The sequence below is a fragment of the Pristiophorus japonicus genome, chromosome 15 (genome assembly GCF_044704955.1).
Source record: "Pristiophorus japonicus isolate sPriJap1 chromosome 15, sPriJap1.hap1, whole genome shotgun sequence".
Lineage (NCBI taxonomy): Eukaryota > Metazoa > Chordata > Chondrichthyes > Pristiophoridae > Pristiophorus > Pristiophorus japonicus.
Window position 1 is genome coordinate 102,255,932 of NC_091991.1, and position 72,089 is coordinate 102,328,020.

Sequence of the window (72,089 nt, forward strand, 5' to 3'; positions counted from 1 at the left end):
TCGCGAGTGAGAATATCTCTGTCCGGGAGTGAGGAGATCTCTATCCGGGAATGATTGTGGATATCTCTATCTGGGAGTAAGGAGATTTCTATCCTGGAGTGCAGAGATCCTTATCCGGGAGTGAGGAGATCTCTATCCGGGAGTGTGGATATCTCTACTCGGGAGTTATTGTGGAGATCTCTATCTGTGAATGAGAAGATTTCTATCCAGGAGTGGGGAAATCTCTATCCGGGAGTGGGAACATCTCTATCCTGGAGTGCAGAGATCTATACCTGGAAGTGAGGAGATCTCTAACCGGAATTGCGAAGATCTCTATCTGGGATTACGGAAATCTATATCTGGGAATGAGGGGATCTCAATCCGGGAGTGGGGATATCTCCATCCGGGGGTGGGGAGATCTCTATCTGGAAATGATTGAGAAGATCTCTATCTGGGAGTGGGGAGATCTCTATCCGGGAGTCAGGATATCTCTATCCGGGAGTGAGGAGAACTCTATCCAGGAGTGAGGAGATCTCTATCCAGGAGTGGGGAAATCTCCATCCAGGAGTGAGTGCGGAGATCTCTTTCTGGGAGTGAGGAGATCTCTATCCGGGAGTGTGGATATCTCTATCCGGGAGTGGCGAAATCTCCATCCAGGAGTGAGTACGAAGATCTCTTTCTGGGAGTGAGGAGATCTCTATCCGGGAGTGAGGAGATCTCTATCCGGCAGTGAGTGCGGAGTTCTCTATCCGGGAGTGAGGAGAGCTCTATCCGGGAGTGTGGAGAGCTCTATCCAGGAGTGGCCAGATTTCTATCCGGGAGTGAGGAGATTTCTATCCGGCATTACGGAGGTCTCTGTCTGGGAGTGAGGAGATCTCTATTCGTGAGTGATTGTGGAGATTTCTATCCGGGAGTGAGAACATCTCTCTCCGGGAGCGAGGAGATCACTGTCTGGGAGCGGGGAGATCTCTATGCGGATGTGATTGCGGAGATCTCTATTCGGGAGTGAGAAGATCTCTATACTGGAGTGAGGAGATCTCTATCCTGGATTGTGGAGATCTCTATCCGGGAGTGAGAAGATTTATATCCGAGAGTGAGGAGATCTCTATCTGGGAGTGGGGAGATCTCTATCTGGGAGTGGGGAGATCTCTACTCGGGAGTGATTGTGGAGATCTCTATCTGTGAGTGAGAAGATTTCTATCCAGGAGTGGGGAAATCTCTATCCGGGAGTGAGAACATCTCTATCCTGGAGTGCAGAGATCTATACCTGGGAGTGAGGAGATCTCTATCCGGAATTGCGAAGATCTCTATCCTGGAGATCTCTATCTGGGATTACGGAAATCTATATCTGGGAATGAGGGGATCTCAATCCGGGAGTGGGGATATCTCCATCCGGGGATGGGGAGATCTCTATCTGGAAGTGATTGAGGAGATCTCTATCCGGGAGTTAGGAGATCTCTATCCGTGTGTGGGGATATATCTATCCGGGAGTGAGGAGATCTATATCCTGGAGTGAGGAGATCTCTATCCGGGAGTGAGGAGAGCTCTATCCGGGAGTGAGGAGATCTCTATCCGGGAGTGAGGAGATCTCTATCCGGGATTATGGAGATCTCTATCTGGGAGTGAAGAGATTTCTATCCGGGAGTGAGGAGATCCCGATCCGGGAGTGAGGACATCTCTATCCTGGAGTGAGGACATCTCTATCCTGGAGTGAGGACATCTCTATCCGGGAGTGGGGAGATCTCTATCCAGGAGTGAGAAGATCTCTGTTCAGGAATGAGGATACCTCTATACGGGAGTGAGAAGATCTCTATCCTGGATTGCGGAGATCTATACCTGGAAGTGAGGAGATCTCTATCCGGAATTGCGAAGATCTCTATCCAGGAGATCTCTATCTGGGATTACGGAAATCTATATCTGGGAGTGAGGGGATCTATATCCGGGAATGAGGAGATCTCAATCCTGGAGTGGGGATATCTCCATCCGGGGGTGGGGAGATCTCTAGCTGGAAGTGATTGAGGAGATCTCTATCCAGGAGTGGGGATATCTCTATCCGGGAGTGAGGAGATCTCTATCCGGGAGTGAGGAGATCTCTATCCGGGTGTGGGGATATCTCTATCCGGGAGTGAGGAGATCTCTATCGGGGAGTGAGGAGATCTCTTTTCAGGATTACGGAGATCCCGATCTGGGAGTAAGGACATCTCTCTCTGGGAGTGGGGAGATCTCAATCCAGGAGTGAGAAGATCTCTGTCCAGGAATGAGGATATCTCTATACGGGAGTGAGAAGATCTCTATCCTGGATTGCGGAGATCTCTATTCGCGAGTGAGAAGATCTCTGTCCGGGAGTGGGGAAATCTCTATTCGGGAGTGATTGTGGAGATCTCTATCCGTGAGTGAGAAGATTTCTATCCGGGAGTGGGGAAATCTCTATCCGGGAGTGAGAAGATCTATTCTGCAGCGCAGAGAACTATACATGTGAATGAGGAGATCTCTATCCGGAATTGCGAAGATCTCTATCCGGGAGATCTCTATCTGGGATTACGGAAATCCATATCTGGGAGTGAGGGGATCTATATCCGGGAATGAGGAGATCTCAATCCGGGAGTGGGGAGATCTCCATCCGGGGGTGGGGAGATCTCTATCTGGAAGTGATTGAGGAGATCTCTAGCCGGGAGTTAGGAAATCTCTATCCGTGTGTGGGGATATATCTATCCGGGAGTGAGGAGATCTCTATTCGGGATTACGGAGATCCCGATCCGGGAGTGAGGACATCTCTCTCTGGGAGTGGGGAGATCTCAATCCAGGAGTGAGAAGATCTCAATCCAGGAATGAGGATATCTCTATACGGGAGTGAGAAGATCTCTATACGGGATTGCGGAGATCTCTATTCACGAGTGAGAAGATCTCTGTCCTGGTGTGAGGAGATCTCTATCCGGGAATTATTGTGGATATCTCTATCTGGGAGTAAGGAGATTTCTATCCTGGAGTGCAGAGATCTCTATCCAGGAGTGTGGCGATCTCTATCCTGGATTGCGGAGATTTCCTACTGCAAGTGAGAAGATCTCTATCCGGGAGTGGGGAAATCTCCATCCGGGAGTGAGTGCAGAGATCTCTATCTGGGAGTGAGGAGACCGCTATCCGGGAGTGTGGATATCTCTATCCGGGAGTGAGGAGACCTCTATCTGGGAGTGAGGAGATCTCTATCCAGGAGTGAGGAGATCTCTATCCGGGTGTGGGGATATCTCTATCCGGGAGTGAGGAGATCTCTATCCGGGAGTGAGGAGATCTCTATTCGGGATAACGGAGATCCCGATCCGGGAGTGAGGATATCTCTATCTGGGAGTGAGGAGATCTCTAGCCAGGAGTGAGAAGATCTCTAGCCAGGAGTGAGGATATCTCTATATGGGAGTGAGAAGATCTCTATCCTGGATTGCGGAGATCTCTATTCGCGAGTGAGAAGATCTCTGTCCGGGAGTGAGGAGATCTCTATCTGGGAATTATTGTGGATATCTCTATCTGGGAGTAAGGAGATTTCTATCCCGGAGTGCAGAGATCTCTATCCGGGAGTGATGAGATCTCTATCCTGGCTTGCGGAGATTTCCATCTGCAAGTGAAAAGATCTCTATCCGGGAGTGGGGAAATCTCCATCCGGGAGTGAGTGCATAGATCTCTATCTGGGAGTGAGGAGATCTCTATCCGGGAGTGTGGATATCTCTATCCGGGAGTGAGGAGATCTCTAACCGGGAGTGAGGAGATCTCTAACCGGGAGTGAGGAGATCTCTATCCGGGAGTGAGGAGATTGCTATCCGGGATTATGGAGGTCTCTGTCTGGGAGTGAGGAGATCTCTATCCGGGAGTGATGTGATCCCGAACCGGAATGGTGGGGATCTCTATCCAGGAGTGTGTGCGGAAATCCCGATCCAGGAGTGTGGAGCTCTCTATATGCGAGTGAGGAGATTACTATCCCGGATTGTGGAGATCTATATCCGCAAGTGGGCAGATCTCTATCCTGGAGTGAGGAGATCTCTCTCTGAGAGTGAGGATATATCTCTCCAGGAAGTGAGGAGATCTCTCTCCGGAAGTGAGGAGATCTCTCTCCGGGAGTGAGGAGATCACTATCTGGGAGCGGGGAGATGTCTATTCGGGGGTGATTGCGGAGATATCTATTCGGGAGTGAGAAGATCTCTATACTGGAGTGAGGAGATCTCTATCCTGGATTGTGGTGATCTCTATCCGGGAGTGAGAAGATTTATATCCGAGAGTGAGGAGATCTCTATCTGGGAGTGCGGAGATCTCTATCTGTGAGTGAGAAGATCTCTATCCGGGAGTGGGGAAATCTCCATCCGGGAGTGAGTGCGGAGATCTCTATCTGGGAGTGAGGAGACCTCTATCCAGGAGTGTGGATATCTCTATCCGGGAGTGAGGAGATCTCTATCCGGGAGTGAGGAGATCTCTATCCGGGAGTGAGGAGATCTCTATCCGGGAGTGAGGAGATCTCTATCCGGGAGTGAGGAGATCTCTATCCGGGAGTGGCCAGATTTCTATCCGGGAGTGAGGAGATTTCTATCCGGGATTTCGGAGATCTCTATCCGGGAGTGAGGAGATCTCTATCCGGGAGTGAGGAGATCTCTATCCGGGAGTGAGGAGATCTCTATCCGGGAGTGGCCAGATTTCTATCCGGGAGTGAGGAGATTTCTATCCGGGATTTCGGAGGTCTCTTTCTGGGAGTGAGGAGACCTCTATATGGGAGTGAAGAGATCCCGATCCGGAAGGGCGGAGATCTCTATCCAGGAGTGAGTGCGGAAATCCCGATCCAGGAGTGTGGAGCTCTCTATCCGCGAGTGAGGAGATCACTATCCTGAATTGCGGAGATCTATATCCGCGTGTGGGCAGATCTCTATCCTGGATTGAGGAGATCTCGCTGCGGGAGTGAGGAGATCTCTCTCCGGGAGTGAGGAGATCACTATCTGGGAGCGGGGATATCTCTATTCCGGAGTGATTGCGGAGAACTCTATCCGGGAGTGAGAAGATCTCGATACTGGAGTGAGGAGATCTCTATCTGGGAGTGGGGAGATCTCAATTCGGGAGTGATTGTGGAGATCTCTATCTGTGAGTGAGAAGATCTCTATCCGGGAGTGGGGAAATCTCTATCTGGGAGTGAGAAGATCTCTATCCTGGAGTGCAGAGATCTATACCTGGGAGTGAGGAGATCTCTATCCGGAATTGCGGAGATCTCTATCCGGGAGATCTCTATCTGGGATTACGGAAATCTATATCTGGGAGTGAGGGGATCTGTATCCGGGAATGAGGAGATCTCAATCCGTGAGTGGGGATATCTCCATCCGGGGATGGGGAGATCTCTATCTGGAAGTGATTGAGGAGATCTCTATCCGGGAGTTAGGAGATCTCTATCCGTGTGTGGGGATATATCTATCCGGGAGTGAGGAGATCTATATCCTGGAGTGAGGAGATCTCTATCTGGGAGTGAAGAGATTTCTATCCGGGAGTGAGGAGATCCCGATCCTGGAGTGAGGACATCTCTATCCTGGAGTGAGGACATCTCTATCCGGGAGTGGGGAGATCTCTATCCAGGAGTGAGAAGATCTCTGTTCAGGAATGAGGATACCTCTATACGGGAGTGAGAAGATCTCTATCCTGGATTGCGGAGATCTATACCTGGAAGTGAGGAGATCTCTATCCGGAATTGCGAAGATCTCTATCCAGGAGATCTCTATCTGGGATTACGGAAATCTATATCTGGGAGTGAGGGGATCTATATCCGGGAATGAGGAGATCTCAATCCTGGAGTGGGGATATCTCCATCCGGGGGTGGGGAGATCTCTAGCTGGAAGTGATTGAGGAGATCTCTATCCAGGAGTGGGGATATCTCTATCCGGGAGTGAGGAGATCTCTATCCGGGAGTGAGGAGATCTCTATCCGGGTGTGGGGATATCTCTATCCTGGAGTGAGGAGATCTCTATCGGGGAGTGAGGGGATCTCTTTTCAGGATTACGGAGATCCCGATCTGGGAGTAAGGACATCTCTCTCTGGGAGTGGGGAGATCTCAATCCAGGAGTGAGAAGATCTCTGTCCAGGAATGAGGATATCTCTATACGGGAGTGAGAAGATCTCTATCCTGGATTGCGGAGATCTCTATTCGCGAGTGAGAAGATCTCTGTCCGGGAGTGGGGAAATCTCTATTCGGGAGTGATTGTGGAGATCTCTATCCGTGAGTGAGAAGATTTCTATCCGGGAGTGGGGAAATCTCTATCCGGGAGTGAGAAGATCTATTCTGCAGCGCAGAGAACTATACATGTGAATGAGGAGATCTCTATCTGGAATTGCGAAGATCTCTATCCGGGAGATCTCTATCTGGGATTACGGAAATCCATATCTGGGAGTGAGGGGATCTATATCCGGGAATGAGGAGATCTCAATCCGGGAGTGGGGAGATCTCCATCCGGGGGTGGGGAGATCTCTATCTGGAAGTGATTGAGGAGATCTCTAGCCGGGAGTTAGGAGATCTCTATCCGTGTGTGGGGATATATCTATCCGGGAGTGAGGAGATCTCTATTCGGGATTACGGAGATCCCGATCCGGGAGTGAGGACATCTCTCTCTGGGAGTGGGGAGATCTCAATCCAGGAGTGAGAAGATCTCAATCCAGGAATGAGGATATCTCTATACGGGAGTGAGAAGATCTCTATACGGGATTGCGGAGATCTCTATTCACGAGTGAGAAGATCTCTGTCCTGGTGTGAGGAGATCTCTATCCGGGAATTATTGTGGATATCTCTATCTGGGAGTAAGGAGATTTATATCCTGGAGTGCAGAGATCTCTATCCAGGAGTGTGGCGATCTCTATCCTGGATTGCGGAGATTTCCTACTGCAAGTGAGAAGATCTCTATCCGGGAGTGGGGAAATCTCCATCCGGGAGTGAGTGCAGAGATCTCTATCTGGGAGTGAGGAGACCGCTATCCGGGAGTGTGGATATCTCTATCCGGGAGTGAGGAGACCTCTATCCGGGAGTGAGGAGACCTCTATCCAGGAGTGAGGAGATCTCTATCCGGGTGTGGGGATATCTCTATCCGGGAGTGAGGAGATCTCTATCCGGGAGTGAGGAGATCTCTATCCGGGAGTGAGGAGATCTCTATTCGGGATAACGGAGATCCCGATCCGGGAGTGAGGATATCTCTATCTGGGAGTGAGGAGATCTCTAGCCAGGAGTGAGAAGATCTCTAGCCAGGAGTGAGGATATCTCTATATGGGAGTGAGAAGATCTCTATCCTGGATTGCGGAGATCTCTATTCGCGAGTGAGAAGATCTCTGTCCGGGAGTGAGGAGATCTCTATCTGGGAATTATTGTGGATATCTCTATCTGGGAGTAAGGAGATTTCTATCCCGGAGTGCAGAGATCTCTATCCGGGAGTGATGAGATCTCTATCCTGGCTTGCGGAGATTTCCATCTGCAAGTGAAAAGATCTCTATCCGGGAGTGGGGAAATCTCCATCCGGGAGTGAGTGCATAGATCTCTATCTGGGAGTGAGGAGATCTCTATCCGGGAGTGTGGATATCTCTATCCGGGAGTGAGGAGATCTCTAACCGGGAGTGAGGAGATCTCTAACCGGGAGTGAGGAGATCTCTATCCGGGAGTGAGGAGATTGCTATCCGGGATTATGGAGGTCTCTGTCTGGGAGTGAGGAGATCTCTATCCGGGAGTGATGTGATCCCGAACCGGAATGGTGGGGATCTCTATCCAGGAGTGTGTGCGGAAATCCCGATCCAGGAGTGTGGAGCTCTCTATATGCGAGTGAGGAGATTACTATCCCGGATTGTGGAGATCTATATCCGCAAGTGGGCAGATCTCTATCCTGGAGTGAGGAGATCTCTCTCTGAGAGTGAGGATATATCTCTCCAGGAAGTGAGGAGATCTCTCTCCGGAAGTGAGGAGATCTCTCTCCGGGAGTGAGGAGATCACTATCTGGGAGCGGGGAGATGTCTATTCGGGGGTGATTGCGGAGATATCTATTCGGGAGTGAGAAGATCTCTATACTGGAGTGAGGAGATCTCTATCCTGGATTGTGGAGATCTCTATCCGGGAGTGAGAAGATTTATATCCGAGAGTGAGGAGATCTCTATCTGGGAGTGCGGAGATCTCTATCTGTGAGTGAGAAGATCTCTATCCGGGAGTGGGGAAATCTCCATCCGGGAGTGAGTGCGGAGATCTCTATCTGGGAGTGAGGAGACCTCTATCCAGGAGTGTGGATATCTCTATCCGGGAGTGAGGAGATCTCTATCCGGGAGTGAGGAGATCTCTATCCGGGAGTGAGGAGATCTCTATCCGGGAGTGAGGAGATCTCTATCCGGGAGTGAGGAGATCTCTATCCGGGAGTGAGGAGATTTCTATCCGGGAGTGAGGAGATTTCTATCCGGGATTTCGGAGATCTCTATCCGGGAGTGAGGAGATCTCTATCCGGGAGTGAGGAGATCTCTATCCGGGAGTGAGGAGATCTCTATCCGGGAGTGGCCAGATTTCTATCCCGGAGTGAGGAGATTTCTATCCGGGATTTCGGAGGTCTCTTTCTGGGAGTGAGGAGACCTCTATATGGGAGTGAAGAGATCCCGATCCGGAAGGGCGGAGATCTCTATCCAGGAGTGAGTGCGGAAATCCCGATCCAGGAGTGTGGAGCTCTCTATCCGCGAGTGAGGAGATCACTATCCTGGATTGCGGAGATCTATATCCGCGTGTGGGCAGATCTCTATCCTGGATTGAGGAGATCTCGCTGCGGGAGTGAGGAGATCTCTCTCCGGGAGTGAGGAGATCACTATCTGGGAGCGGGGATATCTCTATTCCGGAGTGATTGCGGAGAACTCTATCCGGGAGTGAGAAGATCTCGATACTGGAGTGAGGAGATCTCTATCTGGGAGTGGGGAGATCTCAATTCGGGAGTGATTGTGGAGATCTCTATCTGTGAGTGAGAAGATCTCTATCCGGGAGTGGGGAAATCTCTATCTGGGAGTGAGAAGATCTCTATCCTGGAGTGCAGAGATCTATACCTGGGAGTGAGGAGATCTCTATCCGGAATTGCGGAGATCTCTATCCGGGAGATCTCTATCTGGGATTACGGAAATCTATATCTGGGAGTGAGGGGATCTGTATCCGGGAATGAGGAGATCTCAATCCGTGAGTGGGGATATCTCCATTCGGAGTTGGGGAGATCTCTATCTGGAAGTGATTGAGGAGATATCTACCTGGGAGCGGGGAGATCTCGATCCGGGAGTGAGGAGATCTCTATCCGGGAGTGAGGAGATCTCCATCCGCAAGTGAGAAGATCTCAATCCGGGAGTGGGGAAATCTCCATCCAGGAGTGAGTGCGAAGATCTCTTTCTGGGAGTGAGGAGATCTCTATCCGGGAGTGAGTGCGGAGATCGCTATCCGAGAGTGAGGAGATTTCTTTCAGGGAGTGAGGAGGTCTATTTCTGGGAGTGAGCAGATCTCTATTCGGGAGTGATTGTGGAGATTCCTATCCGGGAGTGAGGAGATCTCTATCTGGGAGTGGGGAGACCTCTATCTGTGAGTGGGGAGATCTCAATTCGGGAGTGATTGTGGAGATCTCTATCTGTGAGTGAGAAGATCTCTATCTGGGAGTGGGGAAATTTCGATCTGGGAGTGAGAAGATCTCTATCCTGGAGTGCAGAGATCTATACCTGGGAGTGAGGAGATCTCTATCCGGAATTGCGGAGATCTCTATCCGGGAGATCTCTATCTGGGATTACGGAAATCTATATCTGGGAGTGAGGGGATCTGTATCCGGGAATGAGGAGATCTCAATCCGTGAGTGGGGATATCTCCATTCGGAGTTGGGGAGATCTCTATCTGGAAGTGATTGAGGAGATATCTACCTGGGAGCGGGGAGATCTCTATCCGGGAGTGAGGAGATCTCTATCCGGGAGTGAGGAGATCTCTATCCGGGAGTGGGGAAATCTCTATCCGGGAGTGGGGAAATCTCCATCCAGGAGTGAGTGCGAAGATCTCTTTCTGGGAGTGAGGAGATCTCTATCTGGGGGTGAGGAGATCACTATCCAGGAGTGAGGAGACCTCTATCCGGGAGTGAGTGCGGAGATCGCTATCCGAGAGTGAGGAGATTTCTTTCAGGGAGTGAGGAGGTCTATTTCTGGGAGTGAGCAGATCTCTATTCGGGAGTGATTGTGGAGATTCCTATCCGGGAGTGAGAAGATCTCTATCCTGGATTGCAGAGATCTATACCTGTGAATGCGGAGATCTCTATCCGGAATTACGAAGATCTCTATCTGGGAGATCTCTATCTGGGAATACGGAAATCTATATCTGGGAGTGAGGGGATCTATATCCGGGAATGAGGAAATCTCAATCCGGGAGTGGGGAGATCTCCATCCGGGGGTGGGAAGATCTCCATCCGGGGGTGGGAAGATCTCTATCTGGGAATGGGGATATCTCTATCTGGGAGTGAGGAGATCTCTATCCGGGAGTGGGGATATATCTATCCGGGAGTGGGGATATATCTATCCGGGAGTGAGGAGATCTCTATGCGGGATTACGGAGATCCCAATCCGGGAGTGAGGACATCTCTATCCGCGAGTGGGGAGATCTCTATCCAGGAGTGAGAAGATCTCTGTTCAGGAATGAGGATATCTCGATACGGGAGTGAGAAGATCTCTATCCTGGATTGCGGAGATCTCTATTCGCGAGTGAGAAGATCTCTGTCCGCGAGTGAGGAGATCTCTATCCGGGAATTATTGTGGATATCTCTATCTGGGAGTAAGGAGATTTCTATCCTGGAGTGCAGAGATCTCTATCCGGGAGTGACGAGATCTCTATCCTGGATTGCGGAGATTTCCATCTGCAAGTGAGAAGATCTCTATCCGGGAGTGGGGAAATCTCCATCCGGGAGTGAGTGCAGAGATCTCTATCTGGGAGTGAGGAGATCTCTATCCGGGAGTGTGGATATCTCTATCCGGGAGTGAGGAGATCTCTATCCGGGAGTGAGGAGATCTCTATCCGGGAGTGGCCAGATTTCTATCCGGGAGTGAGGACATTGCTATTCGGGATTATGGAGGTCTCTGTCTGGGAGTGAGGAGATCGCTATCCGGGAGTGATGAGATCCCGAACCGGGAGGGTGGGGATCTCTATCCAGGAGTGTGTGCGGAAATCCCGATCCAGGAGTGTGGAGCTCTCTATCCGGGAGTGAGGAGATTACTATCCTGGATTGCGGAGATCTATATCCGCAAGTGAGCAGATCTCTATCCTGGAGTGAGGAGATCTCTCGCTGGGAGTGAGGAGATATCTCTCCGGGAGTGAGGAGATCTCTCTCCGGAAGTGAGAAAATCTCTCTCTGGGAGTGAGAAGATCACTATCTGGGAGCGGGGAGATCTCTATTCGGGGGTGATTGCGGAGATATCTATTCGGGAGTGAGAAGATCTCTATACTGGAGTGAGGAGATCTCTATCCTGGATTGTGGAGATCTCTATCCGGGAGTGAGAAGATTTATATCCGAGAGTGAGGAGATCTCTATCTGGGAGTGGGGAGATCTCTATCTGTGAGTGAGAAGATCTCTATCCTGGAGTGCAGAGATCTATACTTGGGAGTGAAGAGATCTCTATCCGGAATTGGGAAGATTTCAATCCGGGAGATCTCTGTCTGGGATTACGGAAATCTATATCTGGGAGTGAGGGGATCTCTATCCGGGAATGATGAGATCTCAATCCGGGAGTGGGGATATCTCCATTCGGGGTTGGGGAGATCTCTATCTGGAAGTGATTGAGGAGATATCTATCTGGGAGCGGGGAGATCTCTATCCGGGAGTGAGGAGATCTCTATCCGGGAGTGAGGAGATCTCTATCCGGGAGTGGGGATATCTCTATCCGGGAGTGGGGATATCTCTATCCGGGAGTGGGGAGATCTCTATGCGGGATTACGGAGATCCCGATCCGGGAGTGAGGACATCTCTATCCGGGAGTGGGGAGATCTCTATCCAGGAGTGAGAAGATCTCTGTCCAGGAATGAGGATATCTCTATACGGGAGTGAGAAGATCTCTATCCGGGATTGCGGAGATCTCTATTCGCGAGCGAGAAGATCTCTGTCTGGGTGTGAGGAGATCTCTATCCGGGAATTATTGTGGATATCTCTATCTGGGAGTAAGGAGATTTCTATCCTGGAGTGCAGAGATCTCTATCCGGGAGTGTGGCGATCTCTATCCTGGATTGCGGAGATTTCCTTCTGCAAGTGAGAAGATCTCTATCCGGGAGTGGGGAAATCTCCATCCGGGAGTGAGTGCAGAGATCTCTATCTGGGAGTGAGGAGACCTCTATCCGGGAGTGTGGATATCTCTATCCGGGAGTGAGGAGATCTCTATCCGGGAGTGAGGAGATCTCTATCCGGGAGTGAGGATATCTCTATCCGGGAGTGAGGAGATCTCTATTCGCGAGCGAGAAGATCTCTGTCTGGGTGTGAGGAGATCTCTATCCGGGAATTATTGTGGATATCTCTATCTGGGAGTAAGGAGATTTCTATCCTGGAGTGCAGAGATCTCTATCCGGGAGTGAGGAGATCTCTATCCGGGAGTGAGGAGATCTCTATCCGGGATTGCGGAGATCTCTATTCGAGAGCGAGAAGATCTCTGTCTGGGTGTGAGGAGATCTCTATCCGGGAATTATTGTGGATATCTCTATCTGGGAGTAAGGAGATTTCTATCCTGGAGTGCAGAGATCTCTATCCGGGAGTGTGGCGATCTCTATCCTGGATTGCGGAGATTTCCTTCTGCAAGTGAGAAGATCTCTATCCGGGAGTGGGGAAATCTCCATCCGGGAGTGAGTGCAGAGATCTCTATCTGGGAGTGAGGAGACCTCTATCCGGGAGTGTGGATATCTCTATCCGGGAGTGAGGAGATCTCTATCCGGGAGTGAGGAGATCTCTATCCGGGAGTGAGGAGATCTCTATCCGGGAGTGAGACGATCTCTATGCGGGATTGCGGAGATCTCTATCTGGGAGTGAGGAGATCTCTATCCGGGAGTGAGGTGATCCCGATCTGGGAGTGAGGACATCTCTATCCGGGAGTGGGGAGATCTCTATCCGTGAGTGGGGAGATCTCTATCCGGGAGTGAGAAGATCTCTGTCCAGGAATGAGGATATCTCTATACGGGAGTGAGAAGATCTCTATTCTGGATTGCAGAGATCTCTATTTGCGAGTGAGAAGATCTCGGTACAGGAGTGAGGAGATCTCTATCCGGGAATGATTGTGGATATTTCTATCTGGGAGTAAGGAGATTTCTATCCTGGAGTGCAGAGATCTCTAGCCGGGATTGAGGAGATCTATATCCTGTATTGCAGAGATCTCCATCCGCAAGTGAAAAGATCTATATCCAGGAGTGGGGAAATCTCCATCCGGGAGTGAGTGTGGAGATCTCTATCTGGGAGTGAGAAGATTTCTATCCAGGAGTGAGGAGATCTCTATCTGGGAGTGGGGAGATCTATATCTGGGAGTGGGGAGATCTGTATTCGGGAGTGATTGTGGAGATCTCTATCCGGGAGTGAGATCTTTATCCGGGAGTGAGGAGATCTCTATCCTGGAGTGAGGAGATCTCTATCCTGGAGTGGGGCTAATCTCTATCCTGGAGTGGGGATAATCTCTATCCGTGAATGACGAGAGCTCTATCCGGGAGTGGGGATATCTGTATCTGGGAGTGAGGAGATCTCTATCCGGGAGTGAGGAGATCTTTATGCAGGATTATGGAGATCTCTATCTGGGAGTGAAGAGATCTCTGTCCAGAAGTGAGGAGTTCCCGATCCGGGAGTGAGGACATCTCTATCCGGAGTGAGGAGATCTCTATCCAGGAGTGAGAAGATCTCTATCCTGGATTGCGAAGATCTCTATTCGCGAGTGAGAAGATCTCTGTCTGGAAGTGAGGAGATCTCTATACGCGAATTATTGTGGATATCTCTATCTGGGAGCAAGGAGATTTCTATCCTGGAGTGCAGAGATCCCTATCTGGGAGTGAGGAGATCTCTATCCTGGAGTGAGTGCAGAGATCGCTATCCGGGAGTGACGAGATCTCTATCCGGGAGTGAGGAGAGCTCTATCCGGGAGTGAGGAGAGCTCTATCCGGGAGTGAGGAGATTTCTATCCGGGAGTGAGGAGTTCTCTGTCTGGGAGTGAGGAGATCTCTATTCGGGAGTGATTGTGGAGATTTCTATCCGGGAGTGAGAAGATCTCTATCCTGGAGTGCAGAGATCTATACCTGGAAGTGGCGAGATCTCTATTCGTGAGTGATTGTGGAGATCTCTATCCGTGAGTGAGAAGGTCTCTATCTGGGAGTGTGGAAATCTCTATCCGGGAGTGAGAAGATCTCTATCCTGGAGTGCAGAGATCTATACCTGTGAATGAGGAGATCTCTATCCAGAATTGCGAAGATCTCTATCCGGGAGATCTCTATCTGGGATTACGGAAATCTATATCTGGGAGTGAGGGGATCTATATCCGGGAATGAGGAGATCTCAATCCGGGAGTGGGGAGATCTCCATCCGGGGGTGGGAAGATCTCTATCTGGAAGTGATTGAGGAGATCTCTATCCAGGAGTGGGGAGATCTCTATCCAGGAATGGGGATATCTCTATCCGGGAGTGAGGAGATCTCTATCCAGGAGTGGGGATATCTCTATCCGGGAGTGAGGAGATCTCTATCCGGGAGTGAGGAGATCTCTATCCGGGATTACGGAGATCCCGATCTGGGAGTGAGGACATCTCTATCCGGGAGTGGGGAGATCTCTAGCCAGGAGTGAGAAGATCTTAGTTCAGGAATGAGGATATCTCCATACGGGAGTGAGAATATCTCTATCCTGGATTGCGGAGATCTTTATTCGCGAGTGAGAAGATCTCTGTCCGGGAGTGAGGAGATCTCTATCTGGGAATTATTGTGGATATCTCTATCTGGGAGTAAGGAGATTTCTATCCTGGAGTGCAGAGATCTCTATCCAGGAGTGAGGAGATCTCTATCCGGGAGTGAGGATATTTCCATCTGCAAGTGAGAAGATCTCTATCCAGGAGTGGGGAAATCTCCATCCGGGAGTGAGTGCAGAGATCTCTATCTGGGAGTGAGGAGACCTCTATCCGGGAGTGTGGATATCTCTATCCGGGAGTGAGGAGATCTCTATCCGGGAGTGAGGAGATCTCTATCCGGGAGTGAGGAGACCTCTATATGGGAGTGATGAGATTCCGATCCGGGAGGGCGGAGATCTCTATCGAGGAATGAGTGCGGAAATCCCGATCCAGGAGTGTGGAACTCTCTATCCGCGAGTGAGGAGATCACTATAATGGATTGCAGAGATCTATATCCTCGAGTGGGCAGATCTCTATCCTGGAGTGAGGAGGTCTCTGTCTGGGAGTGAGGAGATCTCTATCCGGGAGTGATGAGATTCCGATCCGGGAGGGCGGAGATCTCTATCCAGGAATGAGTGCGGAAATCCCGATCCAGGAGTGTGGAGCTCTCTATCCGCGAGTGAGTAGATCACTATCCTGGATTGCGGAGATCTATATCCGCGAGTGGGCAGATCTCTATCCTGGAGTGAGGAGATCACTATCTGGGAGCGGGGAGATCTCTATTCGAGAGTGATTGCGGAGAACTCTATCCGGGAGTGAGAAGATCTCTATACTGGAGTGAGGAGATCTCTATACTGGATTGTGGAGATCTCTATCCGGGTGTGAGAAGATTTATATCGAAGAGTGAGGAGATCTCTATCTGGGAGTGGGGAGATCTCTATCTGTGAGTGGGGAGATCTCAATTCGGGAGTGAGAAGATCTCTATCCGGGAGTGAGAAGATCTCTATCCGGGAGTGAGAAGATCTCTATCCGGGAGTGAGAAGATCTCTATCCGGGAGTGAGAAGATCTCTATCCGGGAGTGCAGGGATCTATACCTGGGAGTGAGGAGATCTCTATCCGGGAGTGAGGATATCTCTATCCGGGAGTGAGGAGATCTCTATCCGTGAATGACGAGAGCTCTATCAGGGAGTGGGGATATCTCTATCCGGGAGTGAGGAGATCTCTATCCAGGAGTGAGGAGATCTCTATGTGGGATTATGGAGATCTCTATCTGGAAGTGAAGAGATCTCTATCCGGGAGTGAGGCGATCCAGATCCGGGAGTGAGGACATCACTATCCGGGAGTGGGGAGATCTCTATCCAGGAGTGAAAAGATCTCTGTCCAGGAATGAGGATATCTCTATACGGGAGTGAGAAGATCTCTATCCTGGAATGCGGAGATCTCTATTCTTGAGTGAGAAGATCTCTGTCTGGAAGTGAGGAGATCTCTATCCGGGAATGATTGTGGATATCTCTATCCGGGAGTGAGGAGATCTCTATCCGGGAGTGAGGAGATCTCTATCCGGGAGTGAGGAGATCTCTATCCGGGAGTGAGGAGAGATCTATCCAGGAGTGGCCAGATTTCTATCCGGGAGTGAGGAGATTTCTATCCGGGAGTGAGGAGGTCTCTGTCTGGGAGTGAGGAGATCTCTATTCGGGAGTGATTGTGGAGATTTCTATCTGGGAGTGAAAAGATCTCTACCCTGGAGTGCAGAGATCTATATCTGGGAGTGGGGAGATCTCTATTCGGGAGTGATTGTTGAGATCTCTATCCGTGATTGAGAAGATCTCTAGCTGGGAGTGGGGAAATCTCTATCCGGGAGTGAGAAGATCTCTATCCTGGAGTGCAAAGATCTGTACCTGTGAATGAGGAGATATCTATCCGGAATTGCGAAGATCTCTATCCGGGAGATCTCTATCTGGGATTACGGAAATCTATATCTGGGAGTGAGGGGATCTGTATCCGGGAATGGGGAGATCTCAATCTGTGAGTTGGCAGATCTCTATCCTGGAGTGAGGAGATCTCTATCCTGGATTGTGGAGATCTCTATCCTGGAGTGAGAAGATCTATATCCGGGAGTGAGAAGATCTCTATCTGGGAGTGGGGTGATCTCTATTCGGGAGTGATTGTGGAGATCTCTATCCGGGAGTGAGAAGATCTCTATCCGGGAGTGGGGAAATCTCTATCCGGGAGTGAGAAGATCTCTATCCTGGAGTGCAGAGATCTATACCTGGGAGTGAGGAGATCTCTATCCGGAATTGGGAAGATTTCAATCCGAGAGATCTCTATCTGGGATTACGGAAATCTATATCTGGGAGTGAGGGGATCTATATCCGGGAATGAGGAGATCTCAATCCGGGAGTGGGGAGATCTCCATCCGGGGGTGGGGAGATCTCTATCTGGAAGTGATTGAGGAGATCTCTATCCAGGAGTGGGGAGATCTCTATCCGGGAGTTGGGGATATCTCTATCCGGGAGTGGGGATATCTCTATCCGGGAGTGGGGATATCTCTATCCGGGAGTGATTGTTGAGATCTATATCCGTGAGTGAGAAGATCTCTATCTGGGAGTGGGGAAATCTCTATCCGGGAGTGAGAAGATCTCTATCCGGGAGTGAGAAGATCTATACCTGTGAATGAGGAGATCTCTATCCGGAATTGCGAAGATCTCTATCCTGGAGATCTCTATCTGGGATTACGGAAATCTATATCTGGGAGTGAGGGGATCTATATCCGGGAATGAGGAGATCTCAATCCGGGTGTGGGGAGATCGCAATCCGGGGGTGGGAAGATCTCTATCTGGAAGTGATTGAGGAGATCTCTATCCAGGAGTGGGGAGATCTCTATCTGGGAATGGGGATATGTGATGACCCTGGGCCCAGGAGACGATGTGGTGACTCTTGGGCCCAGGAGACCAGGTGAGTATCGTGGGCTGGCAGGAGACCATGTGATGACCCTGGGCCCAGGAGACCATTTGATGACCCTGGGCCCGCAGGAGACCATGTGATGACAATGGGCCGGCAGGAGACCATGTGATGACAATGGGCCCTCAGACCATGTGATAACCCTGGGGCCAGGAGACCATGTGATGACCCTGGGCTCAGGAAACCATGTCATGATGCTCGTCCCAAGAGACCATGCGATGAACCCGTGACTGCAGGAGACCATATGATCACCCTGGGATCAGGAGTCCATGTGATGATCCTGGGCGCGGGAGATGATGTGATCACCCTGGGCCGAGGGGACCATGTGATGATCCTCATCCCAGGAGACCATGCGATGACAGTGGGACGGCAGGAGAACATGTGATGACCCTGGGCCCTGGAGACCATGTGATGACACTGGACCAGGAGACCATGTAATGACCCTGGGCCGGCAGGAGACCATGTGATAATCCTGGGACCAGAAGACAATGTGATGACCCTGGGCTGGCAGGAGACCATGTGATGACCGCGGGCCAGCAGCAGAGCATGTGACGACCATGATGACCCTGGGCCCAGGAGACCATGTGATGACTCTGGGCGCAGGAGAGCTTATGATGAACCCGGGCCGACAGGAGACCATGTGATGACCCTGGGCACAGGGGAGCAAGCGATGACCCTGGGCCCAGGAGACCATGATGACCCTGGGCCGCCAGGAGACCATGTGATGTCTCCAGGCCCAGGAGACCATTTTAATGACCCTAGGCCGAGGAGACCATGTGATGGACCCTGGGCCGGCAGGAGACCATGTGGTGACCATGATGACCCTGAGCCCAGGAGCATACGTGATGACCCTAGGCCCAGGGGACCATGTGATGACGCTGGGCCAACGAGACCATGTGATGACCCCAGGCATGCAGGAGACCATGTGATTACCCTGGGCCGGCAGGAGACCATGTGATAACCCTAGGCGCAGAAGACCATGTGATTACCCTGGGCTGGCAGGAAACCATGTGATAATCCAGGGGCCTGGCGACCATGTTATGACCACAGGCCTGCAGGAGATCATGTGAAGATCCTGTGCCCAAGAGACCATGTGGTGATACTGGGCCAGGAGACCAGGTGATTACCCTGGGCCGGCAGGAGACCATGTGATGATCCTGGTCCCAGAAGACCATGTGATTACCCTGGGCTGGCAGGAAACCATGTGATAATTCAGGGGCCTGGCGACCATGTTATGACCACAGGCCTGCAGGAGATCATGTGAAGATCCTGTGCCCAAGAGACCATGTGGTGATACTGGGCCAGGAGACCAGGTGATTACCCTGGGCCGGCAGGAGACCATGTGATGATCCTGGTCCCAGAAGACCATGTGATTACCCTGGGCCGGCAGGAGACCATGTGGTGATACTGGGCCAGGAGACCAGGTGATTACCCTGGGCTGGCAGGAGACCATGTGATGATCCGGGCCGGCAACAGAGCATGTGACGACCACGATGACCCTGGGCCCTGGAGACCATGTGATGACCCTGAGCCACGGGCACAATGCGCAGGAGCGAGTGCGCAGGCTGGAGGTAGGCATGCGCAGTGTGACTTCTCAGAGCTGGGCTGGGGGTGTGAGAGGTGAAGCTGGACTCGCCATTTCGAGCCAAAACGGAAGCATCGGGCCGCAGGGGAGTAACGCACTTGGCAGGTAGGCTTCATAAACACCTGGTGTAGGTCGCACACCTGGACTCAGAAACTACAGGTCCCGAATTTGCTGCTCCGGGGCTTATTCGCGGTTCCGGGCCCAGGCTGACGGTCGCCATCTTTGTAAAGGACAGCTGCAGGTTTGTGCGATTCATCGAGACACAGCGCATGCGTCATGAGCGAGGTGTGGGCGGGGCTTCAGGGTCCCAGTGACTGAACCCAGACAGAGTCAGTCCTTCAGGGGAGGGGAACCAGTGAGTGTAGAACTGAACCCAGCCAGAGTCAGTCCTTCAGGGGAGGGGAACCAGTGAGTGTAGAACTGAACCCAGCCAGAGTCAGTCCTTCAGGGGAGGGGAACCAGTGAGTGTAGAACTGAACCCAGCCAGAGTCAGTCCTTCAGGGGAGGGGAACCAGTGAGTGTAGAACTGAACCCAGCCAGAGTCAGTCCTTCAGGGGAGGGGAACCAGTGAGTGTAGAACTGAACCCAGCCAGAGTCAGAGCTTCAGGGGAGGGGAACCAGTGAGTGTAGAACTGAACCCAGCCAGAGTCAGTCCTTCAGGGGAGGGGAACCAGTGAGTGTAGAACTGAACCCAGCCAGAGTCAGACCTTCAGGGGAGGGGAACCAGTGAGTGTAGAACTGAACCCAGCCAGAGTCAGAGCTTCAGGGGAGGGGAACCAGTGAGTGTAGAACTGAACCCAGCCAGAGTCAGTCCTTCAGGGGAGGGGAACCAGTGAGTGTAGAACTGAACCCAGCCAGAGTCAGAGCTTCAGGGGAGGGGAACCAGTGAGTGTAGAACTGAACCCAGCCAGAGTCAGTCCTTCAGGGGAGGGGAACCAGTGAGTGTAGAACTGAACCCAGCCAGAGTCAGACCTTCAGGGGAGGGGAACCAGTGAGTGTAGAACTGAACCCAGCCAGAGTCAGAGCTTCAGGGGAGGGGAACCAGTGAGTGTAGAACTGAACCCAGCCAGAGTCAGTCCTTCAGGGGAGGGGAACCAGTGAGTGTAGAACTGAACCCAGCCAGAGTCAGAGCTTCAGGGGAGGGGAACCAGTGAGTGTAGAACTGAACCCAGCCAGAGTCAGTACCTTCAGGGGAGGGGAACCAGTGAGTGTAGAACTGAACCCAGCCAGAGTCAGAGCTTCAGGGGAGGGGAACCAGTGAGTGTAGAACTGAACCCAGTCAAAGTCAGTCCTTCAGGGGAGGGGAACCAGTGAGTGTAGAACTGAACCCAGACAGAGTCAGTCCTTCAGGGGAGGGGAACCAGTGAGTGTAGAACTGAACCCAGCCAGAGTCAGTCCTTCAGGGGAGGGGAACCAGTGAGTGTAGAACTGAACCCAGTCAAAGTCAGTCCTTCAGGGGAGGGGAACCAGTGAGTGTAGAACTGAACCCAGACAGAGTCAGTCCTTCAGGGGAGGGGAACCAGTGAGTGTAGAACTGAACCCAGCCAGAGTCAGTCCTTCAGGGGAGGGGAACCACTGAGTGTAGAACTGAACCCAGCCAGAGTCAGACCTTCAGGGGAGGGGAACCAGTGAGTGTAGAACTGAACCCAGCCAGAGTCAGACCTTCAGGGGAGGGGAACCAGTGAGTGTAGAACTGAACCCAGACAGAGTCAGACCTTCAGGGGAGGGGAACCAGTGAGTGTAGAACTGAACCCAGCCAGAGTCAGTCCTTCAGGGGAGGGGAACCAGTGAGTGTAGAACTGAACCCAGCCAGAGTCAGTCCTTCAGGGGAGGGGGACCAGTGAGTGTAGAACTGAACCCAGCCAGAGTCAGCACCTTCAGGGGAGGGGAACCAGTGAGTGTAGAACTGAACCCAGCCAGAGTCAGCACCTTCAGGGGAGGGGAACCAGTGAGTGTAGAACTGAACCCAGCCAGAGTCAGACCTTCAGGGGAGGGGAACCAGTGAGTGTAGAACTGAACCCAGCCAGAGTCAGACCTTCAGGGGAGGGGAACCAGTGAGTGTAGAACTGAACCCAGCCAGAGTCAGACCTTCAGGGGAGGGGAACCAGTGAGTGTAGAACTGAACCCAGACAAAGTCAGCACCTTCAGGGGAGGGGAACCAGTGAGTGTAGAACTGAACCCAGACAAAGTCAGCACCTTCAGGGGAGGGGAACCAGTGAGTGCAGAACTGAACCCAGACAAAGTCAGTACCTTCAGGGGAGGGGAACCAGTGGGTATAGAACTGAACCCAGACAAAGTCAGACCTTCAGGGGAGGGCAACCAGTGAGTGTCGAACTGAAACCAGCCAGAGTCAGTCCTTCAGGGGAGGGGAACCAGTGAGTGCAGAACTGAACCCAGCCAGAGTCAGTACCTTCAGGGGAGGGGAGCCAGTGAGTGTAGAACTGAACCCAGCCAGAGTCAGACCTTCAGGGGAGGGGAGCCAGTGAGTGTAGAACTGAACCCAGCCAGAGTCAGACCTTCAGGGGAGGGGAACCAGTGAGTGTAGAACTGAACCCAGACAGAGTCAGACCTTCAGGGGAGGGGAACCAGTGAGTGTAGAACTGAACCCAGACAGAGTCAGACCTTCAGGGGAGGGGGACCAGTGAGTGTAGAACTGAACCCAGCCAGAGTCAGCACTTCAGGGGAGGGGAACCAGTGAGTGTAGAACTGAACCCAGACAAAGTCAGCACCTTCAGGGGAGGGGAACCAGTGAGTGTAGAACTGAACCCAGACAAAGTCAGCACCTTCAGGGGAGGGGAACCAGTGAGTGTAGAACTGAACCCAGACAAAGTCAGACCTTCAGGGGAGGGGAACCAGTGAGTGTAGAACTGAACCCAGCCAGAGTCAGAGCTTCAGGGGAGGGGAACCAGTGAGTGTAGAACTGAACCCAGACAGAGTCAGACCTTCAGGGGAGGGGAACCAGTGAGTGCAGAACTGAACCCAGACAGAGTCAGTCCTTCAGGGGAGGGGAACCAGTGAGTGTAGAACTGAACCCAGACAGAGTCAGTCCTTCAGGGGAGGAGAACCACTGAGTGCAGAACTGAACCCAGCCAGAGTCAGACCTTCAGGGGAGGGGAGCCAGTGAGTGTAGAACTGAACCCAGCCAGAGTCAGACCTTCAGGGGAGGGGAGCCAGTGAGTGTAGAACTGAACCCAAACAGAGTCAGACCTTCAGGGGAGGGGAACCAGTGAGTGTAGAACTGAACCCAGACAGAGTCAGTCCTTCAGGGGAGGGGGACCAGTGAGTGTAGAACTGAACCCAGCCAGAGTCAGCACCTTCAGGGGAGGGGAACCAGTGAGTGTAGAACTGAACCCAGACAGAGTCAGACCTTCAGGGGAGGGGGACCAGTGAGTGTAGAACTGAACCCAGCCAGAGTCAGCACTTTCAGGGGAGGGGAACCAGTGAGTGTAGAACTGAACCCAGACAAAGTCAGCACCTTCAGGGGAGGGGAACCAGTGAGTGTAGAACTGAACCCAGACAAAGTCAGCACCTTCAGGGGAGGGGAACCAGTGAGTGTAGAACTGAACCCAGACAAAGTCAGACCTTCAGGGGAGGGGAACCAGTGAGTGTAGAACTGAACCCAGCCAGAGTCAGTACCTTCAGGGGAGGGGAGCCAGTGAGTGTAGAACTGAACCCAGCCAGAGTCAGACCTTCAGGGGAGGGGAGCCAGTGAGTGTAGAACTGAACCCAGCCAGAGTCAGACCTTCAGGGGAGGGGAGCCAGTGAGTGCAGAACTGAACCCAGCCAGAGTCAGCACCTTCAGGGGAGAGGAACCAGTGAGTGTAGAACTGAACCCAGACAGAGTCAGAGCTCTGGGGGAGGGGAACCAGTGAGTGTCGAACTGAACCCAGCCAGAGTCAGACCTTCAGGGGGTGAAGAGGGAGGGGAACCAATGAGTGTAGAACTCAACATCCAAGGGTATTGAATATTCAGGATGGATAGAATAAAAAGAAAAGGAGCTGGGATAGCATTGCTGGTTAAAGAGGAGATTAATGCAATAGTTAGGAAGGACAATAGCTTGGATGATGTGGAAACCAAATTGGTAGAGCTGTAGAACACCAAAGGGCAAAAAACGTTAGTGCCAGTTGTGTACAGACCTCCAAACAGTAGTAGTGATGGGGAGGGCATCAAACAGGAAATTAGAGGTGCATGCATTAAGGGTGCAGCAGTTATCATGGATGACTTTAATATGCATAGAGATTGGGCTAACCAAACTGGAAGCAATATGGTGGAGGAGGATTTCCTGGAGTGTATAAGGGATGGTTTTCCAGACCAATATGTCGCAGAACCAACTAGCGGGGAGGCTATCTTAGACTGGGTGTTGTGTAATGAGAGAAGATTAATTAACAATCTCGTTGTGCGAGGCACCTTGGGGAAGAGTGACCATAATATGGTGGAATTCTACATTAGGATGGAGAATGAAACAGTTAATTCAGAGACCATGGTCCAGAACTTAAAGAAGGGTAACTTTGAAGGTATGAGGCGTGAATTGGCTAGGATAGATTGGCGAATGATACTGAAGGGGTTTACTGTGGATGGGCAATGGCAGACATTTAGAGACCGCATGGACGAACTACAACAATTGTACATCCCTGTCTGGCATAAAAATAAAAAAGGGAAGGTGGCTCAACCGTGGCTAACAAGGGAAATCAGGGATAGTATTAAAGCCAAGGAAGTGGCATACAAATTGGCCAGAAATAGCAGTGAACCCGGCGACTGAGAAATTTAGAACTCAGCAGAGGAGGACAAGGGGTTTGATTAGGGCAGGGAAAATAGAGTACGAGAGGAAGCTTGCAGGGAACATTAAGATGGAGAGCAAAAGCTTCTAGATATGTAAAGAGAAAAAGGTTAGTAAAGACAAAACGTAGGTCCCCTGCAGTGAGAATCAGGGGAAGTCATAACGGGGAACAAAGAAATGGCAGACCAATTGAACAAGTACTTTGGTTCGGTATTCACTAAGGAGGACACAAACAACCTTCCGGATATAAAAGGGGTCAAAGGGTCTAGTAAGAAGGAGGAACTGAGGGAAATCCTTATTAGTCGGGAAATTGTGTTGGGGAAATTGATGGGATTGAAGGCCGATAAATCCCCAGGGCCTATAGACTGCATCCCACAGTACTTAAGGAGGTGGCCTTGGAAATAATGGATGCATTGACAGTCATTTTCCAACATTCCATAGACTCTGGATCAGTTCCTATGGAGTGGAGGGTAGCCAATGTAACCCCACTTTTTTAAAAAAAAAAGGAGGGAGAGAGAAAACGGAATTATAGACCGGTCAGCCTGACATCAGCAGTGGGTAAAATGATGGCATCAATTATTAAGGATGTCATAGCAGCGCATTTGGAAAGAGGTGACATGATAGGTCCAAGTCAGCATGGATTTGTGAAAGGGAAATCATGCTTAACAAATCTTCTGGAAATTTTTGCGGATGTTTCCAGTAGAGTGGAAAAGGGAGAAACAGTTGATGTGGTGTATTTGGACTTTCAGAAGGCTTTCGACAAGGTCCCACACAAGAGATTAATGTGCAAAGTTAAAGCACATGGGATTGGGGGTAGTGTGCTGACGTGGATTGAGAACTGGTTGTTTGACAGGAAGCAAAGAGTAGGATTAAATGGGTACTTTTCAGAATGGCAGGCAGTGACTAGTGGAGTACCGCAAGTTCTGTGCTGGGGCCCCAGCTGGTTACATTGTACATTAATGATTTAGACGAGGGGATTAAATTTAGTATCTCCAAATTTGTGGATGACACTAAGTTGAGTGGCAGTGTGAGTTGCGAGGAGGATGCTATGAGGCTGCAGAGTGACTTGGATAGGTTAGGTGAGTGGGCAAATGCATGGCAGATGAAGTATAATGTGGATAAATGTGAAGTTATCCACTTTGGTGGTAAAAGCAGAGAGACAGACTATTATCTGAATGGAATGGTGACAGATTAGGAAAAGGGGAGGTGCAACGAGACCAGGGTGTCATGGTACATCAGTCATTGAAGGTTGGCATGCAGGTACAGCAGGCGGTTAAGAAAGCAAATGGCATGTTGGCCTTCATAGCGAGAGGATTTGAGTACAGGGGCAGGGAGGTGTTACTACAGTTGTACAGGCCCTTGGCAAGGCCACACCTGGACTATTGTTTACAGTTTTGGTCTCCTAACTTGAGGAAGGACATTCTTGCTATTGAGAGAGTGCAGCGAAGGTTCACCAGACCGATTCCCGGGATGGCGGGACTGACATATCAAGAAAGACTGGATCAACTGGGCTTGTATTCACTGGTGTTCAGAAGAATGAGAGGGGATCTCATAGAAACATTTAAAATTCTGACGGGTTTAGACAGGTTAGATGCAGGAAGAATATTCCCAATGTTGGGGAAGTCCAGAACCAGGGGTTCTAAGGTTAAGAGGTGAGCCATTTAGGACCGAGATGAGGAAAAACTTCTTCACCCAGAGAGTGGTGCATCTGTGGAATTCTCTACCACAAGAAGTTGTTGAGGCCAATTCACTAAACATATTCAAAAAGGAGTTAAATGTAGTTCTTACTACTAAGGGGAGAAAGCAGGAATGGGGTACTGAAGTTGCATGTTCAGTCATGAACTCATTGAATGGCAGTGCAGGCTCGAAGGGCCAAATGGCCCACTCCTGTACCTATTTGCTATGTTTCTATGTTTCTATGAACCCAGCCGGAGTTGGTGGTGATAATTTGAGAGCGGAGGACAAGCTGCCTTCAGACGGCGATGTGTTTGCATTTCAGGACAGGGATGGGGAAGAGTGTTTAGGGTGGGGATTTACTGTTTTGGAGGAACAAGGGAGGAAAGAATGTTCCATAGAATCTCGAATTGGTGGTTCTGCTTTTATGTCCTGTACTTGCAGTAACGATTTTTGTAAACTCCTTTTCCAGGGTATTCGAGGGGCAGGATTTGCAGAGGGGGAACTGAAACTAGACATCACGTCAAGATCTGACAGAATCACTTAATTCCTCATGACCTGAATATCATCGGCCCTTGAATGTGGACGGAGAAATGTTCGTCTGTTCTGTCTGTGGGAACATATTTCAAACATCAGTGTGACTGGAAAAGCACTGAGACACACGTACCCGAGTGAGAGTGTTCCAGTGCACTGACTGTGGAAAGAGGTTTAATCAGTTACACAGCCTGAAAAAACATCGCAGCATTGACAGCAGGGAGAAACCGTACGCGTGTTCTGTGTGTGAACCAGGCTTCAACTGATTGTCCAACCTGGAGGGACACAAGGATACCCGCACTACGGAGAAACCATGGGAATGTGGGGACTGTGGGAGGGGATTCAATTACCCGTCTGAGCTGGAAGTTCATCGGCGCAGTCATACCGGGGAGAGGCCGTTCACCTGCTCCGTGTGTGGGAAGGGATTCGCTGGGTCATCCCACCTGCTGATACACCAGCGAGTTCACACCGGGGAGAGGCCGTTCACCTGCTCTGAGTGTGGGAAGGGATTCACTCGGTCATCCACTCTGCTGATACACCAGCGAGTTCACACTGGGGAGAGGCCATTCACCTGCTCTGACTGTGGGAAGGGATTCACTGTGTCATCCCATCTGCTGAGACACCAGCGAGTTCACACTGGGGAGAGGCCATTCATCTGCTCTGAGTGTGGGAAGAGATTAACTACCTCATCCGACCTGCTGATACACCAGCGAGTTCACACTGGGGAGAGGCCGTTCACTTGCACTGTGTGTGGGAAGGGATTCACTCAGTCATCCAGCCTGCTGATACACCAGCGACTTCACACTGCGGAGAGGCCATTCACCTGCTCTGTATGTGGGAAGGGCTTCACTCTGCCATCCAGCCTGCTGACACACCAGCGAGTTCACACCGGGGAGAGGCCGTTCACCTGCTCCGAGTGTGGGAAGGGATTCGCTATCTCATCCAACCTGCTGAAACACCAGCGAGTTCACACCGGGCAGAGGCCGTTCACCTGCTCAGAGTGTGGGAAGGGATTCACTCGGTCATCCCACCTGCTGAAACACCAACGAGATCACAAGTGAATGCAGGGTTTGGATTCTGCTGTTAGCCCAGACTGAATCGTGCCCATTCTGACAAGTTGGTGTTTATTTCTGCTGATATTGATTCCCCCTATAACTGGGCTGGAGTAAAATATTCGGGATATTTGACCAATTAATCAACGGGAAAAGAGTCATAAAAAAATAATACTGATTGTGTTTGCACCCTTCACACTTTTTGAAAAAAAAACGTAAGAAATAGGAGCAGGGTTAGGCCATTGGCCACTCGCGCCTGCTCTGCCATTTAATAAGATCATGGCTGATCTGATCATGGACTCCGATCCACTTCCCTGCCCACTCCTCATAACCCTTCACTCCCTTATTCCAAAACTGGTTATCTCCACCTTAAATATATTCAATGACCCAGCCTCCAAAGATTCCAATGATTCACGTCCCTCAGAGAAGAAATTTCTTCTCATCTCAGTTTTAATTCGGCGAGCCCTTATTCTTAAACTATGTCCCCTAGTTCTAGATTTCCCCACAACGGGAAACATCCTCTCTGCTTCCACTTTGTCGAGCCCCCTCAGTATCATATGTTTCAATAAGATCACCTCTCATTCTTCTAAACTTCATTGAGTATAGGGCCAACCTGCTCAACATTTCTTCATAAGTCAACCCCTTCACCTCAGCAATCAAATTAGTGAACTGTCTCTGAACTGTCTCCAATGCAAGTATATACCTTCTTAAATACGGAAACCAAAACTGTACTTAGAAACATAGAAAATAGGTGCAGGAGTAGGCCATTCGGCTCCTCGAGCCTGCACCGCCATTCAATAAGATCATGGTTGATGATTCCTTCAGTACCCTTTTTCTCCATACCCCTTGATCCCTTTAGCCGTAAGGGCCATATTCTAACTCCCTCTTAAATATATCCAGTGAACCGGCATCAACAACTCTCTGCAGCAGGGAATACCACAGGTTAACAACTCTCAGAGAAGAAGTTTCTCCGCATCTCAGTCCTAAATGGCCTACCCCTTATCCTAAGACTATGTCCTCTGGTTCTGGACTTCTCCAACATTGGAAACATTCTTCCCGCATCTAACCCATCCAGTCCCTTCAGAATCTTATACGTTTCTATGAGATCCCCTCTCATCCTTCTAAACTCCAGTGAATAAAGGCCCAGTTGATCCAGTCTTTCCTCATGACAATCCAGCCATCCCGGGATTCAGTCTGGTGAACCTTCGCTGCACTCCCTCAATAGCAAGAACATCCTTCCTCAGATTAGGAGACCAAAACTGAACACAATATTCCAGGTGAGGTTTCACCAAGGCCCCGTACAACTGAAGTAAGACCTCCCTGCTCCTATACTCAAATCCTCTCGCTATGAAGGCCAACATGCCATTTGCCGCCTTCACCGCCTGCTGTACCTGTATGCCAACTTTCAATGACTGATGAAACATTACACCCAAGTCTCGTTGCACCTCCCCTTTTACTAATCTGCCGCCATTCAGATATTCTGCTTTCGTGTTTTTGCCCCCAAAGTGGATAACCTCACATTTATCCACATTATACTGCATCTGCCATGTATTTGCCCACTCACCTAACCAAGTCACCCTGCAGCCTCTTAGCATCCTCCTCACAGCTCACACTGCCACCCAGTTTAGTGCCATCCGCAAACTTGGACATATTACACTGTTCCTTCATCTAAATTGTTAATGTATACTGTAAAGAGCTGGGGTCCCAGCACTGAGCCCTGCAGCACTCCACTAGTCACTGCCTGCCATTCTGAAAAGGACCCGTTTATCCCGACTCTGCTTCCTGTCTGCCAACCAGTTCTCTATTCATATCAGTACATTACCCCCAGTACCATGCGCTTTGATTTTGCACACCAATCTCTTGTGTGTGACCTTGTCAAAGGCCTTCTGAAAGTCCAAATACAGCATATACACTGGTTCTCCCTTGTCTACTCTGCTAGTTACATCCTCAAAAAATTCCAGAAGATTCGTCAAGCATGATTTCACTTTCATAAAGTACGCAGTCCTCTAGGTGTGGTCTCACCAATAGCCTCTACAGTTGTAGCAGGACTTCTCTGCTTTTATACTCCATCCCCCTTGCAATAATAGCCAACATTCCATTTGCCTTCCTGATTACTTGCTGTACCTGCATACTAACTTTTTGTGTTTCATGCACAAGTACCCCTAGGTCCCTCTGTACTGCAGCATTTTGTAATATATCTCCATTTAAATTATAATTTGCATTTTTTTCTCTTGCCAAAGTGGATAACCTCACACTTTCCCACATTAAACACGATCTGCAAAATTTTTGCCCACTCTCTTAGCTGTCAATATCCCTCTACAGATTTGTTGTTGTCCTCCTCATAATTTGCTTTCCCACCCATCCTTGTATCGTCAGCAAATTTGGCTACATTACAATTGGTCCCTTCATTCAAGTCATTAATATAGATTGTAAATAGTTGGGGTCCCAGCAACAATCCCTGTAATACCCTCTAAGGGATGAATTGTCAGAGCTGCAAATAGGTGGTCAGATTTTATGCATAATGCATTAAACTGTATCCTTAATCTTAGTAACACTTAAACAGCCGAAGTCAGCAGTTTTTGATTAGAAGTCTCTGAGGAAGAGATAAGGAAGCCAGTATTTTGGTACAGTTACTCCAGACGATGTGTAGTCTGGGGGTAGAGGGCAAATAATGGAACAACACAATGATGAGAGGTGGACATTTGTATATACCACTCAGAGCTAGTCTGATAAGAGTCGACAAATCAACCTATCGATGATTTTGTAGGAGCATAGCTCCTCTCCAAAACCTGTATAAATTTTACTTGAAAACTCTTGTATTTTGGAGGTTTAGACTGAACCTTCCCATGCATTGCTCATAATAAAGCCGGTAAACATGAGGTTTAATTTGTTTACTTCTGTGGTCGTTATACAGTGGGAGCTGGGCGAGGTGTCGATCAACTATATCAGTTAATCCACCCCGAGGGAGAGAAGCCTACTTTTTACCCCTACATTTGGCATCACGAACAGGATGCAGACCCTCTGACCTGGATGATGTGACAGCTGAATGGCAGTGAGTATGATTTTGTACCACCTGCAGCTGTAGCATTGATGGGGAAGGAGTTAATCTGTATAAAGAATTAGAAGGGGTAATCTCTAGACCAAGTTATAGTGAACCACGGAAGGGCGAAAATCAAGGTTGGGGATCGGTGTATTGCCTGAACAAGAAGGAATACAACCTAAAGGTGGGTGGGACCCCAGGATGTTTAGGAAAACTGGCCAGTGGGATAAAATGAAGACCAAGGGGGTGTCTCTGAGATATGGACCAAAAGGGTCCCAGGTATAAGTGCTAACAGGGAAAAGACAAAAAAAAAAAGCATTGAATTCACAAAGGACAGATTGTTTTTATCAAAAGATAAAGATGCAACCTTGATGCTGCAGCTGCTAAAAAGGAAACAAATTGAACGTCTAATTGGAAAAAGAAGTGTTTGTGATGGAAAAAGATGTAACGTACTAAATACTAGTTGATATTGGCTGTGAAAAAGATAATTGGTTTGATTAGGGGTAATTAAGCAATGAAAACCAAATTTTCATAAATGGCCACAGTGAAATCTCGGCTTTGTTTCAAAACGTGAAAATAATTAAAACTTACGAGTTAAACCCGGCACAGAAGCTGTAGCTTTGTGCCGAGAAGGAGAAACAAAGATGTTTAACTGTGGACTGGAGGAAGGTCATCAAAATATTAAGTTCAGATTCAAAAGGGGGAAAAGATCCAAGCTATGTGAACTCAACACAAAGAAAAAACTGGGAATTAGAAAATTCTTAAAAAAGATGAATCAGAACGGAAATTGAGATTTTGTGCCGAGAGAAATAAAACACACATTTTCTCTGAACGGGACCTTAACAAAACGAAATGCTGGAATGTATATAGCTTGTGTGAAAATTGGATTTCAGTCACAACATAGCTATTAAAAATGTGTAGTCTCATTTTAAATCAATTAAAAAATCTTTGGCAAGTATTTGATTTGGAAGTTTAGAAAAATTGGAGTTTAATCTAAAATGCTGTCTTTCCCGATGAGAAGGTTTTATTCAGAGGTAATTATGACGGCTTTACTAATGTTTTCTGCTGTTTTAACGGATTCCTAATTTCTAAGCAAGTTTTGAAGGCATAAAGACTTGGGGAAAAAAAATTTCGGATGATTACGCGAAGTCACGAAATGACATCAGGCCTTCTTACAAACCTGAAAAGGAGTTAACCCTTTCCATTGACAGCTGTGTTATACTGGCTGGACATTATTAATTTGGGTTTCTTAATAAAAGAAATTAAAAAGCAAGGATCGCAGCAGAAGACACACCTCACAGACAGAGGGAATGGTGCGATAGTCAGAATAAAAATAAAACAAAGAAAGCCTATGTAATAATACTCGCCTGCTACAGAGGACAGTTAGATACTCAAACAAAACAAATTCAGGAGTTAGAAGCTAAGGTAAATAAGCTGGAAGAGATAAAGACGGGACCTAATGGATAGTGCAGTGCGCAGCTATAGCACCGTCACCTATGGCACCAGATCCGATGCACCCCACAGTGGGTTGGGTTTGTGGACTACACTTGCCCAACAGCAAGCCAGACTGGGATAACGAGTGTGGAGCAGTGTGGCCCCTGGCACATGATAATGGCTATCTATCAGCAGCGCCGATATGCACTACCACCATTCCCACCAACGGACATAGAGCAGCCCACATTACCATACAGGAGGTACCCCTCAGCCCGCAGGAGAGACAAATTCTATTGAATGAGTTACCAACCCCTAAAGCAAATAGTAGGAATACAGAATTCTGGCAAAAGGTAGAAGAACTGCTAGACACCCATAACCTAACCTTAGCAGACATTCACAATCTGGTAAAAGACAAAACGGGGCCGATAAATTGGCACAAAGCGACACCAGAGGTACACAATGGGGAATGGCAGAATAAGAAAGAGCGGATCTAGCAAAAGTGAAAAGATTGGAATTCCTCAAATACGGGCTGGAAGGATGCTGGGGACCAATTAGAACCAATTGGAGTAGAATACTGAATGTGACTCAAAAGACATGTGAAACGGTAAGGGAGTACGGGGAACGAGAGTGCATTGGATACAAAAACCACACTGGGGCTGATGACCCCAACAGAAATGATGCAGCATTCTTGACAATGTTTAAAGACAGACTAGGAGAAGTGCATCAAAAGACAATGAAACGTTAGAGTGGGCAGAACACATAGAGTAGTTAAAGTCAGAACAATGGGAGAAGATAGCTAAAATAACAGCAGTTACGTTAGCAGCAGAGGCGAAAGGGGAGGAGACACACCCACGCGCAGCTCCTCTGATATGTTTTAGCTGCAATAAGGGAGGAAGCGCAGAAGGCGAGGCCCCCAACAGACAAAGAAAGGAGAACCCTTTGCAGTATGTGAATGAAATCATTATTGCCTCCAGTACAGAACATCAACACGTACTAGCTTTAACTATCATGCTAGGAGCTCTACAGAGTGCAGGATTAAAAATAAATCCTAGGAAGGTGCAGGTGGAAAGGAGCAAAGTAACATATCTAGGATACCTAATAACACAAGGGAAGTGACAGATGCCTGAGGACGGAAAGGAAGCAATTCAATCAGTGCCCAGGCCAGGAGCCATGAAAGCGATCAGCAGGTACTAGGGCTATTCAACGACTGCAGAAATGCTGAGATCAGGAAATTGTGGTTGTAAGGTTAAAACAAGCTCTCAAGAGCTCCAGCCCTGGGATTACCCAACCAGAATGGGCCCCTTCCACATTGAAACCCACCAAAGCAAAGATCATTACATGGGGACAGGCATGGGCCAGTGGCATCGTAATGTCAGGACACATACTCAGCATACCTTAGCAGAATTACTTAGCACAGGAAGGCTAAAAACGGTATCCGACGCACAAAAGGCAAGGTGGGAAGCAATGCTCTTACCCTCCCCAATGGGGAGGCACAATAAAAGACAGCTGTAACAACCCTGCAGGATGGATCATTACACCGGGAAAGGAGCACCAGTGTAGCCCGACAGGAGAAGACGAGGGAAGCAGTCAGGCAAGTGAAGCCTCGCTTGAGGAGACAGATATGGATCTATATGTAGATGAGTCTCGGCGCTATATCAATGGGACACCACGGACGTGATGGGCTGTGGTAGATAGCGGAAAGGTCAAAAGAGAAGGACGGTTAGAAGAGGGTCAATCAGCTCAAGTAGCTGAATTAGTGGCTCTCACTCAGGCTCTGAGGCTGGCTAGGGGAAACGGAGTAAACATCTATACAGACAGTCGATATGCTTTTGGAGTAATGCATGATTATATAATAGCCTGGAGCAGACGGGGATACATGACCTCAGGAGGAGGGCCGATTAAATATGAGGAGATTATTAAAAGATTAGTGGAAGCCTCCCTCCTAACCCAAGAGTGTGCGATCAACATCAACAGGGGAATGAATGGGCAGATGAAGCAGCCAAGCGAGTGGTAGAGACAGGTACACTGGCCGGGGAAGCCCAGGTCAGAGCATATACAATTGGGCCTGAGGCAGTAAACATGCTTAAGGTACAGGGAGGGTACAGGGAGAAGCCAGTCCACAGGAAAAGGAGGGGTGGAAGCATAGAGGGGCCCAACAAGGGACTGACGGGATATGGAAGAAATAATGGGAATGTAGTGGCCCGGAATACATCCGGGGGAGTCTATTAAATTTATACCACAGGTATGTTCATACAGGTAGAACCAACATGATAAGCTCGGTGTCTAGTTGCTGGTGGTGGAAGGGAATGGGTCGAGATATAGAGGACCATTGCAGAAGGTGCATGATATGTGCAAAATACAACCCGGGGGGAAAGTAAAGGTCAGAATGAGACATCAGCTCCATCCGAAAGGACCCTGGGAAAACTTGCAGCTAGATTTTACTGGACTGTTACCCAGCAACAAGGGGAAGACATACTGCCTAGAAGTAATAGGCCAGTTTATGAAGTGGGTAGAAGCTTTCGCCAATAGAAATTGTTCAGCAGAAACCGTGACCAGGATCCTAGCAGAAGAAATAACACCACTGCAGCTGGACTCAAATCAAGCTACCCACTTCACAGAGAAGGTAATGAAACAGGCCTGCGCTTTACCAGGGATCAGGCAAAAGTTCCATATCTCATACCATCCAGAATCTTCCAGATTTGGTGAACGAATGAATAGGACCTTAAAAACAGCCCTAGCTAAAACAATGGAGGAGACTGGAAAGGGATGGGTAGAGATGTGACCCCGAGTACTGATGATGCTCAGGGCAACCACTATTCGGACGACAGGACTGACACCCTTTGAACTAATGAAACTGCCAGAAGTCTTGGTTTCAGGAAGCGAGGACGTAGGATCATATAAATACAGGATACGGAAATTTGTGATGGAACTCTGTAAGCAGTTACATGACTTTAAAGGCACAAGCTAGAGATCAGCAAATAATCAAGGCCTTAGAGAACGACACTAAGCAAGAGAAGGTCCAAACACCCCAAATAGGCAGTCTGGTAAATACCCCAGAGAGGTCCAGGCTCGCACCCAAATGCACCAGACACTATCAGGTAATAATGGTAAGTTATGGTATTTATAAGGGGTATCGGCAAGTGGAAACACTGGACCCAGTTCAAAAAGCATGATCACTAACTAACCGATGATTACCGGAAAATATTGCTTTTTGCAGGACTAGTGCTCGTGGAAACAACGTGGGGTAACAACAGGCTGAGGGACGGCAAAGCCTGTATTTCAGGGACTCTGGCGGCATTAGTTTAATAAAGAATCAAAAACGCTGATAGTGCTGGATGGAGCAACAGTAGACTTAAATAACAGGCATAAAACAACATAATGAGGAAGCAAAACAACATTGGGAATGGGCCAGTAATACGGGACCAATAATTAGTGGGAATAAGACGATGGTGTGTTTTATAATCAGGAGGGACAGAGATACTGCACCCGGGGGAAGGGGGTGCAGGTTTCACTCAACATCTATGAATGGTGGTGGAGGGTTATCGCCCGAGATAGACCCACCATCACGGCCCCAACCACTACTTTAGCAACAGTGAGCACTACCAGGGCTCCAACCACCACACCCCCAGCACCATCAAAGTGACCAACTCTGAACGCTGGGGCAAAAAGGGGATTGATAAGGCAGACCAAGGATAAGATACACTTCAGGGTATGTCAGCGAATAATCACTGTATTCCTAAATTTAAACACTATAACCACCCCCAACTTCTACGGGTCAAAGTCTATAAGCCTGTGTAGAAACCTGACCCTGCGGACACTTAAAGGCCCTGAGTCAAAATCCATGGTTCAATATGGAAAGAGGGTCATAGAAAAAGTGGGACCGGGGCAAAAGAAGGATACTAGAAATGATATGCAGTGGGAGTTGCGACAGTAAACACTATACACCTGCACACGATAGATAATCAGTTAACGCACTAACACGAACCTTACAGGGATTGCTGGAAAGTGGTGAGGATGCTGAAAAGGTACAGGGACTACTGGGTAATGGCGCAGAAAGGGAATTAGAACTATAAATTCGACAAATAGAGCAGAACGAAACTTGAGTAAAGCCATACAAAACTAGTATGTACAGGATATGGAGCATGGTTGCTCAGTGGAATACAACATAATCTAGAGCAGCTTCAGAATGGAAAGGTGCCAGATTGGATAACACTTGATGTATTTAGCAACTGGACCTTGGACAAAAACATGACTCATGCCTGTGAGGTGCAGAGGAACAATCATGCTTGGATCCGAAAGGTCAGATGTGTAACGGGACATTTTAAATATAATAGGTTTTTGTATTATCTATGCCACAGTATGATGTGACAAAGGGAGATCCTCTATACTAAACAAACAATGTAGGAGAAATAAGAAATCAACTCGTGTGTGGTACCATGACAAACCAGAAATGTAACTGAAGAGAACAACAGTACTAAAAGTCTCAGCATAGATGATTGTTATAAAAATAATCAAGTTGCTTTATGTCAAGATCCACTACGAATGATAAAAGATGACTGTATTTATGACCAAGTGGACGGGTGCACCTTGAGTATCACCCCTCTAACACAGAACTACTAAATTATCGCTGTTCCACAAGGAAATTAGCTTGGATGATGTGGAATCTATATTGGTAGAGCTGCAGAACACCAAAGGGCAAAAAACGTTAGTGGGAGTTGTGTACAGACCTCCAAACAGTAGAAGTGATGTTGGGGAGGGCATCAAACAGGAAATTAGGGGTGCATGAAATAAAGGTGCAGCAGTTATAATTGGTGACTTTAATATGCACATAGATTGGGCTAACCAAACTGGAAGCAATACGGTGGAGGAGGATTTCCTGGCGTGCATAAGGGATGGTTTTCTAGACCAATATGTCGAGGAACCAACTAGGGGGGAGGCCATCTTAGACTGGGTGTTGTGTAATGAGAGGATTAATTAGCAATCTCGTTGTGCGAGACCCCTTGGGGAAGAGTGACCATAATATGGTAGAATTCTGCATTAGGATGGAGAATGAAACAGTTAATTCAGAGACCATGGTCCAGAATTTAAAGAAGGGTAACTTTGAAGGTATGAGGCGTGAATTGGCTAGGATAGATTGGCGAATGATACTTAAGGGGTTGACAGTGGATGGGCAATGGCAGACATTTAGAGACCGCATGGATGAACTACAACAATTGTACATTCCTGTCTGGCGTAAAAATAAAAAAGGGAAGGTGGCTCAACCGTGGCTATCAAGGGAAATCAGGGATAGTATTAAAGCCAAGGAAGTGGCATACAAATTGGCCAGAAATAGCAGCGAACCCGGGGACTGGTAGAAATTTAGAACTCAGCAGAGGAGGACAAAGAGTTTGATTAGGGCAGGGAAAATGGAGTACGAGAAGAAGCTTGCAGGGAACATTAAGACGGATTGCAAAAGTTTCTATAGATATGTAAAGAGAAAAAGGCTACTAAAGACAAACGTAGGTCCCCTGCAGTGAGAATCAGGGGAAGTCATAACGGGGAACAAAGAAATGGCAGACAAATTGAACAAGTACTTTGGTTCGGTATTCACTAAGGAGGACACAAACAACCTTCCAGATATAAAAGGGGTCAGAGGGTCTAGTAAGGAGGAGGAACTGAGGGAAATCCTTATTAGTCGGGAAATTGTGTTGGGGAAATTGATGGGATTGAAGGCCGATAAATCCCCAGGGCCTGATGGACTGCATCCCAGAGTACGTAAGGAGGTGGCCTTGGAAATAGCGGATGCATTGACAGTCATTTTCCAACATTCCATAGACTCTGGATCAGTTCCTATCGAGTGGAGGGTAGCCAATGTAACCACACTTTTTAAAAAAGGAGGGAGAGAGAAAACGGAATTATAGACCGGTCAGCCTGACCTAAGTAGTGGGTAAAATGATGGAATCAATTATTAAGGATGTCATAGCAGCACATTTGGAAAGAGGTGACATGATAGATCCAAGTCAGCATGGATTTGTGAAAGGGAAATCATGCTTGACAAATTTTCTGGAATTTTTTGAGGATGTTTCCAGTAGAATGGACAAGGGAGAACCAGTTGATGTGGTATATTTGGACTTTCAGAAGGCTTTCGACAAGGTCCCACACAAGAGATTAATGTGCAAACTTAAAACACATGGGATTGGGGGTAGGGTGCTGACATGGATTGAGAACTGGTTGTCAGACAGGAAGCAAAGAGTAGGAGTAAATGGTTACTTTTCAGAATGGCAGGCAGTGACTAGTGGGGTACCGCAAGGTTTGTGCTGGGGCCCCAGCTGTTTACACTGTACATTAATGATTTAGACGAGGGGATTAAATGTAGTATCTCCAAATTTGTGGATGACACTAAATTGGGTGGCAGTGTGAGCTGCGAGGAGGATGCTATGAGGCTGCAGAGTGACTTGGATAGGTTAGTTGAGTGGGCAAATGCATGGCAGATGAAGTATAATGTGGATAAATGTGAGGTTATCCACTTTGGTGGTAAAAACAGAGAGACAGACTATTATCTGAATGGTGACAGATTAGGAAAAGGGGAGGTGCAATGAGACCTGGGTGTCATGGTACATCAGTCATGAAGGTTGGCATGCAGGTACAGCAGGCGGTTAAGAAAGGAAATGGCATGTTGGCCTTCATAGCGAGGGGATTTGAGTACAGGGGCAGGGAGGTATTGCTACAGTTGTACAGGGCCTTGGTGAGGCCACACCTGGAGTATTGTGTACAGTTTTGGTCTCCTAACTCGAGGAAAGACATTCTTGCTATTGAGGGAGTGCAGCGAAGGTTCACCAGACTGATTCCCGGGATGGCGGGACTGACCTATCAAGAAAGACTGGATCAACTGGGCTTGTATTCACTGGAGTTCAGAAGAATGAGAGGGGAGTTCAGAAGAATGAGAGGGGACTTCATAGAAATGTTTAAAATTCTGATAGGTTCAGACAGGTTAGATGCAGGAAGAATGTTCCCAATGTTGGGGAAGTCCAGAACCAGGGGTCACAGTCTAAGGATAAGAGGTAAGCCATTTAGGACTGAGATGAGGAGAAACTTCTTCACCCAGAGAGTGGTGAACCTGTGGAATTCTCTCCCACAGAAAGTTGTTGAGGCCAATTCACTAAATATATTCAAAAAGGAGTTAGATGACGTCCTTACTACTCGGGGGATCAAGGGGTATGGTGAGAAAGCAGGAATGGGGTACTGAAGTTGCATGTTCAGCCATGAACTCATTGAATGGTGGTGCAGGCTAGAAGGGCCGAATGGCCTACTCCTGCACCTATTTTCTATGTTTCTAAATGGTGATTGATGTGTGAGCACCACGGCAACTGAAATAAAGAAAGGAACACCTCAAGCAGCATTATGGATATTGACTTCTGCTTTACTCCACTTGATGAGATAGATATAAACGGGTTTATTATAACCCCTAAACTAAAGGAGGAAAGATCCATGGGATAATGATGGACATTACCTGAGGAGGTTATGCGAAAGCCATCGGGCCGCAAGATAAACCGATACACGAACTGAAAGAGGAACAAACTCGACTGAATTGGACACTATTCAACAACACAGAGGATATCCCAGGCAGGGCAGAAATTCGGCAGAATAGAGAAGACCCCAAGTGGGAGAAAAATAGAAGAAACAGAGGATACCCCAAGCGATGCAGTATTCGAACACCGAGAAAATGTAGGCTAAAAAGGACTTATACACGAACTATGCTGGACTCAATGTACTGGTTGTAGTGCAAGGGAATTCACCTTGCTAGTGTTATCCTGAAAAAAGGTGTAACCAACGTAAGTGGCAGTCCCTAGCCTGTACTATAGTTAAAACATTGAATAAAGGGAAATCAGACAGTCCGGCAGAAAGGACTTACTTAGTATAACCTTGATGGGAAAGCCAACAGGTAGCTCGGGAAGTAGCGCTTCCTAAGCGAAAGGACAACCCTGGAAGCTCACCCATGAGGAATTAATTGTGAAATGGCCTGTCTTGGGCATGTAGCCACGAACCAATAGGGATAAATTGTAAGATTGCAAATAGGTGGTCAGAATTATATCTAATGCATTAAACGGTATCCTTAAGCTTAGTAACACATAAACGGCTGAAGTCAGCAGTTTTTGATTCGAAGTCTCTGGGGAAAAGATGAGGAAGCCAGTATTTCGGTAGTTACTCCGGGTGACGTACAGTCTGGGGCAGAGGGCAAATAATGGAACAACACAATGATGAGAGATGGACAGTTGTATATACCACTCAGAGCCAGTCTGATAAGAGTCGACAAATCAACGTAACTCCGCTGATAGCAATAGAGCTATCGATGATTTTGTAGGAGGGTAGCTCCTCTCCAAAATCTGTGCAAATTTTACTTGAAAACTCTTGTATTTCAGAGGTTTAGACTGAACCTTCCCGTGCATTGCTCGTAATAAAGCCGGTAAACCTGAGGTTTCATTTGTTTACTTCCATGGTCGTTATACAGTGGGAGCTGGGCGAGGTGTGAATTAACTATATCAGTTAGTCCATTCCAAGGGAGAGAAGCCTTTTACCCCAACAGACGGGCGAGGTGTCGATTAACTATATCAGTTAGTCCACCCCGAGGGAGAGGAGCCTCATTTTTACTTCTACAATCGCACTAGTCACTGTTTGCCAACTGGAAAATGATCCATTTATCCTGACTCTATCTTCCGTAGTTAGCCCACCCTCTCTCCATAAGAAAATAAGAACATCAGAAATAGGAGTAATATTAGGCCATTTGGCCCATCGAGCCTGCTCTGCCATTTAATACGATCATGGCTGATCTGATCATGGTCTCAGTTCCACTTCCCTGTCCGCTCCCCACAACCCTTTACTCCCCTTTTGCTCAATAATATATCTAGCTCCGCCTTGAATATGTTCAATGACCCAGCCTCCACAGCTCTCTGTGGAAGAGAATTCCAGAGACTTCTAACCCTCCGAGAGAAGATATTCCTCCTCATAGTTTTAAATGGGCGGCCCCTTATTCTGAGATTATGTTCCCTAGTTTTAGTTTCCCCTGTGAGTGGAAATATCCTCTCTGCATCTACTTTGTGGAGCCCCCTCATTATCTTATATGTTTTGATAAGATCACCTCTAATTCTTCTGAACTCCAATGTGTATAGGCCCAATCTAAACCTATCTTCATAAGTGAACCCCCTCATCTCCGGAACCAACCTAGTGAACCTTCTCTAAACAGTCTCCAATGCAAGTATATCCTTCCTTAAATACGGAGACCAAAACTGTATGCAGTACTCCAGGTGTGGTCACACCAATACCCTGTACAGTTGTAGCAGGACTTCCCTGTTTTTATACTCTATCCCCCTTGCAATAAAGGTCAACATTCCATTTGTCTTCCTGATTATTTGTTGTACCTGCATACTAACTTTTTTTGTTTCATGCACAAGTACCCCCAGGTCCCTCTGTACTGCAGCATTTTGCAATTTTTCTCCATTTAAATTGTAATTTGCTTTTCTAGTTTTTTTGCCGAAGTGGATAACCTTACATTTTCCCACATTATACTCCATCTGCCAGATTTTTGCCCACTCACTTAGCCTGTCTATATCCCTTTGCAGATTGTTTGTGTCCTCCTCACAATTTGCTTTCCCACCCATCTTTGTATCATCAGCAAACTTCGTTCCATGCTAATATATTACCCCCAACCCCGTGAGCTTTTATCTCGTGAAATAACCTTTTATGTCGCACCTTATTGAATGCCTTCAGGAAATCCAAATACACCACATCCACTGGTTCCCCCTTATCCACAGTGCTCGTTACATACATCCCGAAAGAATGTCAAACATGATTTCCCTTCAATAAAACCATGCTGACTCTGCTTGACTGTATTATACTTTTCCAAATGTCCTGCTGCTGCTTCCTTAATAATGGATTCCAGCATTTTTCCAACGATAGATCTGCGGCTAACTAGTCTATAGTTTCCTTCACTCTGTCTCCTCCTTTCTTAAATAGGGCCGTTATATTTGTGGTTTTGCAATCCTCTCCAGAATCTAGAATTTTTATCGATTTCAACCAATGCATCCACTATTTCTGCAGTCACTTCTTATAAAACCTTACGATGCAGGCCATCAGGTCCAGGGGACTTGTCCACCTTTGGTCCAGGGGACCTAACCACCTTTGGTCCAGGGGACTTGTCCACCTTTGGTCCCATTATTTTACCGAGTACTTTTCCTTCAGTGTCAGTGACAGTTTTAAGTTCCCCCTTCCCTATAGCCCCTTGATTATCTATTATTGCGATGTATTTAGTATCTTCAACTGTGAAGACAGATACAAAATATCAAAAGGGCTTTGTTCAAATACTGAAAGCTGCAACAAATGGAGCTAAAGTTTGTTAAACAATTGTTAATAAAATGAATTGAATCTGCAGGTTGGTTTTGGATTTCTCTGGGACATGATGTGCCATGAAATACCGCCGGTGTCCAGTAGATGACGCTGTCCTTGGAATTAATTCGGATTGATTGGAGCGTGACTGCCCCCTGGAGCAGGAGGAATGAGGGCAACTCAGGTTCAGACACTGAACGTACTGCACCGCACAGGGACATCACACACTGCCCCCTCCCTGGGACAGCTCAGGGTCAGACACTGAACTTACTGCACCCCACAGGGATATCACACACTGCCCCCTTCCCCCCACCTCCGGGGTAGCTCAGGGTCAGACACTGCACCCCACAGGGACATCACACACTGCCTCCTCCCTGGGGCAGCTCAGGGTCAGACACTGAACTTACTGCACCCCACAGGGACATCACACACTGCCCCCTTCCCCCCACCTCCGGGGTAGCTCAGGGTCAGACACTGCACCCCACAGGGACATCACACACTGCCTCCTCCCTGGGGCAGCTCAGGGTCAGACACTGAACATACTGCACACTATAGGGGATGCACGAACCGCTCTGTCTCTGGAGGAGTCACTGCTGGAGGGTCTGCAGACAGACACACCTGGTCATGAATCCTGAATCGGATTCATACTGAATCCCACATTCTGTGCTGCAGGCTGAGAAGTCACAGAGACCACGTGGGACCTCACGGAACTTGGAGAAGCCCCCAGAGCTTTGGCCCACAGACCTGGGACACTGGGTCTCCACTTGGGGGGAGCGATCCCTCTGCTCCCCCAGACCCCCCTTCTTAGCTCCACTGTCATTGAGCTGCGGGGAGTTACATTTACCCACAGCAGCTCTCCTCCCCTGAAGATGCTGACTCTGGCTGGGTGCAGGTATACACTGCAATCCTCTTCAATTCCCAGCACACACTCAGGAAACGTGCCCCACTTACTGGGCACTGTAAAGGACTGGAGCAGACAACATCTCCCTCAATTGTCCTGGTCCCAGACTGACCCAGAACCAGACGCCCCCTCATCCCCTCACTTTCCCCTGTACCAGACTGACCCAGAACCAGACCCTCCCCTCCCCTCACTCTCCCCTGTCCTAGACTGACCCAGACCCCCCTCACCCTCCTGTGTCCCAGACTGAACCAGAACTACCCTCATCTTCCCCTGTCCCAAGACTGACCCAGAACCAGACCCCCCTCACCCTCCTCTGTCCCAGATTGACCCAGACCCCCCCTCACCCTCTCCTGTCCCAGATTGACCCAAACCCCGCCTCACCCTCCGCTGTCCCAGGTTGACCCAGACTCTCCCCTCCCTCACCAGCCCGTCCAGGACCATCACCAAATTTAAAAAGGTGAGACGATAGACCCGGTCATCAATAGGACCATTAGTTTAACATCAACAATGGGTATGATGCTTGAGGGAAGCATTAGTGATGCATAATATGAATTTTTGGAAAGGGGAGGAGATATTATGGACATCCAACATGGCTTCATAAAAATGTCATGCTTTGTATCTTTGGAAGATGTCGGAAAGTTGGTCGATGAGGGAAAGCCAGTAGAAGTTCACTTCTTAGACTTCCTAAAGGTTTCCTTTAGGAACCTCGAACCGAGGATGACTTGCTTCCAAGTCAAAAACTTCATAGGTGTTTCAACGATAGACCTAAAATTCCACGTCCAAACTAAATCTTGAAGGGTGGTAGATGCCTGTGCGTGGAATTTTTTAATGTGGGGTGACCGTTGCACACCAGCCACCACACGGGCTTGACAGAGCTAGGTCTCGGTCCAGTAGCAAGACGACTGGAGACCTGTTCTGCTGCACGGACCTAGTGCGTGCACATATCGCAATGTGGGCTAGCCCATGCTGCCCCTGTGCTCTCGCCTCTCCTGTACCCCGAACATGTCCCTCTACAATCTCTCGCTGCTCCTTCACCCCGACCTCGCTGCTCCTGCAGGACCTGCCCTTGCTCCAATCACTGACCTGGACCTTGATAACGTCATTCTTCACTGCTGTTGTTCTCCTGCTCCATCACATGCTGCTCCCTGGAGTGGTACGGCACCACATTGCTCCTTCCGCTCCCCGGCCTGCTCCAATGGTGTTCGTATGCTGGAGTCCGCTCAGCCTGCTGGGCCTAGCCTCCACATTGCTCCTTCCGCTCCCCGGCCTGCGCCGATGGTGTTCGTAGGCTGGAGTCCGCTCAGCCTGCTGGGCCTAGCCTCCACATTGCTCCTTCCGCTCCCCGGCCTGCTCCGATGGTGTTCGTAGGCTGGAGTCCGCTCAGCCTGCTGGGCCTAGCCTCCACATTGCTCCTTCCGCTCCCCGGCCTGCTCCGATGGTGCTCGCAGGCCGGGAGCTGTGCAGACTGTTGGGCTAGGCTACCACACCACGATGGACAAACAGAGCAGGTGAAGAGCCTCTCCCCGGTGTGAACTTGCTGGTGTTGAATTAGTACAGAGAGGTTGTAAAGCTTTACCCACAGTCAGCGCATTTAAAAGGTCTCTCATCGGTGATGTGAGGTTTATGGTAAGGCGCTGCACAAGAGGTTGCTCTATCAGGTCGAAGCCTCTGGTGTTAACCATAATAAAAGGAGCAGGATTGGGAATGAGCTGGCAGGGCGTGGGCAGGAGCCCTGTAGATGGATTTGTATCGGTTTGGAGACCGGCCACCAGTGAGGTCCCGCAGGAGTTGGTGTTTGGTCTGTTGCTCTTTACTATTTTATTAATCTTCTGGATGTAGGTGATGGTGGCACGATCTGGAAATTTGCAAAGGACCGAGATTTATGCGAGTATTAGGGGCTTGGCTGCTTCAGGCAGATCTTACTATTTTGGGAGATTGGTCTCGCGACTGGCAAATGGCGTGTAACTTAGATAAGTGCACTGTTATGCACATGGGCAGGGTAAATGCTCAACTTTCATTCATCTTCAGGGAAGAGCACTAAAGAAGGTGGAGACAGAAAGAGATTTGGCCATTCTAGCACAAACATCTTTAAAGGTACTTGAGCAATGCTGTGAATCGACAGCTGGAGAAAATAGGGTGCCATTGGACAATTGAGCTTAAGACAAGCCGTATTATTTTGTCCTTGTACAAGACCTTAGTCAGGCCGCACTTGGAATACTGTGTCCAGTTTTGATCTCCTCACTCGATGGGTGATACTGAGGCTTTGCAAAAAGTCGAGAGGTGGGCCACTGGACTAATTCCAAGTCTAAAGCAGCTTAGTTTTCGAGATAGTGAAAGAGTTGAGACTCTGCACTTTAGTGAGGCGTAGACTTAGAGATGATCTGACTGAGGTTTATAAGATAATGCAGGGAATAGTTGTGTGAGGCTGGATCCAGGTTAGATGTCAGGAGTTTGTCCTTTTCCCAGAAGACAGTTTATCTCTGGAGCAGGCTGGCATCTTGTGTGGTGGATGCTGATTCAATGAATTCCTTCAAGCTGAGAAGTGTAGAGGAACAAAGGGACCTTGGAGTGCATGTCCACAGATCCCTACATATAGCAGGCCTGGTAGATAATACTTGCCTTTATTAGCCGAGGTATAGAATACAAGAGCAGGGAGGTTATGCGAGCACTGTATAAAACACTGGTTAGGTTGCAACTGGAGTACTGTGTGCAATTCAGGTCACCAGATTACGGGAAATATATATTTGCACAAGAAAGGGTACAGACGAGATTTACGAGGATGTTGCCAGGACTGGAGAATTTAGAGCTATGAGGAAAGATTGTAAAGGCTGGGTTTGTTTCCCTTAGAACAGAGGACGCTGAGGAGAGACCTTATCGAGGTGTATAACATTGTGAGAGGCCTGGATTCAGTGGATAGAAGGAGCAATTTTCCTTAACAGAAGGGTCAACAGCCACAGGACATGGATTTAACTTAATTGGTAGAAGGCTTAGGGGCGATTTGAGGGGAAATTTCTTGACTCAGCTGATGGAGTGTGTCTGGAACTCACTGCCAGAAAGGCTGGTGGAGGCAGAAACCCTCAGCACATTTTAAAGTGTTTGGATGTGAACCTGGATTATGGTAATCTACAGGGCTATGGACCTCGAGCTGGAAAGTGTGATTATGCTGGATAGCTCTTTGTCTGCCAGTGTGGACTCATGGGCTGAAATGGCCTCCTTCCGTGCTGTAACTTGTATGTTTCTGTGATTCTATAATTCTGAACATACCAGTGCTCCCAAAACACCAGCGTGGCCCCTATAGGGTGTTGCTGAGGGCCTGCTGTTGCCACAATCCATTCCAACCCCTCACCCTCACCCCTCCACGCCCACCACTCACATCTCCCTCCCCACTAACCCCTCACTCCCCTCCCCACCAACCCCTCACCACCAACCCCTCACAGCCCCCTCCCAAGCAATTCCTCACACCCTGCTCCCCACCAATCCCTCATCATTCTCCCCTCCAAAGCCTCACCTCCCTCCCCACCAATCCTTCACAACTCCTCCCCACCAACCCCTCCCCACCAATCTCTCATCCCCCCTCCCCACAAATCCTTCACACCCGTCCCCACCAACCCCTCACAACCCCCTCCCCTCCAACCCCTCACACTCCCCTCCCTCACATCTCTTCCCAACCAACACCTCACACACCCCCTTCCCAACCAACCCCTCACACACCCCCTCCCCTCCAACCCCTCACACCCACCTCGCCACCAACCCCACACCACCCCCACCCCTACAACCCCTCACACCCCCCCTACCCACCAACCCATCACACACCCCTCCCCTCCAACCCCTCACACCCTTATCCCCTCCAACCGTTCACAACCTCTCTCCCATCCCCACCGCTCCTCATAGCCCCCTCCCCACCAATCCCTCGCCCCCCTCTCCACCCACACCTCACAACCCCCCTCCCCACCAACCCTCACCCCACCAACCCCTCTCAGCCCCCTCCCTACCCACACCTCATACCCCCCCTCCCCATCAGCCCCACCTCCCTACCACCCCTCACACACCCCTCCCCTCCAAACCCTCAGTCCCCTCCCCAGCAATTCCTCACACCCCCTCCCCTCCAAACCCTCACCCCCTCCCCTCCAGCCGCTCACACCCCCCTCCCCACCAACCCCTCACCCCCCTTCCCACCAACTCCTTACACCCCACTCCAACCCCTCACCCCCTCCCCACCAAGCCCTCTCAGCCCCCTCCCCACCAACCCATCACCACCTGCCCCAACCACAACTCACATCCTTCTCTCCACCCACCCCTCACCCCTCTCCCCACCAACCCCTCATATCAGTGCACTCCACGACCATCACCGAGTGCCTCTCACTCTAATACTTGATAATTTATTGCTATGTAGCAGCCCACTGCATGCACCTGCAAGTATTGTGGGCCATATAGGATTACACATTCTCTGTAAGAAACATTGTCCTTCCAAATGAAAACTTCTTGAATCATATAATAGTAGACATAAATACATAGTCACCTTTAATCTCCAGGCTGTAGATTAGCATGAATTGGTGATGCTGTCTGTGTAAATGTATTGTTAGGATATAGTTGTTGCAGAAGTTGTAAAGCAAATAATCTTGTCAGGACTTTGTTCCCATGGGAAACTGATCCCCGAATCACTGAGGGTGACACACGTCCACTTCTATGTGGCCTCTTTATAAAATTATATATTTAACTATTGCTTTAAGGATGTAGACAATATGAACAAAAAATATATTTTGTTTTTGTGGAGGGGAGAAATTTCTAATCTTCTGGGTTTCAGTGTAAAATCTTATCACAAAGCCCTTGGCAATGCAGCACTCGCTCAGTACTGCGATAGTGATTAAATGCCCAATTTCAGAAAGGGGCTTGAGTCATACCAACATATGAACAATGATAGACAGTTAAAGATTATCTCGTTTACCGTGACTGTCCCACACAATTGCGGCACCTTGTGTACCACAATACATAAGCTCCACCCCACCCGAAACCAGATCATCTCAAGCGAGAGGAAAAAAAATGGAAAAAGGGCCAATTTGGAGAAAATAAATCTGGGAAATTCCTCTCTGTACCATCTCGACGATCTAAACTAGTCCAAGAGATCACTCTGGCCCTGAATTCCTTTCAGTACCTATCTTCTGTATGAGGTGATCTCCCTTGCAGCCAGAAACAGGTCCTGCTCTCTTAGAATCACAAAAATTTATAGCGCGGAAGAATGGCATTTTGCAAATCATATCCCTGCCGGCTGACCAAGAGATATGCAGCCTAATCCAACTTTCCAGCTCTTGGTCAGTAGCCTTGTGAGTTATGGCACTCAAAGTGCAAATCCAAGGATTTTTAAATGTGGTGAGGGTTTCTGCCTTAACTAACATTTCAAGCAGTGAGTTCCAGACCCCCACAACGTTCTGGGTGAAGAAATTTCCCCTCAAATCCCCTCAAAACTTACTACGAATTACTTAAAATCTATGCTCCCAGCTTATTGACCCCTCTACTAAGGACAATCAATCTATCCACTCTATCTAGGCCCCTCATAATGTTAAACACCTGTATAAGGTCTCCCCTCAGCCTCCTCTGTTCGAAGGAAAACAGCCCCAGTTTATCCAATCTTTCCTCATAGCTAAAATTCTCCAGTCCCAGCAACATCCTGGTAAATCTCCTCTATGCTCTCTCTAGTGCAATCACATATTTCCTGTAATGTGATGACCAAAACTGAACGCAGTACTCTAGCTGCAACCTAACCAGTGTTGTATGCAGTTCACGCATAACCACCCTGCTCTTGTATTCTATGCCTCAGCTAATAAAGGCAAGTATTGTGTCTGTCTTCTTAACCACCTTATCTACCAGGCCTGCTATGTGTAGGGATCTGTTGACATGCACTCCAAGGTCCCTTTGTTCCTCTACACTTCTCAGCTTGAAGGAATTCATTGAATCAGCATCCACCACACAAGATGGCAGCCTGCTGCAGAGATCCACTGTTCTCTGGGAAAAGAACCAGCTCCCGACATCTAACCTAGATCGAGCCTCACATAACTATTCCCTTCATTATCTTATAAACCTCAGTCAGATAATCTCTGAGTCTACGTCTCACTAAAGTGTAGAGTCCCAACTCTTTCACTATCTCGAAAACTAAGATGCTTTAGACTTGGAATTAGTCCAGTGGCCCACCTCTAGACTTTTTGCAAAGCCTCAGCATCACCCATCGAGTGAAGAGACCAAAACTGGACACAGTATTCCAAGTGCGGCCTGACTAAGGTCTTGTACAAGGACAAAATTGTATGGCTTGTCTTAAGCTCAATTGTCCAATGGCACCCTATTTTCTCCAGTTATCGATTCACAGCATTGCTCAAGTACATTTGAAGATGTTTGTGCTAGAATGGCCAAATCTCTTTCTGTCTCCACCTTCTTTAGTGCTCTTCCCTGAAGGATGAATGAAAGTTGAGCATTTACCCTGCCCACGAGCATAACAGTGCACTTATCTAAGTTACACGCCATTTGCCAGCCAGGAGACCAATCTCCCAATACAGTAAGATCTGCCTGAAGCAGCCGAGCCCCTAATACTCGCATAAATCTCGTTTTTTTGCAAATTTCCAGATCGTGCCACCATCACCTACATCCAGATTAATATAATAGTAAAGAGCAACAGACCCAACACCAACTCCTGCGGGGCCTCACTGGTGACCAGTCTCCAAACCGACACAAATCCATCTACAGGGCTCCTGCCCACGCCCTGCCAGCTCATTCCAAATCCTGCTCATTATATTACAGTTAACACCAGAGGTGCCTTTTGTGTGGCACCTTAACAGAAACCTTTAGGATGTCTAAGAAGTGAACTTCTACTGGACTTCCCTCATTGCCCAACTTTCTGACATCTTCCAAAAATACAAGTACGTTTCCACAGCGTGACATTTTTCTGAAGTCATGTTGGGTGTCCCTAATATGTCCCTCCCTTTCCAACAAGTCATATTATGCATGACTGTTGCTTTCCTCAAGCATCTTACCCATTGCTGATGTTAAACTAATCGTCATATTGGTGACCGGGTCTATCGTCTCATCCTTTTAAAGATAGTGACAGTCCGGGACAGTGACTGGTGAGGCGGGGTCTGGTTCAGTCTGCGACGGTAGCAGGGGGGAGGGGGGGGGTGGGGTGGTTGAGGGGCTTATAGAAACATACAAACATAGAAATTAGGCCATTTGGCCCTACGAGCCTGCACCACCATTCAATAAGATCATGGTGGATTATTCCCTCAGTACCCCTTTCCTGAATATATCTAATGAACTGGCATCAACAACTCTCTGCAGTAGAGAATTCCACAGGTTAACAACTCTCTGAGTGAAGAAGTTTCTCCTCATCTCGGTCCTAAATGGCTTACCCCTTATCTTTAGACTATGACCCCTGGTTCTGGACTTCCCCAACATCGGGAGCATTCTTCCTGCATCTAACATGTCCAGTCCCGTCAGAATTTTCTATGTTTCTTTGAGAACCCCTATCATTCTTCTAGACTCCAAGGCCCAGTCGATCCAGTCTCGCCTCATATGTCAGCCCGACCATCCCAGGAATAAGTCTGGTAAACCTTCGCTGCAGTCCCTCAATAGCAAGAACGTGCTTCCGCAGATTAGGAGACCAAAACTGAACACAATATTCCAGTTGGGGCCTCACCAAGGCCCTGCACAACAGCATTAAGACCTCCCTGCTCCTATACTCAAATCCCCTAGCTATGAAGGCCAACATGCCATTTGCCTTCTTCACCGCCTGCTATACCTGCATGCCAACCTTCAATGACTGATGTACCATGACACCCAGGTCTCATTGCACCTCCCCTTTTCCTAATCTGCCGCCATTCAGGAAATATTCTGCCTTCGTGTTTTTGCCCCCAAAGTGGATAACCTCACATTTATCCGGATTATACTGCATCTGCCATGCATTTGCCTACTCAACTAAGGTGTCAAACTCACCCTGCAGCCTCTTAGCATCCTCCTCACAGCTCACATCGCCACCCAGCTTAGTGTCATCTGTAAACGTGGAGATATTACATTCAATTCCTTCATCTAAATCATTGATGTATATTTTAAATAGCTGGGATCCCAGCACTGAGCCCTGCGGCACCCCACTAGTCACTGCCTGCCATTCTGAAAAGGACCTGTTTATCCCTACTCTCTGCTTCCTGTCTGCCAACCAGTTCTCTATCCATGTCAATACATTACCCCCAATACCATGTGCTTTAATTTTGCATACTAATCTCTTGTGTGGGACCTTGTCAAAATCCTATTGAAAGTAGAAATACACCACATCCACTGGTTCTCCTTTGTCCACTCTACTAGTTACATCCTCAAAAAATTCTAGAAGATTTGTCAAGCATGATTTCCTTTTAATAAATCCATGCTGACTTGGACCGATCCTGTCACTGCTTTCCAAATGCGCTGCTATTTCATCTTTAATAATTGATTCCAACATTTTCTCCACTACTGATGTCAGGCTAACTGGTCTATAATTCCCCGTTTTTTTCTCTCTCCCTCCTTTTTTAAAAAGTGGTGTTACATTAGCTACCCTCCAGTCCATAGGAACTGATCCAGAGTCGATAGACTGTTGGAAAATGATCACCAATGCATCCACTATTTCTCGGGCCACTTCCTTAAGTACTCTGGGATGCAGACTATCAGGCCCCGGGGATTTATCGGCCTTCAATCCCATCAATTTCCCTAACACAATTTCCTGATGAATAAGGATTTCCTTCAATTCCTCCTTCTCGCTAGTCCCTCGGTCACCTAATATTTCCGGGAATTATTTGTGTCTTCCTTCATGAAGACAGAACCAAAGTATATGTTCAATTGGTCTGCCATTTCCTGATTCCCCATTATGAATTCACCTGATTCTGACTGCAAGGGACCTACGTTTGTCTTCACTAATCTTTTTCTCTTCACATATCTATAGAAGATTTTGCAGTCAGTTTTTATGTTCCCAGCAAGCTTCCTCTCATACTCTATTTCCCCCCTCCTAATTAAACCCTTTGTCCTCCTCTGCTGAATTATAAATTTCAGGTTTGCTGCTTTTTTTGGCCAATTTATATGCCTCTTCCTTGAATTTAACACTATCTTGTTAACCTTGTTAGCCACGGTTGAGCCACCTTCCCCATTTTATTTTTACTCCAGATGGGGATGTACAATTGTTGAAGTTCATCCATGTGATCTTTAAATGTTTGTCATTGTTTATCCATCGTCAACCCTTTAAGTATCATTCACCAATCTATTCTAGCCAATTTGCATCTCATAGCATCAATGTTACCTTTCCTTAAGTTCAGGACCCTAGTCCCTGAATTAACTGTGTCACTCTCCATCTTAATAAAGAAATCTACCATATTATGGTCATTCTTCCCCAAGGGGCCTCACACAACAAGATTGCTAATTAGTCCTTTCTCATTAAACATCCAGTCGAGGATGGCCAGCCCTCCAGTTGGTTCCTTGACATATTGGTCTAGAAAGCCAACCCTAATACATTCCAGGAAATCCTCCTCCACCGTATTGCTACCATTTTGGTTAGCCCAATCTATATGTAGATGAAAATCGCCCATGATAACTGCTGTACCTTTATTGCACGCATCCCTAATTTCTTCTTTGATGCTGTCCCCAACCTCACTACTACTGTTTGATGGTCTGTACACAACTCCTACTAGCGTTTTCTGCCCTTTGGTATTCCGCAGCTCTACACATACAGATTCCACATCATCCAAGCTAATGTCTTTCCTTACTATTGACTTCATTTCCTCTTTCACCAGCAATACTACCCCACCTCCTTTTCCTTTCTGTCTTTCCTTCCTGAATGTTGAATACCCCTGGATGTTGAGTTCTCAGCCTTGGTCACCGTGGAGCCATGTCTCCGTAATTCCAATTATATCATATTCGTTAATAGCTGCCTGTGCAGTTAATTTGTCCACCTTATTATGAATACTCCTCGCATTGAGGCACAGAGCCTTAAGGCTTGTCTTTTTAACACTTTGTCCCTTTAGAATTTTGGTGTAATGTGGTTGTTTTTGATTTTTGCCTTAGGTTTCTCTGCCCTCCACTTTTACTTTTCTTCTTTCTGTCTTTTGCTTCTGCCCCCATTTTACATCCCTCTGTTTCCCTGCATAGGTTCCTGTTTCCCTGCATAGGTTCCCATCCCCCTGCCATATTACTTTAATCCCTCCCCAACAGCACTAGCAAACAGTCCCTCAAGGACATTGGTTCCGGTCCTGCCCACGTGCAGACCGTCCGGCTTCTAATGGTCCCACCTCCCACAGAACCAGTTCCAATGCCCCATGAATTTGAATCCCTCCCTCCTGCACCACTCCTCAAGCCACAGATTCATCTTAGCTATCATGCCACTCCTACTCTGACTAGTGCATGGCACTAGTAGCAATCCTGAGATTACTACCTTTGAGGTCCTACTTTTTAATTTAACTCCTAGCTCCCTAAACTCAGTTTGTAGGATCTCATCCCGTTTGTTACCTATATCATTGGTACCTATATGTACCACGACAGCTGGCTGTTCACCCTCTCCCTCCAGAATGCGCTGCAGCCACTCCGAGACATTCTTAACCCTTGCACCAGGGAGGCAACATACCATCCCGCAGTCTCGTTTGTGGCCGCAGAAACACCTATCTATTCCCTTACAATAGAATTCCTTATCACTATAGCTCTCCCACTCTTTTTCCTGCCTTCCTGTGCAGCAGCGCCACCCCTGCTGCCATGGACTTGGCTGCTGCTGCCTTCCCCTGATGAGTCATCTCCCCCAACAGTACCCAAGGTGGTGTATCTGTTTTGGAGGGAGATGCTGGCAGGGGACCCCGCACTACCTTCCTTCCACTACTCTTCCTGATGGTCACCCATTCCCTATCTGCCTGTGCAACCTTGGCCTGCAATGTGACCAACTCACTAAACGTGCTAATCACAACATCCTCAGCATCGTGGATGCTCCAGAGTGCATGCATGCGCAGCTCCAGTGCCACAATGCTGTCTGTCAGGAGCTGCAGCTGGATACACTTCCTGCACATGTAGTCATCAGGGACACTGGACATGTCCTTGACTTCCTACAAAGCATAGGAGGAGCATGACATGGGTCTGGACTCTCCTGCCATGACTTAACCCTTAAATTACTTAATTTGGCAACAATGCCAAAAGGTTTCTTAATGCTAAGAAGAAGAAGAAAGATAAAGACAAATAAATCTATGATTCAGTCTGGGATAGGGGAGGGCAAGGCGGGGTCTGGTTCAGGTTGGGACAGGGGAGGGTGTGGGGGAGCTGGGTCAGTCTGGGACAGGGGAGAGTGAGGCGGGTGGGGGAGGGGCTGGTTCTGGCTCAGTCTGGGACCAGGACAATTGAGGGAAGTGTTGTCTGCTCCAGTCTTGTACAGTGCCCGGTAAGTGGGGCATGTTTCCTGTGTGTGTGCTGGAAATTGAAGACGATTGCTGTGTACCTAGCCAGAGTCAGCATCTTCAGGGGAGGAGAGCTGCTGTAGGTAAATGTAACTCCCCGCAGCTCAGTGACAGTGGAGCTAAAATGGGGGTATCTGGGGGGCAGAACGATCGTTCCCCCTGTGTGGAGACCCAGGTCCGAGGTCTGTGGGCCAAAGCTCTGGGGTCTGGGGGCTTCTCCAGGATCCGTGAGGTCCCACGTGGTCTCTGTGACTTCTCAGCCTGCAGCGCAGAATGTGGGATTTGATATGAATCCGATTCAGTATTCATGACCAGGTGTGGAGAAGTTCCCCGTCTGACTGCAGACCCTCCAGCAGTGACTCCCCCAGAGACAGGGCGGTTCGTGCATCCCCTATTGTATGCAGTATGTTCAGTGTCTGACCCTGAGCTGCCCCAGGGAGGAGGCAGTGTGTGATGTCCCTGTGGGGTGCAGTGTCTGACCCTGAGCTACCCCGGAGGTGGGGGGGAAGGGGGCAGTGTCTGACCCTGAGCTGCCCCAGGGAGGGGGCAGTGTGTGGTGTCCCTGTGGGGTGCAGTGTCTGACCCTGAGCTGCCCCAGGGAGGGGGCAGTGTGTGGTGTCCCTGTGGGGTGCCGTAAGTTCAGTATCTGACCCTGAGCTGCCCTCATTCTTCCTGCTCCAGGGGGCAATCACGCTCCAATCAGTCAGAATTAACTGCAGGGACAGCATCATCTATTGGACACCGGCGGTATTTCAAGGCACATGTCCCAGAGAAATCCAAAACCAACCTGCAGATTCAGTTCATTTTATCAGCAATTGTTTAACAAACTTTAGTTCCATTTGTTGCAGCTTTCAATATTTGAATAAAGCGCTTCTGATAATTTGTATCTGTCTTCACAGTCGAAGATACTAAATACATTGCAATAATAGATAATCAAGGAGCTATAGGGAAGGGGGAACTTAAAACAATCATGATCACTAAGAAAAAGTACTCGGTAAAATAACGGGACAAAAGGTGGACAAATACCCTGGACTGCATCCTAGGGTCTTAAAAGAAGTTGCTGCAGAGAAAGTAGATGCATTGGTTGTAATCTACCAAAACTCCCTAGATTTTGTAGAGGATTGCAAAACCACAAATATAACGACCCTATTTAAGAAAGGAGGAGACAGAGGGAAGGAACCTATAGACTAGTTAGCCTAAGATCTGTCCTTGGTAAAATGCTGGAATCCATTATTAAGGAAGCAGCAGCAGGACATTTGGAAAAGTATAATGCAGTCAAGCAGAGTCAGCATGGTTTTATTGAAGGGAAATCATGTTTGACAAATTCTTTCAGGATGTATATAATGAGCACTGTAGATAAGGGGGAACCAGTGGATGTGGTGTATTTGGATTCCCAGAAGGCATATGGTAAGGTGCCATCTAAAAGATTACTCCACCAGATAAAAGCTGATGGGTGTCGGGGGTAATATATTAGCTTGAATAGAGGGTGGGCGAACTAACAGTATTCAGAGAGTTGGGATAAATGGGTCAATTTCCAGTTGTCAAACGGTAACTGGTGGGCCTCAACTATTTACAATCTATATTAATGACTTGGATGAAGGGACCGAGTGTAATGTAGCCAAGATTGCTGATTATACAAAGATGGGTGGGAAAGCTAGTTGTGAGTAGGACACAAAGAATCTGCAAAGGGATGTTGACAGGCTAAGAGAGCAGGCAAACATTTTGCAGATGGTGTATACTGTGGGAAATGTGAGGTTATCCACTTTGGAAAGAATAAAAATGAAAATTATTTAAATGGAGAGATATTACAAAATGCTGCAGTAGAGAGGGACCTGGTGCTCCTTATGCATGCAACACAAAAGGTTAGTATGCAGGTACAGCAAGTAATCAGGAAGGCAAATGGAATGTTCGCCTTTATTGCAAGGGGGATAGAGTATAAAAGCAGGGAAGTCCTGCAAACGGCATTGGTGAGACCATACCTGGAGTACTGCGTATAATTTTGGTCTCATTTAAGAAGGGATATACTTGCATTGGAAACAGTTCAAAGGTTCACTAGTTTGATTCCTGAGGTGAAGGGGTTTATGAAGAAAGGTTGAGCAGGTTGGGCCTATACCCATTGGAGTTTAGAAGAATGAGAGTGATCTTATTGAAACATACAAGATACTGAGGGGGCTCGACAAGGTGGATGCAGAGAGGATGTTTCCCGTCTTGGGGGAATCTGGAACTGGGAGGCATAGTTTAAGAATAAAGGGTTGCCGATTTAGAAGGAGGAGAAATTTCTTCTCTCAGAGGGTCATAAATCTTTGGAATTCTCTGCACCAGAGAGCTGTGGAGGCTGGGTCATTGAATATATTTAAGGTGGAGATAGCTAGATTTTTGAGCGATAAGGGAGTGAAGTGTTATGGGGAGCGGGCAGGGAAGTGGAACTGAGCCCAAGATCAGATCAGCCTTGACCTAATTAAATTGCAGAGCAGGTGCGAGTGGCCAATGGCCTACTCCTGCTCCTATTTCTTATGTTTTTTTAAAGGGTGAAGTAAGGATGCAAACACAATGAGCATTATTTTTTTTAGGACTCTTTTCCCATTGATTAATTGGTCAAATATACCGAATATTTTACTCCAGCCCAGTTATGAGCGGAATAAATATCAGCAGAAATAAACCCCAACTTGTCAGAATGGACACGATTCAGTCTGGGGTAACAGCAGAATCCAAACCCTGAATTCACTTGTGAACTCGCTGGTGTTTCAGCAGGTGGGATGACTGAGTGAATCCCTTCCCACACTCAGAGCAGATGAATGGCCTCTCCCCAGTGTGAACTCGCTGGTGTTCAGCGAGGTGGGACGACTGAGTGAATCCTTTTCCACACTCCGAGCAGGTGAACGGCCTCTCCCCAGTGTGAACTCGCTGGTGTATCAGCAGGTACGATAACACAGTGAATCCCTTCCCACACTCAGAGCAGGTGAACGGCCTCTCCCCAGTGTGAACTCGCTGGTGTATCAACAGGTTAGATGACCGAGTGAATCCCTTCCCACACTCGGAGCAGGTGAACGGCCTCTCCCCAGTGTGAACTCGCTGGTGTTCCAGCAAGCGGGATGACACAGTGAATCCCTTCCCACACTCAGAGCAGGTGAACGGCCTCTCCCCAGTATGAACTCCCTGGTGTTCCAGCAGGTGGGATAATTGAGTGAATCCTTTCCCACACACTGAGCAGGTGTACGGCCTCTCCCCAGTGTGAACTCGCTGGTGAGTTAGAAGATGGGATGAACGAGTGAATCCCTTCCCACACTTGGAGCAGGTGAATGGTCTCTCCCCAGTGTGACTGCGCCGATGAACTTCCAGATCTGATGGGTAATTAAATCTGATCCCACAGTCCCCACATTCCCACGGTTTCTCAGTGGTGTGGGTGTCCTTGTGTCTCTCCAGTTTGGACGATCAGTTGAATCCTGGTCCACACAGAGAACACGTGGATGGTTTCTCCCCGCTGTCAATGTTGCGATATTTTTTCAGGCTGTGTAACTGGTTAACGCTCTTTCCAGTCAGTGCACTGGAACACTCTCACTCGGACGTGTGTGTCTTGGTGTTTTTCCAGTCACACTGATGTTTGAAATATGTTCCCACAGACAGAACAGACGAACATTTCTCGTTCCACATTCACGGGCCGATGATATTCAGGTCCTGAGGAATTAACTGAGTCCGTCAGATCTTGACGTGATGTTTGGTTTGAGTTCCCCATCTGCAAATCCTGCTCCTCGAATACCCTGGAAAAGGAGTTTACAAAAATCATTACTGCAAGTACAGGACATAAATTAAGAACAGAAAATTGGAGATTCAATGGAACATTCATTCCTCTCTTGTTCCTCCAAAGCTGTAAATTCCACCCCATACACTTTCCCCCGGCCCTGTCCAGAAATTCAAATACATCGCCGTCTGATGGCAGCTTGTTCTCCGTTCCCAATTTATCACCACAAACTCTGGCTGGGTTCAGTTCGACACTCACTGGTTCCCCTCCCCTGAAGCTCTGACTCTGGCTGGGTTCAGTTCGACACTCACTGGTTCCCCTCCCCTGAAGGTACTGACTCTGGCTGGGTTCAGTTCTACACACACTGGTTCCCCTCCCCTGAAATTGCTGACTCTGGTTCCCCTCCCTTGAAGGTCTGACTCTGGCTGGGTTCAGTTCTACACTCACTGGTTCCCCTCCCCTGAAGGTCTGACTCTGGCTGGGTTCAGTTCTGCACTCACTGGTTCCCCTTCCCTGAAGGTCTGACTCTGGCTGGGTTCAGTTCTACACTCACTGGTTCCCTTCCCCTGAAGGTGCTGACTCTGGCTGGGTTCAGTACTACACTCACTGGTTCCCCTCCCCTGAAGCTCTGACTCTGGCTGGGTTCAGTTCGACACTCACTGGTTCCCCTCCCCTGAAGGTACTGACTCTGGCTGGGTTCAGTTCTACACACACTGGTTCCCCTCCCCTGAAATTGCTGACTCTGGTTCCCCTCCCCTGAAGGTCTGACTCTGGCTGGGTTCAGTTCTACACTCACTGGTTCCCCTCCCCTGAAGCTCTGACACTGGCTGGGTTCAGTTCTACATTCACTGGTTCCCCTCCCCTGAAGGACTGACTCTGGCTGGGTTCAGTTCTACACTCACTGGTTCCCCTCCCCTGAAGGTCTGACTCTGGCTGGGTTCAGTTCTACACTCACTGGTTCCCCTCCCCTGAAGGACTGACTCTGGCTGGGTTCAGTTCTACACTCACTGGTTCCCCTCCCCTGAAGGTCTGACTCTGGCTGGGTTCAGTTCTACACTCACTGGTTCCCCTCCCCTGAAGGACTGACTCTGGCTGGGTTCAGTTCCACACTCACTGGTTCCCCTCCCCTGAAGGACTGACTCTGGCTGGGTTCAGTTCTACACTCACTGGTTCCCCTCCCCTGAAGGTGCTGACTCTGGCTGGGTTCAGTTCTACACTCACTGGTTCCCCTCCCCTGAAGGACTGACTCTGGCTGGGTTCAGTTCTACACTCACTGGTTCCCCTCCCCTGAAGGTCTGACTCTGGCTGGGTTCAGTTCTACACTCACTGGTTCCCCTCCCCTGAAGGACTGACTCTGGCTGGGTTCAGTTCTACACTCACTGGTTCCCCTCCCCTGAAGGACTGACTCTGTCTGGGTTCAGTTCTGCACTCACTGGTTCCCCTCCCCTGAAGGACTGACTCTGGCTGGGTTCAGTTCTACACTCACTGGTTCCCCTCCCCTGAAGGACTGACTCTGGCTGGGTTCAGTTCTACACTCACTGGTTCCCTCCCCTGAAGCTCTGACTCTGTCTGGGTTCAGTTCTACACTCACTGGTTCCCCTCCCCTGAAGGTACTGACTCTGGCTGGGTTCAGTTCTACACTCAGTCGTTCCCCTCCCCTGAAGGACTGACTCTGGCTGGGTTCAGATCTACACTCACTGGTTCCCCTCCCCTGAAGGACTGACTCTGGCTGGGTTCAGTTCTACACTCACTGGTTCCCCTCCCCTGAAGGACTGACTCTGGCTGGGTTCAGTTCTACACTCACTGGTTCCCCTCCCCTGAAGGTCTGACTCTGGCTGGGTTCAGTTGTACACTCACTGGTTCCCTCCCCTGAAGGACTGACTCTGGCTGGGTTCAGTTCTACACTCACTGGTTCCCCTCCCCTGAAGGACTGACTCTGGCTGGGTTCAGTTCTACACTCACTGGTTCCCCTCCCCTGAAGGACTGACTCTGGCTGGGTTCAGTTCTACACTCACTGGTTCCCCTCCCCTGAAGGACTGACTCTGGCTGGGTTCAGTTCTACACTCACTGGTTCCCCTCCCCTGAAGGACTGACTCTGGCTGGGTTCAGATCTACACTCACTGGTTCCCCTCCCCTGAAGGTCTGACTCTGGCTGGGTTCAGTTCTACACTCACTGGTTCCCCTCCCCTGAAGGTCTGACTCTGGCTGGGTTCAGTTGTACACTCACTGGTTCCCTCCCCTGAAGGACTGACTCTGGCTGGGTTCAGTTCTACACTCACTGGTTCCCCTCCCCTGAAGGACTGACTCTGGCTGGGTTCAGTTCTACACTCACTGGTTGCCCTCCCCTGAAGGACTGACTCTGGCTGGGTTCAGTTCTACACTCACTGGTTGCCCTCCCCTGAAGGACTGACTCTGGCTGGGTTCAGTTCTACACTCACTGGTTCCCCTCCCCTGAAGGACTGACTCTGGCTGGGTTCAGTTCTACACTCACTGGTTCCCCTCACGTGAAGGTTCTGACTCTGGCTGGGTTCAGTTCTACACTCACTGGTTCCCCTCCCCTGAAGGACTGACTCTGGCTGGGTTCAGTTCTACACTCACTGGTCCCCCTCCCCTGAAGGTCTGACTCTGGCTGGGTTCAGTTCTACACTCACTGGTTCCCCTCCCCTGAAGGTCTGACTCTGGCTGGGTTCAGTTCTACACTCACTGGTTCCCCTCCCCTGAAGGACTGACTCTGGCTGGGTTCAGTTCTACACTCACTGGTTCCCCTCCCCTGAAGGTCTGACTCTGGCTGGGTTCAGTTCTACACTCACTGGTTCCCCTCCCCTGAAGGACTGACTCTGGCTGGGTTCAGTTCTACACTCACTGGTTCCCCTCCCCTGAAGGACTGACTCTGGCTGGGTTCAGTTCTACACTCACTGGTTCCCCTCCCCTGAAGGACTGACTCTGGCTGGGTTCAGTTCTACACTCACTGGTTCCCCTCCCCTGAAGGACTGACTCTGTCTGGGTTCAGTTCTACACTCACTGGTTCCCTCCCCTGAAGGTACTGACTCTGGCTGGGTTCAGTTCTACACTCACTGGTTCCCCTCCCCTGAAGGTACTGACTCTGGCTGGGTTCAGTTCTACACTCACTGGTTCCCCTCCCCTGAAGGACTGACTCTGACTGGGTTCAGTTCTACACTCACTGGTTCCCCTCCCCTGAAGGACTGACTCTGACTGGGTTCAGTTCTACACTCACTGGTTCCCCTCCCCTGAAGGACTGACTCTGGCTGGGTTCAGTTCTACACTCACTGGTTCCCCTCCCCTGAAGGACTGACTCTGGCTGGGTTCAGTTCTACACTCACTGGTTCCCCTCCCCTGAAGGACTGACTCTGTCTGGGTTCAGTTCTACACTCACTGGTTCCCCTCCCCTGAAGGACTGACTCTGGCTGGGTTCAGTTCTACACTCACTGGTTCCCCTCCCCTGAAGGTCTGACTCTGGCTGGGTTCAGTTCTACACTCACTGGTTCCCCTCCCCTGAAGGACTGACTCTGGCTGGGTTCAGTTCTACACTCACTGGTTCCCCTCCCCTGAAGGACTGACTCTGGCTGGGTTCAGTTCTACACTCACTGGTTCCCCTCCCCTGAAGGTCTGACTCTGTCTGGTTTCAGTCACTGGGACCCTGAAGCCCCGCCCACACCTCGCTCATGACGCATGCGCTGTGTCTCGATGAATCGCACAAACCTGTCGCTGTCCTTTACAAAGATGGCGACCGTCAGCCTGGGCCCGGAACCGCGAATAAGCCCCGGAGCAGCAAATTCGGGACCTGAAGTTTCCGAGTCCAGGTGTGCGACCTACACCAGGTGCTTATGAAGCCTACCCGCCAAGTGCGTTACTCCCCTGCGGACCACTGCTTCCGTTTTGGCTCCAAATAGCAGGCCCAGCCTCAGCCTCTCACAGCCCCAGCCCAGCTCTGTTTAGAGTCACACTGCGCATGCCGATCTGCCGCCTGCGCAGTGGGCTCCTGCGCATTGTGCCCGCGACACAGGGTCATCACATGGTCTCCTGGTCCCATCACATGGTCTCCTGGGCCACGGGTCATCGCATGGTCTCCTGGGCCACGGGTCATCGCATGGTCTCCTGGGCCACGGGTCATCGCATGGTCTCCTGGGCCACGGGTCATCACATGGTCTCCTGGTCCCATCGCATGGTCTCCTGGGCCACGGGTCATCACATGGTCTCCTGGGCCACGGGTCATCGCATGGTCTCCTGGGCCACGGGTCAACACATGGTCTCCTGGGCCACGGGTCATCACATGGTCTCCTGGGCCACGGGTCAACACATGGTCTCCTGGGCCACGGGTCATCGCATGGTCTCCTGGGCCACGGGTCATCGCATGGTCTCCTGGGCCACGGGTCATCGAATGGTCTCCTGGGCCACGGGTCAACACATGGTCTCCTGGGCCACGGGTCATCACATGGTCTCCTGGTCCCATCGCATGGTCTCCTGGGCCACGGGTCATCGCATGGTCTCCTGGGCCACGGGTCATCACATGGTCTCCTGGGCCACGGGTCATCGCATGGTCTCCTGGGCCACGGGTCATCGCATGGTCTCCTGGGCCACGGGTCATCGCATGGTCTCCTGGGCCCGGGGTCAGCATTTGGTCTCCTGGGCCACGGGTCATCACATGGTCTCCTGGTCCCATCGCATAGTCTCCTGGGCCACGGGTCATCGCATGGTCTCCTGGGCCACGGGTCAACACATGGTCTCCTGGGCCACGGGTCAACACATGGTCTCCTGGGCCACGGGTCATCACATGGTCTCCTGGTCCCATCGCATGGTCTCCTGGGCCACGGGTCATCGCATGGTCTCCTGGGCCACGGGTCATCACATGGTCTCCTGGCTGCCCGGGGCCTGGGGTCATCACATGGTCTCCTGGGCCACGGGTCATCGCATGGTCTCCTGGGCCACGGGTCATCGCATGGTCTCCTGGGCCACGGGTCATCACATGGTCTCCTGGGCCACGGGTCATCACATGGTCTCCTGGTCCCATCGCATCGTCTCCTGGGCCACGGGTCATCGCATGGTCTCCTGGTCCCATCGCATGGTCTCCTGGGCCACGGGTCATCGCATGGTCTCCTGGGCCACGGGTCATCACATGGTCTCCTGGGCCACGGGTCATCGCATAGTCTCCTGGGCCACGGGTCATCACATGGTCTCCTGGGCCACAGGTCATCGCATGGTCTCCTGGGCCACGGGTCATCGCATGGTCTCCTGGGCCACGGGTCATCGCATGGTCTCCTGGGCCACGGGTCATCACATGGTCTCCTGGGCCACGGGTCATCGCATAGTCTCCTGGGCCACGGGTCATCACATGGTCTCCTGGGCCACAGGTCATCGCATGGTCTCCTGGGCCACGGGTCATCGCATGGTCTCCTGGGCCACGGGTCATCGCATGGTCTCCTGGGCCACGGGTCATCGCATGGTCTCCTGGGCCACGGGTCAACACATGGTCTCCTGGGCCACGGGTCATCACATGGTCTCCTGGCTGCCCGGGGCCTGGGGTCATCACATGGTCTCCTGCCGGCCCAGGGTCATCACATGGTCTCCTGGGCCACGGGTCATCGCATGGTATCCTGGGCCACGGGTCATCGCATGGTCTCCTGGGCCACGGGTCATCGCATGGTCTCCTGGGCCACGGGTCAACACATGGTCTCCTGGGCCACGGGTCATCACATGGTCTCCTGGCTGCCCGGGGCCTGGGGTCATCACATGGTCTCCTGCCGGCCCAGGGTCATCACATGGTCTCCTGGGCCCATCACATAGTCTCCTGGGCCCCGAGTCACCACATGGTGTCCTGGGCCTGGGGTCATGGCATGGTCTCCTGGGCCCGGGGTCAGCATTTGGTCTCCTGCCAGCCCAGAGTCATATCCGGGGGTCATCACATGGTCTCCTTCCGGCCCGGGTTCATCACATGGTCTCCTGCCGGCCCAGGTTCATAGCGGGGGGTCAGTGCGTGGTCTCCTACCAGCCCAGGTTCATAGCCGGGTGTCATCACATGGTCTCCTTCCGGCCCAGGGTCATCACATGGTCTCCTGCCGGCCCGGGGTAATCACATGATCTCCTGGGCCCAGGATCATTACATGGTCTCCTGGGCCCGGGGACATCACATGGTCTCCTGCCGACCAGGGTCATTACATGGTCTGAGAGCATGGGGTCATCACATGATCTACTGTGCCCAGGGTCATCACATGCATTCCTGGGCCCAGGGTCATCACAGGGTCTCCTGGGACCAGTTTCATCACATGGTCTCCTGTCGGCCCGGGTTCATCACATGGCCTCCTGGGCCAATGGGCATCACATGGCTTCCTGGGCCCAGCGTCATCACATGGTCTTCTGCCGGCCCAGGGTCATCACATGGTCTCCTGAGCCCAGGGTCATCACATGGTCTCTTGCCAGCCCGGGGTCATCTCAGGTTCTCATGCCGGACGAATGTCATCACATGGTCTGAGGACACGGGGTCATCACACGGTCTCCTGGGCCCAGGATCCCCACATGGTCTCCTGGCTCCGGGTTCATCACATCGTTTCCTGGCCCAGGGTCATTACATGGTCTCCTGACTCAGGGTAATCTCATGGTCTCCTGCCGGCCCAGTGTCATCACACGGTCTCCTGGCCCAGGGTCATCACATGGTCTCCTGCCGTCCCTTAGTCATCACATGGCCTGCTGGGCCAATGGGCATCAAATGCCCTCCCGCCGGCCCGGGGTCAGCACATGCTCCCCTACCGGCCCGTGGTCAACACATGGTCTCCTGGGCCCCGGGACATCACATGATCTCCTGTCGTTCCGTGGTCATCACATGGTCTCCTTCTGGCCTGGGGTCATCACATAGTCTCCTGTGTCCAGGGTCATGACATGCTCTCCTGGGCCCGGGATCATCACATGGTCTACTGGACCCGGGTTCATCACATGGTCTCCTGCCAGCCCGGGATTATCACATGGTCTCCTGCCTGTCCGGGGTCATCACATGATCTCCTGGGCCCAGGGTCATCAAATGGTATCCTGCCAGTCCGTAGTCATCATATGGTCTCCTGCCTGCCCGGCGTCATCATATGGTCTCCTGGGCCTGGGGTCATCTCATGGACTCCAGGGCCCGGGGTCATCACATGGTCTCCTGCCGGTCCAGGTTCATCACATGGTCTCCTCCCATCCCGGGTTCATCATATGGTCTCCTGCCGGTCCAGGTTCATCACATGGTCTCCTCCCTTCCAGGTTTCAGCACATGGTCTCCTGCCAGTCTGGGATCGTCACATACTCTCCTGCCGGCCAGGGTCATCATATGGTCTACTGTCAGTCCGTAGTCATCATATGGCCTCCTGCCTGCCCGGCATCATCATATGGTCTCCAGGGCCTGGGGTCATCTCATGGTCTCCAGGGCCCGGGGTCATCACATGGTCTCCTGCCGGTCAGGTTCATCACATGGTCTCCTCCCATCCCGGGGTCATCACATGGTCTCCTGCCAGCCCGGGTCATTACATGGTCTCATGCCGGTCCGGTGTCATCACATGTTCCCCTGGGCCGGGGTCATCACATGGTCTCCTGCCGGCCCGGGTCATCACATGGTCTCCTGGGACTGGGGTCATCTCATGTTCTCATGCCGGACCAATGTCATCACATGGTCTGAGGACACGGAGTCATCACATGATCTCCTGGGCCCAGGATCATCACATGGTCTCCTGGGCCCCGTGTCATCACATGGTCTCCTGGCCCCGGGCTCATCACATCGTTTCCTGGCCAAGGGTCATCACATGGTCTCCTGCCGGTCCAGGTTCATTACATGGTCTCAATCCCATCCCGGATTCATCATATGGTCTCCTGCCGGTCCAGGTTCATCACATGGTCACCTCCGGTCCAGGTTTCAGCACATGGTCTCCTGCCAGTCTGGGATCGTCACATACTCTCCTGCCGGCCAGGTTCATCATATGGTCTGCTGTCCCCGGCGTCATCACATGGTATCCTGGGCCCGGGGTCATCACATGGTCTTCTGCCGGCCCGGAATCATCACATGGTCTCCTGGCCCAGGGTCGTCACACGGTCTCCTGCCGGGCCAGGGTCATCACATGGTCTGATGCCGTCCCAGAGTCATCACATGGCCTCCTGGGCCAATGGGCATCAAATAGCCTCGTGGCCCAGGGTCATCACATATTCTCCAGCCGGCCCAGGGTCATCACATGGTCTCCTGTGCCCGGAGTCATCTCATGGTCACCTACCGGACCAGGGTCATCACATGGTCTGAGGGCATGGAGTCATCACATAGTCTCCTTTGTCCAGGGTCATGACATGCTTTCCTCGGCCCGGGATCATCATATGGTCTCCTGGACCCGGGGTCATCACATGGTCTCCTGCCAGCCCAGGATTATCACATGGTCTCCTGCCTATCCGGCGTCATCATATGGTCTCCTGGGCCTGGGGTCATCTCATGGTCTCCAGGGCCCCGGGTCATCACATGGTTTCCTGGCCCAGGGTCATCAAATGGTCTCCTGCCGCCTAGAGTCATCATATGGTCTCCTCCGCCAGGTTTCATAACATGGCCTCCTCGGCCTAGGGACATCACATGGTCTTGCAAGCCCAGGTTCATGACATGGTCTACTGGGCCTAGGGCCATCACAGGGTCTCCTGGGTCCAGGGTCATCACATGGTCTGCTGCCGGCCCGGCGTCAGCACACGTTCTCCTACCGGCCCAGGGTCCTCACATAGTCTCCTAGACCCGGGGTCATCACATTTTCCCCTACCAGCCTGTGATCATCACATTGTCTACTGGGAGCAGGGTCCTCACATTGTCTCCTCCCGTCCCGGGTTCATCATATGGTCTCCTGCCGGTCCAGGTTCATCACGTGGTATCCTCCCGTCCAGGGTTCAGCACATGGTCTCCTGCCAGTCTGGGATCGTCACATACTCTCCTGCCAGCCAGGGTCATCACATGGTCTGCTGTCCCCGGCGTCATCACATGGTCTCATGGGACCAGTTTTATCACATGGTCTCATGTCGGCCCGGGTTCATCACATGGTCTCCTGGGCCAATGGGCATCACATGGCTTCCAGGGCCCAGGGTCATCACATGGTATCCTAGGCCCGGGGTCATCACATGGTCTCCTGTGCCCAGGGACATCACATGGTCTCCTGTGCCCAGGGTCATCACATGGTCTCCTGGCCCGGGGTCAGCACATGGTATCCTGCCGATCCGTGGTCATCACATGGTCTCCTGCCAGCCCGGGGTCATCACATAGTCGCCTGGGCCGGGGTCATCATATGGTCTCCTGCCGGCACGGGGTCATCAAATGGTCTTCTGGGCCTGGGGTAATCTCATGTTCTCATGCTGGACCAGAGGCATCACAATATCTGAGGACACGGGGTCATCACATGATCTCCTTGGCCCGGTGTCATTGCATGGTCTCCTGCCGTCCCGGAGTCATCACATGGCCTCCTGGGCCAATGGGCATCAAATGCTCTCCCGCCGGCCCGGGGTCAGCACACGCACCCCTGCAGGCCCGGGGTCAACACATAGTCTCCTGGGAGCAGGGTCATCATATGGTCTCCTGTCGTTCCGTGGTCATCACATGGTCTCCTGCCGGCCTGAGGTCATCACATGGTCTTCTGGGCCCGGGGACGTCAAATGGTCTCCTGCCAACCCGGGGCCATCAAATGGTCTGCTGGTCCCGGATTGATCACATCGTCTCCTGACCCAGGGTCATCACATGGTCTCCTGGCACAGGGTCATCACATGGTCTCCTGACACCCCAGTGTCATCAACCGGTCTCCTGGCCCAGGGTCATCACAGGGTCTCCTGCCAGGCCAGGGTCATCACATGGTCTCCTGCTGTCCCGGATTCATCATATCGTCTACTGGCCCAGGATCATCACATGGCTTCCTGGGCTCAGGGACATCACATGGTCTCCTGCCGGCCCAGGTTCATCACACGGTCTCTTGGGCCCAGGGTCATCACATGGTCTCCACGGCACGGGGTCATCACATGGTCTCCTGCCAGCCCGGGGTCATCTCATGGTCTCCTGCCGGTACGGGGTCATCACATGGTCTCCTGGGCCCGGGGTCATCACATGGTCTCCTGGGCCTGGGTTCATCTCATGTTCTCATGCCGGACCAGGGTCATCACATGGTCTGAGGACACGGGGTCATCACATGGTCTCCTGGGCCCAGGGTCATCATATGGTGTCCTGGGCCCGGTGTCATCACATGATCTCCTGCTGTCCCGGATTCATCATATCGTCTCCTGGCCCAGGATCATCACATGGCTTCCTGGGCTCAGGGTCATCTCATGGTCTCCTGCTGGCGCAGTGGCATCACACGGTCTCCTGGCCCAGGGTCATCACATGGTCTCCTGCCGTCCCGGAGTCATCACATGACCTCCTGCGGCAATGGGCATCAAATGCTCTCCCGCCGGCCCGGGGTCAGCACACGCTCCTCTGCCGGCCCGGGATCAACACATGGTCTCCTGGGCCTGGGGACATCACATGGTCTCCTGTCGTTCCGTGGTCATCACATGGTCTTTTTCCGGCCTGGGGTCATCACATGGTCTTCTGGGCCCGGCGGCAAGAAAATGGTCCCCTGCCGGCCTGGGATCATCACATGGTCCCCTGGGCCAGGGGTCATCACATGGTCTCCTGGCCCTGGATTCATCACATCGTCTCCTGGCCCATTGTCATCACATGGTCTCCTGCTAGCCCAGTGTCAACACACGGTCTCCTGGCACAGGGTCATCACATGGTCTCCTGCTGGCCCGTGGTCATCAGATGGTCACCTGCCAGCCTGGGGTCATCACATGGTCTCCTGTCCGCCCGGGACATCACACGGTCTCCCGCCGGCGCGGGGTCAGTACACGCTCTCCTGCCGGCCCGGGGACATCACATGGTCTCCTGGGCCCGGGGTCATCACATGGTCTCCGGCCGACTTGGGGTCATCACATGGTCCCCTGGGCCCGGGGTCATCAAACGGTCTCCTACCCAGGGTCATCACACGGTCTCCTGCCGGGCCAGTGTCATCACATGGTCTCCTGCCGTCCCCCATTTATCACATCGTCTCCTGGCCCAGGGTCATCACATGGTCTCCTGGCCCGGCATCATCACATGGTCTCCTGCCGGCCCAGGTTCATCAGATGGTCTCTTGCCACTCCAGCGTCATCACATGGTCTCCTCCTGTCCCGTGGTCAACATATGGACTCCTGCGGGTCATCACATGGTCTCCTGCCGGCCTGAGATCATCACATAGTCTCCTGGGCCCGGGGTCATCACATGGTCTTCTGCCGGCGCATGGTCATCACATGGCCTCCTGCCAGCCCGGGGTCATCACATGGTCTCCTGCCGATCCGGGGTCATCAGCTGGTCTCCTGGGCCTAGGATCAGCACATGGTATCCTGCCGGCCCAGGGTCATCACATGGTCTCCGTCCGTCTCGCGGTCATCTATGGTCTCATGGGCCCAGGGTCATCACATCGTCTCCTGTCGGTCCAGGCTCAGCACATGGTCTCCTGGGACCGGGGTCATCACATGGTCTCCTGGCCCCGGGTTCATCACACGGTTTCCTGGCCAAGGTTCATCACATGCTCTCCTGCCGGACCAGTGTCATCACATAGTCCTCTGCCGTCCCGGAGGCATCACATGGCCTCCTGGGCCAATGGGCGTCACATGGTCTCCAGGGCCCAGGGTCATCTCATGGTCTTCTGAGCCCGAGGCCATTACATGGTCTCCAGCCGGCCCAGGTTGAACACATGGTCTCCTGCCGGTCCAGGTTGATCACATGGACTCCTGCCGGTCTGGGATTGTCACATGGTCTCCTGGCCCCGGGTCATCACATGGTCTCCTGCCGGCCCAGGTTCATCAGATGGTCTCTTGCCACTCCAGCGTCATCACATGGTCTCCTCCTGTCCCGTGGTCAACATATGGACTCCTGCGGGTCATCACATGGTCTCCTGCCGGCCTGAGATCATCACATAGTCTCCTGGGCCCGGGGTCATCACATGGTCTTCTGCCGGCGCATGGTCATCACATGGCCTCCTGCCAGCCCGGGGTCATCACATGGTCTCCTGCCGATCCGGGGTCATCAGCTGGTCTCCTGGGCCTAGGGTCAGCACATGGTATCCTGCCGGCCCAGGGTCATCACATGGTCTCCGTCCGTCTCGCGGTCATCTATGGTCTCCTGGGCCCAGGGTCATCACATGGTCTCCTGTCGGTCCAGGCTCAGCACATGGTCTCCTGGGACCGGGGTCATCACATGGTCTCCTGGCCCCGGGTTCATCACACGGTTTCCTGGCCAAGGTTCATCACATGCTCTCCTGCCGGACCAGTGTCATCACATAGTCCTCTGCCGTCCCGGAGGCATCACATGGCCTCCTGGGCCAATGGGCATCACATGGTCTCCAGGGCCCAGGGTCATCTCATGGTCTTCTGGGCCCGAGGCCATTACATGGTCTCCAGCCGGACCAGGTTGAACACATGGTCTCCTGCCGGTCCAGGTTGATCACATTGACTCCTGCCGGTCTGGGATTGTCACATGGTCTCCTGGCCCCGGGTCATCACATGGTCTCCTGCCGGCCCAGGTTCATCAGATGGTCTCTTGCCGCTCCAGCGTCATCACATGGTCTCCTCCTGTCCCGTGGTCAACATATGGACTCCTGCGGGTCATCACATGGTCTCCTGCCGGCCTGAGATCATCACATAGTCTCCTGGGCCCGGGGTCATCACATGGTCTTCTGCCGGCGCATGGTCATCACATGGCCTCCTGCCAGCCCGGGGTCATCACATGGTCTCCTGCCGATCCGGGGTCATCAGCTGGTCTCCTGGGCCTAGGGTCAGCACATGGTATCCTGCCGGCCCAGGGTCATCACATGGTCTCCGTCCGTCTCGCGGTCATCTATGGTCTCATGGGCCCAGGGTCATCACATCGTCTCCTGGGCCCGGGTCATCACATGGTCTCCTGTCGGTCCAGGCTCAGCACATGGTCTCCTGGGACCGGGGTCATCACATGGTCTCCTGGCCCCGGGTTCATCACACGGTTTCCTGGCCAAGGTTCATCACATGCTCTCCTGCCGGACCAGTGTCATCACATAGTTCTCTGCCGTCCCGGAGGCATCACATGGCCCCTGGGCCAATGGGCGTCACATGGTCTCCAGGGCCCAGGGTCATCTCATGGTCTCCTGGGACCAGTGTCATCACATGGTCTCGTGCCCGCCCACGGTCATCACATGGTCTCCTGGGTCCGGGGTCAGCGCATGGTATTTTGCCAGTCCGTGGTCATCACCTGGTCTCCTGCCGACCCAGTGTTATCACATGGTCTCCTGAGCCCGGGGTCATCACATGGTCTCCTGGCCCAGGATCATTACGTTTTTTTCTGCCAGTCCGGAGTCATCACATGGTCTGCTGCCGGTCCAGGGTCATCACATGGTCTCCTGGGCCCGGGGTCAGCACATGGTATCCTGCCGGTCCGTGGTTGGTCATCACCTGGTCTCCTGGCATCCCAGAATCATCACATGGTCGCCTGGGCCCGGTGTCATCGCATGGTCTCCTTCCGGCCCGGGGTCATCACATGGTCTCCTGGGCCTGGGGTCATTTCATGGTCTCATGCCGGACCAGGGTTATCCCATGATCTCCTGGCCCGGTTTCATCATATGGTCTCCTGTGCCCAGGGTCATCACATGGTCTCCTCCTAGACCAGGGTCAGCAAATGGTCTCCCGCCGTCCAGGGGTCATCACATGGTCTCCTGCAGGTCATCACATGGTCTCCTGCCG